The 72,089-nt window shown below is 38.9% G+C and overlaps 1 protein-coding gene across 4 annotated transcripts; it reads right to left on the reverse strand.

Moving 5' to 3' along the window:
- Positions 1-7,849: 7,849 nt before the first annotated feature.
- Positions 7,850-57,847, reverse strand: LOC143735399 (uncharacterized). 4 transcript variants are annotated; one of them, XM_077225508.1, is made up of 4 exons: positions 26,114-26,140; positions 23,009-23,159; positions 22,132-22,464; positions 7,850-11,645 (listed from the first exon to the last, which is right to left on the reverse strand). In XM_077225508.1, the coding sequence occupies exons 3-4, from the start codon at positions 22,337-22,339 to the stop codon at positions 8,002-8,004; spliced, it is 3,852 nt and encodes a 1,283-aa protein (XP_077081623.1). In that variant the 5' UTR covers positions 22,340-22,464; positions 23,009-23,159; positions 26,114-26,140; the 3' UTR covers positions 7,850-8,001. The 4 variants fall into 4 exon arrangements, 3 of the variants coding, with proteins under 3 accessions (XP_077081623.1, XP_077081624.1, XP_077081622.1); XM_077225509.1 differs by lacking the exons at positions 22,132-22,464; positions 23,009-23,159; positions 26,114-26,140 and adding exons at positions 28,885-29,663; positions 57,750-57,841 and having other exon boundaries at positions 7,850-11,472; XM_077225507.1 differs by lacking the exon at positions 23,009-23,159 and having other exon boundaries at positions 26,114-26,226.
- Between the last annotated feature and the right edge of the window lie 14,242 nt (positions 57,848-72,089).

The following is a 72,089-nucleotide window of genomic DNA, read 5'->3' on the forward strand; positions in this document are numbered from 1 at the left end:
GTTGAACTAAATCTGATCCTTATAGTGCATGGCCAGCCTGTATTTGCTGTCAAGTGTCTACATTCATGGTACAGTGAGCACCTTAGGGCTTTTGAATTGGAATCTACAAGACAAGTGACAGTCTGCGAGCAACTAGAATTGACAGACTCCTATCCTCTTGCAGCTTACACTGTTGAGCAAAAGCGATTTGTCACCCTGAAGCGTCATATACCCATACAAGATTAGGTATTTATATACAGTATATATTGATGTTTCGATTGTTTCTAAATACTCAATTCACTGTCATTAGTTAAGTGTTTCACATAACTTCCCGGAATCTGAAAAATTGCAAACTACCCAAAAATGTCACCCAGAGGCCTCCTTTACAAGTGACCCATATCTAAATTAAAATGTTTAACTTTTTGAATCATTGCATGCCAAAATTCAACTTAACCAATGTTGTTGTTTTTTTGTCCTATCTACAGAATCATCATGTCTGCCAGACTCCGAGTCATCCTGCAAGATGAAATACGAAAGCTTTCCTTGCCAACAGGAATACCTCAGACTGTAGAGGAATTGAAGCATATTGTACAAGAGACATTTGCAATTGAAACGGATTTTAGTTTTCAGTTCCAGGACCAAGATTTTGATGGTCAGTTTTTTACTCTCCTAGGAACTGATGAAATACATGACAAAGACACCATTAAGGTGGTCCTTGCTGAACCAGTGTTCACAGTAACATTTACTCCGGATTCTTCAAAGGATCAAGAAGTCCTGGATAGCTTTGATAGTAGTTGCGCTGAGTTATTGGAGGATGTTGGTTCCTGCTCCACTGCATCGAGCAACACCACTATTCTGTCTTCTCCAGGGAGCACCTCCTCCCTTCGTTCTGTGCCTTGGCCAGCTCAGTTTGTAATACCCACCTTCTCTTTTGACACTGAGCTAATTCTTCAATCAGCAAATGAAGCTAACCTAAAGGACGGAACCTTACTTTGCAATCCTGCAGTAAAATCCAACATTCTAGACAAACTAGCAGAGAGCATCTTTATCTACACCGCCTATCCATCAAGTGCACAAAGGGAGCAGGTTGCTGAGGCCCTGGTTTTGAAACACCCATGTTTGAGGGACCCAGTATCCTTCAATGGTTTATATAGTTGGAACAACAGCCTGAAGTACAAACTTGGAAATTTCAGAGCAAAGGTGAGACACCTTGGAATACCAGAGCTAAACGTCAACTGTCTCAAGAAAAAGTCAGCTGCAGATAAAACTGCAGCAAAAAATTTAAAAAAGCAAAGAAATCTGAGGTTAACTATCTCCCACCTCATCCTCAAGGCGAAACTGATGCATCCCTTGAAAAGGAAAGAGTGGAGCTTCTCTATGAGTACAAGAAGTGAGACAACAATAGAGTCATTAATGAGAAGATGGCAAAAACCTTCTCACTGCGTCGTAAAGATGTGATCCAGAAACCACCTGTGGATGACTTATATGCTCGATGGCCTGCCCTGTTTGAGTTTTCCCAGGTATTTAGAACATTTGAATACTTACCTTTATAATACAAAGTACTTTGTCTGGCAAGGTGGTAGTAGTGTGGAATTTGCTGAAACTAAGCTGCTAACTTAACTAAACTCAAACCATGCACTTAAATGAACTCATCCGGTGCAGCATCCCTTTCCAAACATCAGACCACTTAAATGTCGTTCTTAGTGTATTTATAGGGTTACTAGAATACAATTCTAACTGGTAACAATTATACTTGGTATTGTTTCTCTTTCCCTGTGTCTCTAATTCTTTTCTTTCAGTATCTCATGATGTCTACATCTCTCTTGGTCTCTTTCTCAGATCGAGGAGGAATTCCGGAGGATCACACTGAAGCCACTACAGTCAACATTCTTTGGGAAGTTGGATGAATACACGCCTAAATTGTTGAGACTCTACAGGAGGAAGGGAGGAGCTGTTGGGAAGAAACTTGATGAGACCCTTGAAATCATGAATGAGGCATGTACTTTTAAATTTGTATTAGTTAATTTAATGTGAGACAGGTCTCCGATTTCATTAAAAAAATCGTAATTTCTGTTCCAAAGATGAACAGGTGAACAAACCCTTTAAGATAATCCCATATTTCATATATTTGTAGGACAACAGCATTGAGTCCAGAAGAGAAACTGTGATCAGAGGCCTCATTCTCTACCTTGGTGAAAAGACAGAGGAATTAATCAAGGACTACCGGGTAAAGAAATTATATTTCTGCATATGTATCTATACTGAAAGATTTTCAAATGTTTTTCTTGATTTATATAGAAAGTTTTACAGTGCACTTATACATATATGTGTGTATATATATGTATACACATACTCATGACCAGTGATGCCGGTAACGCGTTACTGTAATCTGAACACTTTTTTCAGTCACGAGTAATCTAACGCATTACTATTTCCAAAACGGAAAGTGGAACGAGTTTGAGTGCCGTTCGGGCACAAATTGTACATAAGTATATAAGACAAAACTGCCACAGCAACCACGTAATCCCACCCAGATTTCTGTTCATGGCTAAGAGCTATATGCATTCTTCACATTAGCAAACAAACAGTAGGTTAAATTCTCTCTGGTATATTTCACAGGTTTGTGATGACGACGATTCTGCAGCCATCCAAGAGGCCATCACTTCATTTGTGTCAACATCTTTGTGGTCAGCAAAGCTAGGGATGGAGGTCTCGAGAGGCAAGTTGGAATAGCCATCGAGGGAGCAGAGGTGCTTTTTGGAATTCCCAGTGTAGCACATGCTTGCACCTACCTTATGGGCCTTATTTATGCCTTGGAACTAAGCTATCCAAAGAAACTGAAATACAGCTTTGAAGTATTTCAGAAGATCTTCCTGGAGCTGGAGGATGTTAACAAAAACATGTCCTCCAAAATCCACGATCTCAAGATCAGCTTACTGGCCTAAAAACCATACAGACATTGTTGAAGGTAGAGGGTTTGAGTTAGGTCCCTCTGTTAAAGTTTTACTGTTCAATTTCTCAGGTTTGTTCAATGCACTTTTTCAAGTTACACTAATACTATTTTATATAGGGACCATGTTTGTGAGTCTGTTAATGTTTAAGGTGCAGTTAAAGGAAAGATGACAGTTAAGAAGTCAGAAACGTGGAAAATATATTGCACAATGTGAACTTATTTCAATAGAAACCCAAAGAAACTGAAATATAGGTATCTTAGAAGATCTCCATTTTCACACAGGGATCATATTTGTGAGCGTGTTGTTTTAAAGGAACACGCCGACTGTTTGGGACTTTAGCTTATTTACCGTATCCCTCAGAGTTAGATAAGTCCATACATACCCTTTTCATCTCCGTGCGTGCCGTAACTCTGGCTGGATGTGTGCTAGCTGGAGCCATTTACTTCCGTCTTTGTGCTAAGCTAGGCTAGCGGTGGGTGTGTCCGACAGAGTTACGGCACGCACGGAGATGAGAAGGGTATGTATGGACTTCTCTAACTCTGGGGGATACGGTGAATAAGCCAAAGTCCCAAAAAGTCGGCGTGTTCCTTTAAAGTCTTAGAGTATGTTAATGTACATGACTGAAAAATAAATAAATATATTCTGAAAATATTCTGTAAATGTTTATTTTTATTGAAAAATCTTTAGAAAGTGTTGAAATATAGTTAAACATCCGGTTGGTAGGTTGAGGCTGACAGATGTCCATTTCATATTAAGGTTAACCCTTGGCCACAGCATGCATATCTTGAAGTAAATAGTAGTAAAAAATAACTATTTGCATTTCTACTTTCAGTAGAAATACTAAGTTGCTAATTAGAAAATTTGAGTACATGTAACTTTAAAATACACTAACAAATTTTTTAAAACAAAGTAGATCCCACTTGAAATTTGTAATATGGGAATTTAAAAATGAAGTTGGATTCAATCAAAAATACACATTTAGAACTCTTAAAGTTATGTAGATCACACACACACACAAATGACTAGAGCAATGCTAAAATTAAGTTAACTTTATGTGAAAATTTTATTTCAACAAACAGAAAACTTAAGTAGTTTCTACAAAGACTAGTCTTGTTGGATCTACGTAATAAAATTATGCAAAAAAATTCATTATATTCTTTAAGTAAATCAAGCAGATTATTTTTATCAGTGCGTGAACAGAATATCGGATGTGCATCAGCGCAATGACAGTGCGTCATAAACCTAATGCCGTCTGTGCCTTTAATTAATATTCATAAAACAACAAAAGAAAAAGAGAAAAGCATTCACTGCTCTTTAATAAGGATTCATTATATTTCATTTATACAAATAAATATGTCTGCTTGAAAGAATAAAGAATGATGTATGCAAGTTGTTATAAAGAATGCATACATCATTAATTGAAAAGAACACTATTCTTCTTTTGAAGTAGTTTTCATTTAATTTTAAGATAAAAAATATTCTTGCTTCACTTTCTTTCTGCAACTTGTGTGAATGTGTGTGTGCACGTGTTTATGTTAGCTATTAATTTTATGTTAGAATACTCAGTCTCGTTCGTATTTAAAGAGAAGTGTTCTTGTGTTATATGCTTACAAATTTAATGTCTTAAACTGCTGATCTTGTTACTGTGCTAATAGTATTGTCACTATAGTTTGGATATTAATATCCACTGCAGAGCTGAATTGAGCGCTAGACGAGTCATTTGTTCATCTGTAAAATAAGTGACTCTTTTAAAATTCCCTATAAATGAATTAATCATTCCCTTTGATCTAAATTGACCAGTTTCCCTTCCAACATATAATTGAATGTAAATGTTTGCAATTACGAGGTTAATGGGTTTCTTTGGTGTAAGACCAATTTCTCTTTCATGAGATTAATTCCTCTTCATGGCATTTCTCCATGTTATAAACATGTCGGTTTCTGTAATTTGAACAGTATTTTACTGTAATGTGTATATAAGTATAAGTTGTAAAATATGTATACAGTATGTTACTGTAAACAGCAAAGGATTATGGGGAAATATATGGTCACTACTGTAATTCTTCTCTACTCTAAATCCGTTTACAGAAGTGAACTTGCGCCCGCTTAAAACTGACCAATGGCAAGAGAGATTTATTTTCAAGTATTTTTTTGACTGTATGGTTGGTAAGTGGCAGTTAATGCATGGACAAAAGATGTACCGGTCACTTACCAAAAAGGTTAGTACATTATTTCTATTGTATGTAAAACAAACATTTTTATATTTTTCAGTTATGTCCACAGCAAACTAACATGATTTATTGTTTTGTTTTCGTCGGAATGGTTTTGGTGCCTTTTTTTCCTGACTGTCGGCCGGGTCGCCGTCACGGTGATAATATTAACTGGTGAGTAAGTTAAGTTCACCTATATTAGCCGAAAAATTCTTTAGTTAAAACAATAAAAAATAATGCTTGTATGTTCCTTTAAGTTTAAGTTTAAGCCGCTTTAAGTTAGCTCATCAGGCGGAGTCGTCAGTAACTTAACATTGACCGCAGCGAACTAACGTGAAATACTGAGGTAAAGTGAGATAGAAGTGTGGTTTTTAAACAATATTTTCAAGTATATGCTTTGATTTATTTTCAGGGTTGTGATCTGGATAATGCCAGATGCAGTCTGCAACATTTAAGGTGTGTGTTGGAGCCTTTTCATTGCCATCTTGGTGACAACATCAACTGGTAGGTTAACTTCACCTAAATTAGATGAAGTAAACTTATTAAAACAAAGCATAATAACTTTGGTATGTTCTGTCCCCTCTTTATCACAACTTAGCTAGTTAGGCAGATGTACAACATTAACAGTGAAGATGTACAATAGAGTAAAACTAAGTTAAAGGGATAGTACACCTTATACAGAAAATTCTGTCATCATTTACTCGCCCATAAGTTGTTCTAAACCTGAAGTTCTTTCTTTATATTTTGAAGAATGTTGGTAATGAAACAGTTGCAGTTGTAAATGGTACAGTATACTGCAGTGGCGGGCTGTGCATTTCACACCTAGGCCTTCAGTGAATTAATAACTTTTAATAGCGTGGCAGCGCACAGACTCTCTATAATTGTTGTGAAATTGCTGTTTTTATTTTGCACCGGCAGTTATAGGGTTAATGCAGTGAGTTCGGAAAAGGCCGGGTAGAGAGAAACGAGCGAGTGAGTTAGTGTAAGTTATTAGGCTACAGAGGTACTTGTGTTCCGATTATAAGTTCAGAAACGGAGCCTCCCTTGTCTTGTCCTTCAAGGGTTACAATAGTCCCTTGTCAGACATCACAATAGTTTGAATGTTTGAAACAAACATTAGATCATAAATTTACAAGAAAAATTAAGAAGAAAATCCTATTCACCACGGAAAAAATGGGGGCAAAAAAATTATACTCATATAATTTGTAATATTGTAGTATAATATTGTAGTGTAATAAATTATACATTATACTCACCAAAACTACTGATTATGTTTTACACAAAATCCATCCTAATTTCTTTCCTCAAAAATACTTCAATTACTCTGGTGTACAGGTTAGCGTTTCAGTCCCAACAACCTTTTCTATCGCCATCGAGGCTAATGCTGAAAGTCGAGTCTGTCCAGTCATATTTCTGGCATAAGTTTTAATTCGCTTTAGGGCTGAGAGTGTTTGCTCGACAGAAGCAGTGGACACAGCTGACCCATGCTGGATAATGCTGAATAAGAGATTTTTTCCGGTAGTATTGAACCTGCTGGGGGCCGAGGAGGGAAAGAAACATTAATTTGTGGGTTGAAAAACTATTAAATATACAGGAATGTATTTTAGTTTATGCAGTTCGCTACAGATGCGGTTAGCTATACTCAGCCTCTGACCACCCAATCAAAGGACGCGAAAATGACGACGTTATTGTACTCCTGCTAGATGGCCCCGGTGCAGTCAAATCTAAATCTGATTGGCTGATTAAATCTGACTGATTACCTGATTGGTTAAAGCAATGGTTTCATTTCCATTCATTTTAAGCTACAGGCGCCCGCACTGTCGATTCTGAAGGCCTCAAGGGAGATTTGTTTTACCCTGGCAACACATGATGACTGAAATATAATTGGATGAAAGCGCTAAAATAAATATACATTACTGGAAGCAGCGCCACCAAGATAAAAGCTGCGAGATTAAGAGAATGGACTATTGGGAATAATTTAATACTCATTCATGATAAAAATATATTAAAGTATAAGTCAGTGATTCTGATAGTATTTAGGCCAGCAGAGAAGGCCTTGCTGGCCCTGATGGCCCACCACTGGTATACTGTAAGTGAAAATACAGTAATAATACTGTAAACATTTTACAGTAAATTACTGGTATCCAGCTGCCAGTAAGTTACTGTAAAATTTACAGCAATCTCTTTACAATGTAGGGTCAAGGCTTCTAAACTGTGAATTTTTAGGGGTGTGATATTTAAATGACGATTGTTTTTAGCCGCCACATTTATCAATTTACAATCATTCATACAAATGTTTCATGAATCAAACGTGACCGTCGTCAGATGATTTCTGCACTCGTTTCTACGTTAGATTGATAAATGAGGCCCAATAACTTTATTTATCATGCACTTTTGGCTTTACAACTTTGCAGACCGTTCACATTCACAGACAGGTATTTCACCCAGCATGAAAGGGAATATTTGAAAAACCATAATAGGGGGACGTTAAATGGTAAATGTGGATGTCTTTCCCTGTCATCTAATTTTGTGCGTCAAAAAATCTTTGTTTTAATTTTATCTACAATGTGTGTGATATGTATTCTGAAATATGTGCCCTTTTGTTTTTGTTTCAGTTCTAAGCAAAGTTGGCTTATTGATGACTTCTGAGGACAGAAAACCTGAAGGAGATTGGTCAATTCCTTTTACTCAAAATGTATTACAAAGAAGTTTTCAAGTGTTTCCTTATTTTATTTATTAGTTAGAATGGGTGTAACTCAACATTTTAACTAACTGCTAAAGCTGAATAAGTGATCAAAGCCTACTGATTAATCTGTGAAATAATCAATGAGCAGTCGATTAATCGTTCTAATAAGCTTTGATTAATCGATTATCAAAATAATCTCTGATGCAGCACTGGACAGCATCACACCTGGAAGTACAGGATCAGAACTCATACTACTTTCTGTATTATCAGACATGCATTTTCTTTTATGAAAGATTAGAGAAGATAATTGAGTGAAACTCTTTCCACATGAATGGCAGTGATACGGCTTCTCTCCAGTGTGGATCCTCTCATGTATTTTCAGATATATTGACCGTTTGAATCTCTTTTCACAGTGAGAACACTTATAAGGTTGTTCTCTAGTGTGAACTGTCTGATGCACTTTCAGTTCTCCATCTGTAAAAAAAGTTTTACCACACTTCGAGCAAACATGATCCTTTACACCACTGTGTCTTTTCTGGTGTAATTTTAAAGCACTCGGCTCACTAAAACTCTTTCCACATAAAGAACACACATGAGGCTTCTCTTTTGTATGAACTTTCAGGTGGTCCTTCAGGAAATCTGCCGTAAAAAAAAAATTACTGCACTGGTCACTGTTATATAATCCTTCTCTAGAATGAGCATACAGATGTACTTTAAAAACACTTGATTTTCTGAAACTCTTCCCACATTGATCACATGTGTATGGCTTCACTCCGGCGTGCCTTTTAATGTGTACGTTAAGGTTTCCTTTATGTGTGAAACTCTTCCCACATTGATCACATTTGTGTGGCTTCTCTCCAGTGTGGATTTTTATGTGTTCGTTAAGGTTTCCTTTTTGTGTGAAACTCTTCCCACATTGATCACATTTGTGCGGCTTCTCTCCAGTGTGGATTTTCATGTGTTCATTAAGGTGCTCTTTTTGTGTGAAATTCTTCCCACACTGATCACATGTGTGCGGCTTCTCCCCCGTGTGGAACCTCATGTGTTTGTAAAGGGTTACTTTATGCGCAAAACTCTTCCCACACTTATCACATGTGTACGGCTTCTCCCCAGTGTGGCTTTTCATGTGTACGTTAAGGTTTCCTTTATGTGTGAATCTCTTCCCACACTGATTACAGGTGAATGGCTTCTCCCCAGTGTGGATTTTCATGTGTTCGTTGAGGTTTCCTTTTAGTGTGAAGCTCTTCCCACATTTATCACATGCATGTGGCTTCTCTCCAGTGTGGACCCTCTCATGTATTTTCAGATATACAGACAGTTTGAATCTCTTGTCACAGTATGAACACTTGTAAGGTGTTTCTGTAGTGTGAACAGTCTGGTGCACTTTCAGTGCACTATCGGTAAAAAAAGTCTTCCCACACTCACAGCAAATATGATCCTTCACACCGCTGTGTCTTTTCTGGTGTAGTTTTAAGGAACCCATCTGACTAAAACTCTTTCCACACATATAACAGACGTAAGGCTTCTCCTTTGTATGAACTTTCAGGTGATCCTTCAGGAAATCTGCCCTAAAAAATGTTTTACCGCATTGGTCACATTTGTATAGTCTTTCTCTAGAATGAGTGAGCAGATGTACTTTGAAAACACTTGATTTTCTGAAACTCTTCCCACATTGATCACATGTGTACGGCTTTTCTCCAGTATGGATTCTCATGTGATCAGTAAGGTGTCTTTTTTGAGTGAAACTCTTCCCACACTGATCACATGTGTGTGGCTTCACTCCAGTGTGGATTCTCATGTGATCAGTAAGGTGTCTTTTTTGAGTGAAACTCTTCCCACACTGATCACATGTGTGCGGCTTCTCCCCAGTGTGAATTTTAATGTGTTCAGTAAGGGTTGCCTTATGCGCAAAACTCTTCCCACACTGATAACATGTGTACGGCTTCTCCCCAGTGTGGCTTTTCAAATGTACGTTAAGATTTCCTTTATGTGTGAAACTCTTCCCACACTGATAACATGTGTACGGCTTCTCCCCTGTGTGGATTTTCATGTGTACGTTGAGGTTTCCTTTTTGCGTGAAACTCTTTCCACATTGACCACATGTGTACGGCTTCTCCCCAGTGTGGACTCTCATGTGATCCTTAAGGGTTCCTTTTTGTCTGAAACTCTTCCCAGACTGATCGCATTTGTGCAGCTTCTCTCCAGTGTGGATTTTCACATGCTTGTTAAGATTTCCTTTTTGTGTGAAACTCTTCCCACATTGAGCACATGAGTACGGTTTCTCTCCAGTGTGGATTCTCATGTGATCCTTAAGGGTTCCTTTTTGTGTGAAACTTTTCCCACACTGATCACATATGTGTGGCTTTTCTCCCGTGTGGATTTTCATGTGTTCATTAAGGTGCTCTTTTCGTGTGAAACTCTTCTCACACTGATCACATATGTATGGCTTCTCCCCAGTATGGATTTTCATGTGATCATTAAGGTTTCCTTTTTGTGCGAAACTCTTCCCACACTGATCACATGCGTATGGCTTCACACCAGTGTGGATTCGTATGTGATCCTTAAGGGTTCCTCTTTGTGTAAAACTCTTCCCACACTGATCACATGTGTGCGGCTTTTCTCCAGTGTGGATTTTAATGTGTTCATTAAGGGTTGCTTTATGAGCCAAACTCTTCCCACATTGATCACATGTGTGCGTCTTCTTCCCAGTGTGGCTTGTCATGTGATCCTTAAGGGTTTCTTTTTGTGCAAAACTATTCATGGACTGATCACATGCGTACAGCTTCTCTCCAGTGTGGATTTTCACATGTTTGTTAAGGTTTCCTTTTTGTGTGAAACTCTTCCCACATTGAGCACATGAGTATGGCTTCTCTCCAGTGTGGATCCTCATGTGTTCGTTAAGGATTACTTTTTGCCTGAAACTCTTTCCACACTGATCACATGTGTGCGGCTTCTCTCCAGTGTGGATTTTCACATGCTTATTAAGATTTCCTTTTTGTGTGAAACTCTTCCCACATTGACTACATGTGTACGGCTTCTCTCCAGTGTGGATTCTCATGTGTTCGTTTAGGGTTCCTTTTTGTGTGAAACTCTTATCACACTGATCACATGCGTAAGGCCTCTCCCCAGTGTGGATTTTCATGTGTTCATTAAGATTTCTTTTTATTGTGAAAATTTTCTCGCAGTGTTCACAAGTGTACGGCTTCTCTCCACTGTGAATCCTCATGTGTTCGTTAAGGATTACTTTTTGTGTGAAACTCTTCCCACACTGTTCGCATGTGTACGGCTTCTCACCAGTGTGGATTTTCACATGTTTGTTAAGGTGTCCTTTTTGTGCGAAACTCTTCCCACACTTATCACATGAGTACGGCTTCTCTCCGGTGTGGATCCTCATATGTTCGTTAAGTATTACTTTTTGTCTGAAACACTTCCCACACTGATCGCATATGTGCGGCTTCTCTCCAGTGTGGATTTTAATATGCTTGTTAAGGTTTCCTTTTTGTGTGAAATTCTTCCCACATTGAGGACATGCGTAGGGCTTCTCTCCAGTGTGGATCCTCATGTGTTCGCTAAGGGTTCCTTTTTGTGTGAAACTCTTCCCGCACTGATTACATGTGAAAGGCTTCTCTCCAGTGTGAATTCTCATGTGAAGTTCAAGACTTTGTTTGTATGGGAAACTTCTTCCACACTGTGGGCAGGTGAAACATATTTTGTCTCTTCTTTTCAGTGAGGGACTCAAAGATTTTTCTTCAGTTTTGATATGATGTTTCTCCCCCCCTTCAATCAGTTCTTCAATCTCCTTGTTCTCTTCTATCAGATCTAAAATGAAAGTAAAAAAAGTTTTGAAAAAATTCAAGAGTTTGATTTTCAGTAAATCATCAAAAAGAATCAAAGAGAAATCTGATAGGGAAATGACATGTGAACCCTCACATAATAGTAGAAAATATGAATATTTTGATGAAGTCATTTGAATTTAAAACATTACCAGCACAAATTAGATATGTTTTATTAACTGCATTTTACAAGTTAGGGTTGTAACATGTTAAAAAATTTAGTAATATGGTTGCAAAGATAGTAAATCAGACATAAATAGAAACATAGCTGCAAGCAGCCATTACTGGGGCCAAGCGCAAAGACGACGACAAGAAAAGCTAACAGGGATGGGAGTGTCAGACCAACTGCAACAAGGAGCAGTTAAAGACATTTAAAGATGAATTTAGGCAAAATGGCTGAAAAATCATATACATTAACTAAAAATATGATTTAATTGATTATCACTTTCGACCAATAGGTGGCGCAGTTACAAAATTGATTTGTTGTGGTCAGAGTGAGGTGACAATGACACTTGGTGTCAAAATGTGAAGGCATTGCAGAGATAAAGAGATATAGTCATTTTGGCAGCATGCCTCAAATTTGCTGTTGCGCTATACGAAAAGGGTTTTGTTTATCATCACGAAATCCATAACTTTTAGTCGGCACGGTCTGGAGATGATACGATTCGATTTTGGTGAAAATCGGACGATTGGTTTAGAAGTTTGAAAAAGAAGGGTTTTAAAAGAAAACAAACATGGTGGACATGAAGTTTGGCTGATTATGGCAAAATGGGTATCTATTTTTTCGGCATAACCCAAGGAATCTATTAAGACTATGTCATTACAATAGGCAAATTTATTCAAAAGTTATTAGCATTTTTGGAAGTTAATTATAACTTTTAACCAAAAGGTGACATTGTTTAAAAATCTTTTGAGTACCTTCAGGGCATGTTGCTGATGGAACATACTGAGTTTCGTAATTTACACCAATGCATTTAAGTATAGCATTTTAATCACAAAACTGTATTGAATTCAATGGCAATTTCACATTTTGTTCTATTATAGCACCAACAAGTGGCACAATCCCACCATTTTTTTTTCATGTGTCCTCAGAGTGAGCCCATACACATGTGTGTCAAATTTGGTGAAAATATCTCATTTTGTTTTGGAGTTATAGACATTTATATGTTTAAACATAATAAATGACCTGACTTTGTTTGCATTTTTATGCCACTTATTATTAGTATTTTGACATTTGGGCATTATCATATGACCAACGACCTAAGCTTCCGAACTTCTGACAGTGGTTTCGTCTCAATCGGTCTAACGGTTTCGAATATATTGGCAAATATTTTTTTAAGCGCTAAATCACAAATCTACACAAACTGTAAGGTGAAACCTAGCATGGGTGGTATCGTTGGACTCGGCAAGGATTCAGGAACCCAAGGAGATGGATTCCGTGAAAATCAGTCAACCACACCCAGAGTTATACAAATTTGAAAATTGTATTTTACCACTAGGTGGCGCTGGTTCAAAACTTCTCAGGCTTCTTTAGGGCATCGTACTGATGACCCATACTGAGTCTCGTAACGATCTGTTGATGCGTTCAGAAAATACAGCAAAAAAAATTTTGGACAAACCGTTCAGAAGTTATAAGCAAAAAAATAAATCTTTCATATCTCCAAAGCAGTAGGCGGCGCTGCGCCGAAACGCTACATGTGTCCTCAGCTCATGCTTGTGATGACATGTACCAGGATTGGTCTGAATAAGATAAAGCGTTGTGGAGATACAGCCTAATGTCTGAACATGAATCTTACGAATCAACATGAATTCCATAACTTTTTGTTGGCATGGTCTGGAGATGATCTGGACCAATTTTTGTGTAAAACGGAGCATCGGCCTAGGAAGAGTTAGAAAAAGTATCTTTATCGGAGAATTCAAAATGGCGGACAGAATTTCATGACGGAAAATGACGTCAAGTGGTGCAATCGAATCGTATTGAGCTAAGGTTTCAGTGGAAAAATAATTTTATTTCTAGCCCTTATGGTTCGAAAGTTATTAGCATAAACATGATGACATTTTGGACAGTTGGTGGCGCTAGTGGGATTGGTTTAGAGACTCCAAATTTGCTATGGTGACAGTTCAGACTGTCATCTACCATCTACCAAATTTCTTAACTTTCCCGCAAGCAGTTCTATGGGCTGCCATAGACGCCCAGTCGGAAGAAGAAGAAGAAACGGAAGAAAAATAATAATAATAGGAACCAGAACAGATACAATAGGTGCCTCCGCACCTTCGGTGCATGCAAATATAGCTGCAAGCAGCAATTATCGGGGCCAAGCTCAAAGAACACGATTAATCGTGCCAACATGGCTGGGAGCATCAGACCAACTGCAACAACGAGCAATTAAAGACAGTTTAAGATGATTTTAGGATGAATTATGAATACAACCACTAGTAATTTGATTTATTGGTTTATTACTTTATTACTTACTTTTTGCGGTATATAAAAACTGTTTAGTCTGTCGACACAAAATCAGTAACTTATGCCAGCACAGTCTGCATTTTACGACAAAAATCAATATGGCTGACGCCCAAATTTTGCGATTTAGAAAAGTTGAGTATCGTTCCACTCAGCATGATGCAACAAATCTAACAAGACCAGTTTTGTGATTTTTTTGCCAAAGTGTTCAGAAGTTATAGGAAAAAAAGAGCAATTTTATTATATCTCCAGACCACTTAGGTGGCACTGTGCCAAAACTGAGCTGGTACCCTCAGGTTATGGTCGTCATAACAGACACCAAGTTTGGCCAGAATACGGTAAAGTGTTGCGGAGATATAGCCTCATTTTCATTTTAGCAGGTACTTTGTTGAATTTGTTGCGCGTTATTAGAAAACTGTTTGACGAATTGACTTGAATTCCATAGTTTTTATCGACATGGAGTTCGAAAAAGCAGTTTTTTTAAGAAAATTCTAAAATGACAATGCAATCGAATTATCTAGAGGCAAGGAACCATAGACAAAAATAATTACGTGTGTAGCCCTTACGGTTCAAAAGTTTTTAGCACAAACTTGAGTGCAATTTTGGACAGTTGATGGTGCTAGAGGGATTTAGTTAGAAACTCCAAATTTGCTATGGTGACAGTTGAGACTATTTTCTATCTGTGTGCCACATTTAATTAACTTTCTCGCAAGTGGTTCTATGGCAGCCATAGACTAGTCATAGACGGAAACAGAAGAATGATAATAATAACGCCAACGTCCCTAACAAGAATGTAACAATTACAATAGATGCCTATGCACCATCTGTGATGGCCCCTAATTATAAGAACGCCAATGATTACAATATGTAAAACTTACAATATAAAACTGAAACAGGTAATATTTAGTCTGATATCCAAATGTTTCAACCAAACCACCTTTCATTTGTTAAAAAAAGTCAAAGAAAAGTTTTAGGCTCCATTTTGTGCCCAGTTCATGGAAAGTTGCCTAGATATTATCTGTTTGAAAGCAACAGTACAGAGTTCTTGGTTTAAAATGAACAAAAATAAATTAATAAATTAATTATTGTCCAAGTATATACAGTCATGTAAAAAAGAAAGTACCTCCTTTTGAATTCTATGGTTTTACATGTCAGGGCATAAAACATCTTCTGGTCTTCAGCAGATCTTAAAGTTATTAAAATACAACCTCAGATGAACAACAACACAATATATGCCACTGTGTCATTATTTATTTAACTTTATATATATATATATATATATATATATATATATATATATATATAAATTCTCCAAAATGGAGAAGCCGTGTGACAAACAAATTACACCCTATGATTTAATAGCTTGTAGAACCACTTTTAACAGCAACAACTTTAAGTAATAATTTTCTATTTCAGAATCTCACATCATTTTGGAGGAATTTTGGCCCATTATTCTTTCCAACATTGCTTCAGTTCATTGAGTTTTCTGGGCATGTTTATGCACAGCTCTCTGAAGGTCCTGCTACAACATATCAAACAGGTTTAGGTCTGGACTTGGACTTGTAGATTTGCTGGTGTGATTGGGATCAATGTTTTGTTGCATGACCCAATTACGGGCCAAGCTTTAGCTATCGGACAGATGACCTGACATTTGACTCTAGAATACTTTGGTATAGAGAGAAGTTCATGGTCGATGACTGTGACTGCAATGACTGCAAGGCGCCCAGATCCTGTGGCTGCAAAACAAGCCCAAATCCTCACCCCTCCTCCACAGTGCTTGATAGTTACCATAAGGTGTCTGTGCTGATATGCTGTGTTTGGTTTTTACCAAACGTGGCACTGTACATTTGGCCAAACTTCAACACTCTGGGCTCGTCTGTCCAAAGCCTTTACCTTCGTTTTGTTCTTTGTTTATTTTTATGATTATTAAAGTATTAAATGTTCGCCAGGTACCGCAGCCTCATTCCCATAACAACGAACTACGTGACAAAAGTTATTATCGTTAATTTTAGTATTATTACATTGAGACGTAGCTAAATTCTACTATATTCTAATATACTTCTGTCACATTTTCCGTCACGAGTGCTTCATTGTGTGTGTGTGTGTGTGTGTGTGTGTGTGTGTGTGTGTGTGTGTGTGTGTGTGTGTTAAATGAAACCACGTGTCTGCACCATTCATTCACACAGACCATGCAGGACTCATATTTAAATAGTCTTTTTGCGATTTAATATTCACACATACTAGTCTATATCGCGATTTGATTTAAGTATAGTGGCCTGCTTTTTATTAATTCATCAAACATTCGAGAAACTCCATGTTATACAATAAATTCAGTTTTTATGACTGGATTCCAAGACTCCGTCTTTTTTTTCCGCATCGTGGAAATCATAGGGCCATAGTGGTTGCTGCTGTAGCCGATGTTTCTCATACCCCTTAGTTTGAAGGTGGGTCCCGACAAATCTTTGTTTGTAGGGCTATCTGGCCCTTCCCCCTACCTCTACCCCTTGAACCAAAAGAGAATCACGACAGTGTAGAGGTAAGGGATAGAAATGGGATTGGGCCTGAGTCGTACACACGCCGTAGCTTCATCGTAGGCTGTGTGTAGCAGCCTTCGACTACAAGAACTGGAGCGCGTCACATATAAACCAAAACTCAGCGTAGAGGATACTTGCGTCACAGACATGAGAAATAGTTCTATATATGTTCAAAATATGTCTACTTTTAAACGAAACAATTAGAAATAAATAGTTTGATTACCTAATCCATATAGAAATTAGGCAGACCGAAGCGCCCGAGCCCTCAGATCACTTGGACGTGGCTGTGGTTACAAGAGCTAAAAATGATATAAATACTGTTAGTTTTCTCACACAAACCGCTCGTTTCGTGTCTTAAGCCATCAATGTGTACTTACATGTACAAGTAATTAAATCATGTTTAATTTGGACTTCTCTGTGCATGCTCTTTGAGGTGGTGACCATAGACCTGCATTATATGACTGACAGACAAGAACGGTTTGACCTAAAAATATCAAAATTGAAACTACTGCGGAAACAAAGACACCTACATCTTGGATGCCCTTGAGGTAAGCTAAAACATACCAAAAATTAATTTCAAAGTGAACTATCCCTTTAAGCTCAAGCATTTATAGACACTATATGTGAAGGACTGTGGTTGCCGCGCTTTCCACGCATTTTTAGACGCAATGTGTCAATGGCCAAGACGTATACTTTTCATCTAATCAGAGTGAGCTAATATAGACAGGTGTCCCACCCCCTCCAATGCAAATCAAGTTTGCCATATCGGCCGTGAGGTTATTATTTTTATTTATGAACATGCAAATGTAATTACAGTCCCGATCGGGCCAGTGCTGCAACGTTGTGAAAGCTTATCATTTGCACAATATTAAGCCTTGCCAATGTAAACATTCAAGCGCAAGAAGACGCAAAAGAGAGCTCAATTTGTTACTCGCAGTTTGTGTACACATTCAAAGCGCCTAAAAAGCATGCAAATAGTGAATTAATTTCGTTCATATCTTCTTACACTTGAACAGACAATTTCGCACAAAATTATGTCAAAATGCCTGTCTTGGTGAGTATCCTAGTAAACATAGTCTGTTATTCCTTAAGCGAACGTATACAGTCGAGAAAGACAACGCATGTGTAACAGTATCAGAGCGCAGCCTAATATTCCCGCTGCTGTCTGTTTTTAATGTTAATCAAAAAACTTTTCTAACTTTAATATTAATCTATTTTTAATTTATACAGTGAAGACTGTGCAGTGTTATTATTAAATAACTTGTAAAGATATATAATATAAAATAAATATATAATAAATTATAGTTTATTTTTATTATAATAAATATAAAATAAATTGTTTAAATTTAATGACTTTGCAGAATTTAAAATAGCCAAAATAATGTTTAAAATAATAAATAATACATTTCCAGACTGTGTCCAAAACCTGTATCAGATGAAATGTACTTCTTATGAGCTCAGAGGAACACTAATGTTCAGTAAACCACAGATCAGAACCAACGTCAAACAGAGATGTCTGTTTGTTCATGGGGTTAAACTGTGGAATAGTCTCAATGATGAACTGAAAACATGTAAATCCATAGGTAGCTTTAAGCTTTATTAGTATTCTTTTTTTTTTAATTACATTATACAAAGCTGAATGAATTTAGCTTATTTTCCTTTTAGTCATTCTTTATGTACGCAAGATTACTTTGGTGTTTTGGTGTTGTGTGTAAAATAAATTAAATGTAAAAAAGATTGGCATAAGCTTCAGCCGACCCCTTTTCGGTCAAGCAACTTTTCTTTTAAAAATATTGTTTACACTGTAATTTAATTTTCGTTTCTATGTTTGCTTGTAAGTTGTTTTACTTTTCTTTTTTCTTTTGAAGTTGACCAAAATAAACTAAACTATTTACATTTATTTACTTTATTCAAGTTCTATACCTAATCTGTATATAACTACTTTTAGATCCACTTGTATAAAAGATGTGTTAGCTAATATGTTAACCTTAAGTTTATCTCTAAGCTAGTGTGCTCCAAAACAATAACAGAAATTTGCATTTATGTCTCTTGATTTGTTTTATTTGTATTATATGCTACCTCCTAAGACCCGAGCTTTTGTTTGGCTTGCATTTTAGACTTCTTCTAGCTATTTGGGGTTAGGAGGAACCAATAAATATAATAACCAGATATTATCTTTGAACATGAATTTGTCCATATATGTGAACACTCGATCTGTATAAAACAATCAAGACACCATTGTGTAACTAAGTGCAAATCTCTTTTATTTACAGCCTGAGCACTGTGCTCGAACATTTTTCGTTGTTACTGTTGCATATATATCGGTTTCAATTTCTGAACATGGATATGGAAAAACTAAATTTATAAGAAACAAGCTATTATGTCCAAAAAACCTTGACAATTTGCCATTTCTTTTTTGCTTTTTTTGAAACATTCCAAAACTTCAACTTCTCCAAACTAGGAATGTCCTTTTTGTTTGTGGGAACAGTTGATTGCACTGAACCGCTGTGAAAGACTGTGTAACAGTTGCGTGCAGCTTGCAAGCACAAGAACACCTTGCATGTTACACATCGGACTCGAGTTTTCCAAGAACAGCCTGTCGCGCTGCATTCTTCAGGTTGACAACTTCTGGAAGATGTTTATTAGCCCTTTTGCGGACTGAGATATGGGGCACTTCCTTCACAGGGCACTTTTTCTCTGGCTCTGAATGGTCTGTGTTGTCTTCCTGTTCTGAGAGATCTGCACTGTCTTCCTGTGCATTGTTATGCTGGGCCAAGAATGTCTTAGCCACTTCCTTGCATGATGCCCTTTCTTCGTGTGCCGTGTACTGTGTAGTCTTGAAGGTGCATTAGCCAGCTGTTGGCTAAAGCAACATCTGTGAAGTGCATGAGCATCCGAAGCATCCACTTCTTGATACGGACACTTATTCTATAGTAGCTGATCAGCCGGTCTGTGAGGTCAACCCCACCCATCTTGTTGTATTCACAAACAATACTTGGTCGTCTGATAGACACATATTGTTTTTGTTTTTGGTTCTATCGCTGGCATGTGTCTTCATGCTGTGTATTATGGACAACAGACAGCGTCAATATCGGCTTGTTGTCATACCACTTAACAACACAAATTTTCCTATCTTCAGTGGTAACTTGTGCTGATGTACCTCTTCCATTCTTTTACATTTTTTTTGTCACTTGGTAGCTTCTGCACTACTTCGGAAACCCAATTCTTCATAACTGTACCAGTCAGGTAAACCTGCTTCTCCATATTTCGATTCACGGCTTTGATTGATGTAAAGAACCGATCGCAGTACACTTTTGTACCAGGATGGAGAGTTTCAGACAGACGATCAATGACCAAACCTCCCAAACCCAATTCACCTGGTTCCTGGACCTGTGCAATCAGTGCATCTGCACCCTGGTATAATTCAAAGTCGAGCATGATGCCTTCCGCTGAAGTACAAAGAAAGTTTTTCATGCCAACTGGATTGGGCTTCATTGTCAAATATTGTCGACAAGGACAGGCTCCTGTAAATGGTATAATTTGCTCATCAATAGAAATGCTCTCAGGTCTTGTCTGAGACCTGCAGCCTTTCAGAATGCAGTCAAGAAAAGGCCTCACCTTCCAGAATTTGTCACATTCCTTCAGGCATTCTGGAATCATCAATGACCACCTTTATTGATTGCCTCAGTTTGTAAAATCTTTTGAGTGTAAATATTTCTGTGATGGCTGGAAATCTTAACGTGCTGGACCAGTACGTCGTGATCTGTGGGTACAGGACACCGGACATCAAAATTGAGGCACCAATGAAATTATACATCTCGTCAACTGATGTGCTGAGTGGATACCCACTCCTAGCTAGTGCTGTAGCATTGGAGCAGTATACAATCACTTTCATTAAATCTTCATCAATGTACTGGTTTACATAGTCCAGTGTGGTCCAGCCTTCTCTGTCCTGCTCATTTTCCTCCTCAGGCTCAAACTGGGCTAGGTTTGGGGTCAACTGAGCAGCCCTCCAGCGCACTCCTCGTCCTTGCTTGGGGTCTCCTTGAAAGCTTGGCCCTGGTGTTGGCTCTTCAGAGTCTTCGTTTGAGCCATTCGATTCAACCCGCTGAGTCCGACGGCTGGGAGTGCGCAAAATGGCATTGCTACGGTCTGAACAATAACCATAAGTTGCATCACAGAGGCGTTTACCCCCGGCTGGCCTCAGTGGACTGTGGAGTGGGGTCTTCATCCCCACTACTATCCTCCTCGCTGCTGCTTGGCTCCTGTTGTGGAGGATGGTAATCAAAATCCTCTACGGGGTCATCATTGTCACAGAAGTCCTCTACTGAGTTGTCCCCAGCAATTGACTCCAGTACTAATTCCAGTGCCTTTCACATAGGAATACGCTCTGGAAATGATATGAGAAAAATAAAATAAAAATCAATGTAAAGTTATTTATCACACATGCAATGCCAATTTATACTGTTGTAAACTATTGTGAATTGATGTTTTCTAACAAATTCTTCCCAAACTATGTTTTCACAGTAACATTTTTTGCTAACATATTTAGATTTTCAACGAAGCTAAGTCCCATTGTCCACATATGTGGACTTCAAGTTTAAAGGCATAGTAAATTTTTACTGTTACAAACATTTGTCAAATTTGCATGCCTTATTAATCATACAACACTATTATGCATGACTTAAGAATCAACAATGAAATGTTATTAGATTTTTTACCTTGTGGACGTTTTGGTCTGGTGTGGCTGCCAGACTTTTCAGATGTGTTCTCCGCCATCTTGAAATTTCTATGTAAAGTGTTTTTCTCTTCTGACATCACCAGATGGCAGTGTACTGTACGTGTCCACGTTTGTGTACAACAGGTTCCAGTTACACAGAATCAATTATTATGGTGTACACAACCAAAAATGTGATGTCAACGTATGTAGACGCCAGGTCGTAGGAGGTTATATAAATGTATTTGATTATGTATTTTATTTATTTTTCTACACGCTACTTTGATCCACTTCGGTTGTTTTAAAGTGCTTTATAAATAAAGTTTGATTGATTAATTGATTGATTTAGATAGAAGCATTCAAAACTTACAGTCCCTCACTTCCGCCAATGTGGATAAACGATTTTGATGACATCAATCTGCACTTCAGTTTCTCATCTGATTTCTTGTCCAACCAAATGCTCTCTAGAATAGAAAGCGTCCCGCCCCCTACACTAAATAGACACTGAAGCTGCGGCTGAAATCGGTCATTTCTTCACACAATTTCTATTTTTTTATATGGTGAATGGTACATAGTGCACTATATAGGGGATAGGGGACGATTCAGACAGTGTACATTTGCTTTCCATTGGGGCGAATTAAGTCTGGTTTCACGTTAGTGTCAGGGGGTGGAGCTGCACGATATGTCCCACCCTGTCTTCCTGTTTCAGCGGAAATTTAAGTTTTATAACCTTATTGAAGAATCAAGAATAAACACCAACCTCTTTGTTCTTCAGTATCTTCCAGCTTTATTCTGCAGGGTTCTAGGTCAGCTCTTTGTTCTTCATTGTCTTCCTGCTTTATTCTGCAGGGTTCTGGATCAGCTCTTAGTTCTTCAGTATATTCCTGCTTTATTCTGCAGGGTTCTGGATCAGCTCTTAGTTCTTCAGTATCTTCCTGCTTTATTATGCAGCGTTCTGGATCATTCATGTTTTCAATGTTCTTTCGGAAACTTTATCTTCTTCACTAAAGACTGATTAGGAATATTCCAGCATTTACTGGTAAACTACTGTGGAAGAAACTTCACTAAAGGTGAATTACTGTTGTAGGAGGAGCTGATCAAAAAGCAAAAATAAATCAGTTATCAAATTAATGCTTTCAAAAATTCACATATTTAAAGCATGTTAGTGTTTATCTATCCAAGTATCAAAATTTACATTTATTTAATTTGTTTTAAAACAAATTCACATATTTTACATATCTATAATTGTCTGTGGGTCAATCTATTTTTTTAACATTATAATCTTTTTCTGATATGAAGAGGCTTTTCAGCCGCTAATTTAAATCCATCACAAGAGGTACATGAATCTGAGTCTGTAGATAAATGTAGAAGGAAGCTTGACATTGGAAACATTAAAATATTGCTTTGTTCTGCACTTTCATTTTATTGAAAGAGATGTTTCTGCGCCAAGAAAAAAACAGAAATAAGTTAATTATCTATTTGTTGACTGTATGCAATGACTGTAGTTGTAAAAAAAACAATGTGAATTTGATTTAAAACATTATTAAATGATTTTACATTAAGGTAGGCTATTTAATTTGTTTTAAAGGGATAGTTCACCCAAAAATGAAAATTACCCCACAATTTAGGCTACTCACCCTCAAGCCATCCTAGGTGAATATGACATCTCTGTGACATCTCAAAAATAATGTCCTGGCTCTTCCAAGCTTTATACTGGCAGTGAATGGACAATTTCTGTTATGAAGTCCATAAAAGTGCATCCATCCATTATAAAAGTAATCCACACGGCTCTGGGGGGTTAATAAAGGCCTTTTAAAGCGAAGCGATGCGTTCGTGTAAGAAAAATATCCATATTTAAAACTTCATCGACTAAAATAACGGCCAGACAGCCGTACGCATCGAATTACGGAGAAAGAGTGACACTTGACCTGACACATTGACGAACGTGGGAGTGCAGAGGATAGAGCAAAACAAAACACCATTCACGAATTAGAAGTCTAAAATGAGAATTTTTAAAGAGAAATGTCAGAGGAGCTTGAGTTTGTTGCACAGCCCTGTTTGTTTGAACCACGAGAGGTGTCACGCTAACGCAACTCCTGTGCCCTACATCATCAAGTTACTCTTTTGGCGTAAGTCGACTTGCGTCTGAAGAATGTCATATACACTTAGGATGGCTTGAGGGTGTAAATCATGGGGTAATTTTCATTTGTGGGTGACCAATCCCTTTAAAACAAATTTACATATTTTACATCTCTACTTTTCTTCCTGTGGGTCAATCTATTAACTGTAGTATCTATTTTTGAAATGAAGAGGCTTTTGAGCAGCTCTGTTCATTGTGATGAATGAAATCCCTCTTATTAAAGGCGGGGTAGGTAAGTTTGAGAAACTAGCAGAAAACTGCTGGATTTTGAAAGTATCCAACAGAGAAACTCCCACCCCTTTCCTTCTGAGCTCATTCCAAAGCCACGCCCCCAAAACACTTGAACGCACAATGCCAACCGCTCAGCTGGAGGACGCGTTTACCAGTGCGGAGCGGAGAGGAGCGCAGTGCAATGGAGTGACATCATGTCAGAATCACAGGTAATAAAATACCTAACTTTATCATTATGAATATAAACAACCAACATGGCTGTTAGTACTCACTATCAAGCTAGCATATCGATACTGGTAAAGTGTAAAATATATTGAGTTTGATTCGGTAACGAGCTAGCTAGCTAACTGTGACGAAAGTGAATTTCGTGTAAGATTCAGAACATATACGGTGTTTTGCATGTTAGAACTTTCCCGATGAATGCACTGTTGGTCGGTACGCGCCTCTCCTCTTCCGAAATGAGCGAGTCAACCGAGTGCGCGCATGTGGGCAGCTCCTGTTGCAGCAGTGCTGGTAGCCATAGCAGCGAGGGAGAGTGACAGTCACCCAGTCAATCATTGCATTCAGTCCGAATGGAATAATGAGCTGTGTTTATTGCAGCCCTGGGAGGACTACAGACACTCTATTTTTATAAACGCCTTTTCAGAGTACTTACATTTTAGATATGTATTGGTATATAAAAACAGTTTAAACAAATTTGGCAAAAAGTGTTTTAGAAACAAATTGCCTAACCTGCCTTTAAGTCTTATCAGGGATATTATTTAATTTTCCACAGTTATAATAAATTCCATACAACGTGTGTTTCAGTTAGCGGCACACATGGACACAGATGTCGACAATGTAGTTTTTCAGAATCTGGAGGAACCGGATAAGCATATCTGCTTATATGCTGCCTGTGGACGCCGTGGAAGGACTTTTACATGCGGGTTTGCCTGTTGGTGCCATTGCACCATTCCACGGCGTCCAAAGGGAGCAAATAAGCAGGGCGACCAGCTATCCCAGGTGTGTGATTAACGTTGGCGACCGAGTTAAGAAGATGGGCCGCTTCCTCCAGATTCTGAAAAACTACATTGTCGACATCTGTGTCCATGTGTGCCGCTAACTGAAACACACGTTCTGTCAGAGCATCCAAACGAAAAATAATAAAGTCAATACTTATAACGTTAGCATTGTTTTCAAAAACAGTTGCTAAATGCCTCAGCTCACTGACAACTTCATCGTAGGTAGCCATCTTTGTTGTGACTGTGGCCGGTGGCATGTAGATTCGACCAATGCAGTAAAATGCTAACCAACCAATGGGCAGAAGTTGACCCCTTAAGACACAGCCCCTCCTCATTTACATAATGAGGCAGAAATGCATACAGAAATGTAAAAACGACAGGCAGAAATAAATAGCATTGAAGAAATAAATAGGGTAAAAAAATACAAAGGAAGAATAAAACAGACAAAAATATTATAACATGCACATAAATAAATACTTAAAAAAATAAGTAATTAATAAATAAAGTTGAAGATTATAACGAACAATAAATAAATAAGGTAATTATTACAAAGATGAATAAATAAAGAAGCTAATTAAAAGAGATATATACATTTATGTCTCACTGTATAATTTAATTTCTACCTACATTTATTTGTTTATTGTATTTTTTGGGGCAATTAATTGTATGCTTATTTATTTATTGAGCATTTATTTATTTCTGTATTTATTTTTAAATATGGTAGAGCTGGTCCTCCATACACGTGAACCTAAATATAGTTTAATTTACAACTCATTGCATACTGTCATTTCTTTTTTTATATAAACATTGTGTTTTTCCCTAGGGACAGAAACGGCTCTTTCAATACAATGCACAAGCACAACAAAGCAATATTTACAATGTCAAGCTTCATTCACATGTATCTACATATTCAGATTTATGTACCTCTTGTGATGGATTTAAATTAAGAGCCGTTGAAAAGACTCGTCATGTCAGAAATAGATATTAATGTTCAAAATAGATTAACGTTAACCCACAAACAAAAGATGAATCGAGATCGATTACTGTTAATTACCCTTAATCATACTTTGACTTTTGATCAAGTGACACATCAGTAAATACCATTACTGATCTAGACATCGAAACAATCATACAGACGAACATACAAAAACACCCAATAATCGTATAGATCTGAATGAATTTAACATTGTTTTCTCACATCGTTGCCTGCTATGCTAAATGTTTTTGTCAGTCAGCAGACGCCAGAAAAGACTCACAAATAGCTTTGTAGCAGATGAATATACAAAACAGAAAAGACCCTGAAAAATGTTGCTTTAACAAGCTGTGTTTTTATAGCAGTATAAATATACGAAGCACGGTGAGCAGCTTACCTCACATCAGAAGACTCAACGCTGTGTGATGATGGCGGTAGCGGTGACGTCATCAAGGCGAGGCGAAATCATCAAAACGATATTTTTCACATTACACATCAAACGAAATTAACTGTGAGAACTGTAGGCTAAAACGAGCTTTTTGCTCTCAGCAGCACTCCTTCTGTTGCTTCTGGATGTTATGAGATGGAGAAAGAATCAATTTTAGTTTAAAGTAACTGAGTGTTAGAACAAACTATTTAAAATTAATTGTGTCATTATACTGCATATCAAAACAATGATCTCATTCGATCTAAGTCATGAAAACTAAAAAAAATTATTAAAATCAATAAAATTAAATTTAAAAATCCCCCAAAATCATTTGATACTTGGTTGTCATAATTATGAAAGTATTATTGATAAACTTATAATGACTTATAACTAATAATGACATCATATTTGTTAATAGTCTTTAATAATTTGTAGCTCTTCTTTTGTGTATCAACAAGTCTGCAGCAACACTTATGTTATCACTGCGAGACGAAACACCTCCCTCCCCCGACAAACAACACCAAAACAACCAAAATTACAGTAGGAATTGCATACTAAATTGAGCTGATTGTCTTTATTAAATTAAATAATCTTAATAAAAACATGCTGATGGATTATATGATCACTTTAATATTCACAACGACAGTGATAAAGTGCAATGAAATATAATAAATCTACTGCTAAATGTTTGTGTTTCGGCAGTTTGTTGCCCTTATTAAATTCAATACTAACAGGTTATTTCCTAAGGCAGTAAACAGAAATTGAAAGTTATTTGTGACTTGATGTATTATGCTTTTTATTTCTGTTAATTTACGTTTTAAGCAAAGAAAGAACATGAACCAATTCATGACATGCTGAGACACACTGTACCTGCTCAGATTCAGTGTCCAAGTGAATAGTGGTCAATAGAGCACGAATATTATTTGAAGATGCAAGGATGATGTGCAGCCAGAATGTGTTGGTGTTTCATAATTACTTTATCAGGAGAAGAGCAGAATAAAATAAGAACAAAGTTCGAACTGACAACTTTCTACAAAATACAAAAAACTCTTTCCACACAAAGAACACGTGTGAGGCTTCTCCTTTGTATGAACTTTCAGGTGTTTTTTTTTTTAGAGAATCTGAGGACATTTTTTTACCACACTGATCACAGCTAAATTGTTTTCCCAGATGTAAATTAAAAGCACTTGCACGCATGAAATTATTCCTGCAATAATCTCATTATTAATAATCTCTAATTCATGTGTATATTTAGGTTTCCATTTTGTATGAAAGTCTTCTCACACAATGATCACATGTGAAAGGAATATGAAGTTTAACTTTCATTGTACGTTAAACTGTTTCCAAGCAGAGAGCAGGTGAACAGGTTTTTTTTTTTTTTTTTTTACTATTTTAATAAAAACTATTTCCAGTCTGTGAGCAACTCTAAGATTCTTTTCCCCAGTTTTGACATGAAGATTCTCCTCTGGTTCACTCAGTTCTTCACTCTTCCATTATGTCTAAAATGAAAGTACAATGTTTTCATTTTCAGTCATCTTTTCTTGATACAAGTAGATTTAGCAGACTGCCGATTAAATTTGATGATAAAATGAGCAACACATTTAATCAGTGATTACTTGAAATATATACAAAACCGTAGGTAAACCCCATAAAGAAACCAACATGCTTAATGAAGAACAGGAGTCATATCAGTTGACAGAGAGGTTACTGAAGACATGTTCTCCACATTTCCAAATGCTGTATAAAATGTGTTAAGAAGACAGAAACACCGTTACTTATAATCAGATGAATAATCTGTTGACGTCATTTCTACAGGTTCTAACAGTACAGATAATTCTATCAATGCCCGAACATGGTATAACAAACCCAAAGTTGTCCTTAAAAAGGTCTAACCAGACATATATGGAGGACAGAGGGTATAACACCACCAGGACTTTATAGAAAAATATTACTTTGTTAATTTTATACAGAATAATATACTACATTATAAAAATAGACATTCATGTTCAACAAACATAAACTTTGCAAAAAAGGCGATAAACCAGTGAAACTCCAGTATTGCACTGCACTCCAGTGATTATTCCCCCAACCAACCCCAAATAAATGTGGCAAAATCAACATTTCCCCAGTGCAAGTGCTCTTCTACATATCATAAAATTTTCAAAGACAATTATCATAGTGAAAATCTCATACCATTGCAAAAAAAAAAAAAAACAACAACCTCACTTGAGTCATCACGTCTCACCAACAAAAGACTGCAAACTGATTGAACGTTCTCCCTCACTCAGCCCTGATTGGTTAAACTCAACCAAAGGATTGATCAATTTTTCTGTGATGCTTTAAAATACACATTCAAATGTATAAATAAAATTAAAACATTTTAATTATAAAATTATATATATATTTGTTCCCAATCAAAAACAATTTTCTACAAAACAACATATCCAACAAAAATAAAGACCTGTTCACACTTAAAATGATGACTATAATGATAATTATATTAGTGTCCACACCGACGGACGATAACTTTGTTTATTCTAAACATGCACTGCAACTATGTCATCTGCCACTCTCGCAACAATTGTTTGAGGCAGATTTATACAATAGTGCTGGATCTGAAGATTAACTGCTTACTATGATTTTAGACATTTGTTTTTTGTATGATTGCATAAAGAAGACGAAGAAGCAAAACTTTTCCCACACGGAGGGCATTGATACGGCTTTCTGGTGTGGATTTTCATGTGACCCTTAAGGTGTCCTTTTCGTGCGAAACTCTTCCCACACTGATCACATGTGAAAGGCTTCTCTCCGGTGTGGACCCTCTCGTGTGTTTTCAGATGTTCTGACTGACGGAATTTCTTGTCACAGTATGAACAATTGTAAGGTTTTTCTCCAGTGTGAATTCTCTGGTGCCTTTTCAGTTGAGCATCATCAAAAAAGGTGTTCCCACAATCAAAGCACATATAATTCTTCACACCACTGTGTCTTTTCTGATGTATTTTTAAAGCAGCCAGCTCACTAAAACTCTTTCCACACAAAGAACACACATGAGGCTTCTCCTTCGTGTGAACTTTCATGTGGTTCTTCAGGGCATCTCCCCTAAAAAAATGTTTACCACACTGATCACAGATAAACGGTCTTTTTCCAGAATGATAACGCAGATGTAATTTAAAAGAGTCTGCCTTTCTGAAACTCTTCCCGCACTGATCACATGTGTATGGCTTCTCTCCTGTGTGGATTCTCATGTGTTCCTTAAGGCCTGCTTTTTGTGTGAAACTCTTCCCACACTGATCACATGTGTGTGGCTTCTCTCCAGTGTGGATTTTCATGTGAAGCTTAAAACTTTGTTTGTATGGGAAACTCATTCCACACTGAGGGCAGGTAAAAGTTTTTTTGGCTCTTCTTTTCAATAAAAAAATACTTTCACCCTGTGAGCAACTTGAAGATTTTTCTCCAGGTTTGACATGTTTCTCCTCCGCTTCACTCGGTTCTTCACTCTCCTCGTTCTCTTCCATCAGGTCTAAAATTTAAGTAAGAAAGGTTTAATTTTCAGTAAATCATTAAAAAATAAAATAAAATCTAAGAGAGAAATGTGAAGGGAAAGGACATAAAAGTGAACCCTGACATAATAGTAGAAAGAAGAGAACTGCTATACAACGACTATCTTGATGCATTTATCTTAGAGATTTACCAATAGTTTTTTTTCCCCCATTATTGCATTTTTCTTTAAATCAGATATCCATCCAGTTTCCAAACTGCTTGTCCTATGTAGGGTCACAGTGACCGTGGGGGGCTCTGCAGCTGACCGTTTTATTTGGTTGTATTTTAAGGCTCTATAATGCATCCCTTTTCACTTACAGTAACCAAACTTCACACAGTTATAGATCTCATCAGACCGAACAACTTTCTTGCTTGACATCAGTCATTCTCAACCGGTGGGCCGCGGCCCTCTAGTGGGCCTCGGAGCGTCATCTGATGGGCCGTGTAGGCAGTGGTATACTGCCCCCAAATTCATTTTTATTTATTTTTTTAATTGACAAATCTTGTTATTTTCTAATTATCTGGTTGTTCTTATGAATTGAAATGATCAAAAACACTCAAGTCAAATCAAGATGCATTATCTAAAAGCTAATTTATGTTTTTAAATATTGCAACAACAATCACGTCACAATGTCAGATTGAACATTTGTTCTATCAGATGCAGTAACATTACATTACTGCAATATGGATAGTTTTCTGAAATAAATTCAATTTGGTTTTATAAGTGCAGGTACTGAGACTAAAAGTGGGTCGCACACCAGACTCGCACTTTCTCAGTTTATGGCCAGCAATGATGTGATGTTTAAGGACATTATGAAATTAAGATAATGTCTGTACTATGTTATGATTGTACTGTAGCTACAATTAAATACAATCGTTGCTGATTCTGCAGTCTGAACACTTTACCTCAGGACATACATTAAAGCAGCAGTCTGCAGTTTTTCCTTTTTGTCACCATCTCTGTTCCAAATCTGCAATTGTTGTTATTCGCAGAATTATCAACATTACGTGGGTTGTGCCTTGACACGGCACAGCACGGATGAATCCAATGTTTAGAGGAGAATGTGCGGCTGTCAGTCGCCGCGCCGGTGTGGATACTGGCATTCGGAATCATAGATTCTACTTTTTGGAAGTATGAGCAACATAAGAATTTTTCACCGGAAAATGTGATCTGAACAAGTAAGTAACATTCACTTTTGTTCTGACCAACTAAGGGGAAAAAAGCATTGCACTAAATCACGCTGATTAAATCTAACGATCGTTTATCACATCACGTCAAACCTGCAAATTATACTTGGATCTCAAATATTGATATTAATATCTGTTAATATTACATCAGCATTGCGTAACTACATTTAATGCCCTTCTGATATTTATCCTTGTTTTCGCATGGGCCCGGTTGCATTCTCTTTTTTTTTCTGTAGTCACTCCGAAGTCCTGACGAAGTCTTTTGCATTTTACAACGGGTGAACCTCCAGTTGTCACTGGTGATTGTCATTTGAACCTTTCTGGATCTGCAATCAAATTAATACGTTTAATTATATCAAGTGCTGTGAGAAAAGGCTATAATTCTCCACCTCCAACATCCTCATACGCAATATAGCCTACTAGCCAAGCCGAGACACCTTCTTTATGTGTACAGATGTGACGTAATGATGCAAAGACATGCTCGAATTTCCCGCGGAAATCCACCAGTACCAGTAAAAATATTATGACAAGCTTACCGTTTTGAATCTAAGAAGACAAGAAGATAGTTTTGAACGATGGCTAGTTATGTACTTGCTCAAAAAAATTATTTTGGGTAATTTTTAGCCCAAAAAAAGTTACTGACTGGAGCTTTATCTAAATTAATTAAGAATCTCACCTGAAAATCTGATAATTTTCTGAATTTTCATACATGCCACTGATTTCTGTAAATTAATGTAAAACTAAATGTATCTTGCAGCACAGGGAGAAGTCAGTATATACATTAACAACGATTTGAGACAAGTATAATGTAACTTTTGTAAATGGCGCTCTGTGGCACAGCAGGATTTTGAACAGCGTCCTGAGCTGTAGCCGGTGTGTGTACTCATAGAAAATAATGTGTTCGATTTTTAAAGACGTGGCGCTGCGCTTCTCGTCCGGTGTGCGACCCCCTTAAGCCAAAGGCGCAGTGTGTTAAATGTGGAGAATTTTTTTCAAATGGAGGCACTAAAACCTTTAAAGCTGCAGAAACATTTGAACTCAAAACACCCGGGCTGTGTTGGGAAGCAAAATAATATTGTTTAAAACAGTCATGTTAAAGGGAGGATTCGGAGTAAAATCAACCTAGGGTCCTTTGCACCATGACCTCAAGCCAAACACCCCCCCAGAAGCCTTTTTTCCCTTGGTCGAACATTATTAGAGCTTATTTAGAGATATCAGTCGAATGGCTTAGTACAGGCCCTAACTGATCCAAAATTTGTATCTCGTAAATTACCCCACTAATAATGCCCAGAATGGTACCAAACATCAATAGTACAAATATGTATAATACAACAATAACTACAATAGAACAAATATAATCTGTACTCATAAAACGAGGCATCGGAATGTTTGTAAGTACATCAGGAGTTTATTTAAATAACACTTGCCTGACGGCTCAATCCTACTGCTAACCTGACGTCGACGTCAGATTTGGGAAAAGCATGTAAAAGTCCTGGCAGGAAGCGATGCATAAGGATGTAGTGTAACGACGAATTATTTTTTCCGAAGTGTTGACAACTTGGTGTTAACTAATAATTGTTGCAAACTGGTACTACCAACAAAATATTAGTGCATTCCTGGAACTGGGCATTGTTACACTACATCATATGACATCATATTCATCTAAATTTAAATGATCTCATGGCTGTGGCCGCTGTTGTTTATAGTCAGAGTGAGACCAGCTGCTGCAGTAAATGTGGCATATTTAAAGGATTTTGACATAGTTCTTTTACATGTCATCGCTTTAAATGCAAATTGCCCGCCGTGCACAGGTTTCCTTAAGCCACCGGGGTGGCGGCGGCTGGGCTTTGGCCCGTCATCACTGCTTGCAGCTATATTTATGCATTGAAAGTGTTAGAGCTAATGTAGGGCCGACCAGGCTACAGCCTGGCTATGGCCAATCTAGGACACTGCAAGTTCATTAGATACACTGTAACCCTTTACTGTAAATTTACTTGCGCCAGTGACGATAAGTGGGGTTTAGAGTCTGAGAAGATGGAAAATTGTTCAACTGAGTGATACAGTAAGCGAATATATTTTTTTTGCGTTTGCATTTCTACATTGTGTACACGAATTTGGTTTGATTTTGCAAACGCGGTTTGCTGCCGCACAAACAATTCACTCTGTTCCACCTCTTTACCAAGTAACATTAACTTCGATATTTCACATAATAGGCAACATTTACCATGGTATAGCATGACCTGCTTTTGATATATATATTTTTCGTTTCAGGCTTTGTAACGTTAATCTGATGACGGTCCATTGCTAACGTAAGTGCTTCTAAGTAACGTTAGTGTACAGTTATGGTCTATATATGTGGTAACAAATATGCTGTCGGTTCTGTGATCGTGCTTTTGAATCGTTGTCAGCATTTTGTCAGCACATGAAAATCCATGTTCCTATGCTGTTTTCAAATGTAGTATTCCTGATTGTCATGGTCCTACAACTACTCCCACACTTCAAAGAGAAATTGAAGGATAGGAAGGATAACGGTGTTAATCATTCAAGCAGAAGAGTAGTGATTATTCAACAAATCTCATTCATCTGTAATGTTTTGGTTATGTTGATCATGGTTGTGCTGTCCTTTCTAAAAATTGTTTCAGGAATTTGCAACTCTGATGTCCAGCAATCTACATTTGCCAGAGAGTCAACGCCTTATATTTCTCGGTATGTAAACATTAAAGGGGTAGTTTTACCCTAAAATTTAAACCCATTATTTACCCACCCCACTGCAAAAAAAAAATTCTTAGTGTTTTTTTTCTTGTGTCCAGTCCAGATATCTAAAATTCTTACACGAAGAAGCATTTAATAGACAAGTAAAAATTGTCCTCTTTGGTTGAAAGAATAAGTCAAATTTGAATGAGTTTATGCTTAAAACAAGCAAAATAATAAGCCAGTGCGGTAAGCAAATACTAAGTAAGAATTTTTTGTAGCGGGTGTTGTTCCAATATCGTATGACTTTTTTTATTTTCTGACCACTAAAGGAGAATACAAAAAAGTGTCATGCTTGTGCTCATCCATATAATAACAGTGAAAAGTGATAGCATCAAGATTTTAAAAAAGATGCTAAAGTATCACAGAATGATCCTATGCAATGTGCCATAAGTGTTATGCGGGTATACGATAGGGTTTGATGAAAAATAAACCGTAATTGAATTACATTTTTAATGAAAATCCTGACACTGACTGTTGGTCTTCTGTGCTCGAATGCATGTTCATGAGACTATTATTGCCGCAGTTGTGAGAAATTGAAATTCACAAAAAAAGAAATTTATTTTATGAGATTAATCCATTGTGTTTCTTGTAACAAGTTTTCACGTTCACATCTGTCAAGTACAGAAGACAGATGCCAAGGTCAGGATTTTCATTAAATAGGCTAATACTTTACATTTTGGTTTGATTTTTACCAAACCCTATTTGCAGAGGTCTTCAATCCTGCTCCTGGAGGGCCACTGTCCTGCAGAGTTTAGTTCCAACCTGCTTCAGCACACCTGCCTTTGGTATATTCAAGCGATCCTGAAGAGCTTGATGAGCTGATTCAGGTGTGTTTGATTAGGGTTGGAACTAAACTCTGCAGGACAGTGGCCCTCCAGGAGCAGGACTGAAGACCTCTACCCTATTGTATACCCCAGAACGTTTGGAATATACAGCATTTGTCACATACTATTCAGAATTCTTTTAACAATTATGTAGAACTGTGAATGGACAACTACATCGAACCACAGTGGAACCCACAATAGTTATTTTAATTATTAATATTATTTATTTATTAATTTTTGTTTTCAATTACAGGTCAATCTCTAAGCAACCAGTGCTGGATATTAAATTTGGAAGATCAAGGTTTGTGTGAAGGATCACAGCCTAACTTCATGACTGGTCAGGCAGCGCTGTTTCCCTCCTCCTATAACTTCAGCTTGCAGTACCAGGAAGATGCAGCATGCATCCTTGAGTTTGTTCAGAGGTTAGTCATTAGCATATTTGCCATTCATGTACATTAGACTGAGTTGTGTAACTAACCTTGTCTTGACAGTATTTATTAAGGACATTTTTTGTTCACAATCATTTTGTACAGCTGACTACTGGTATTAACAATATGGCCCTGAATTCCATTCACAAGTGAACTCGAGGCCCAACTCGAGGCCCGCAGAGAAGGAAATTAATAGTTGGAATAAAGTCGTTATTTTTGTTTTGTTTTTGCGCACAAAAAGTATTCTCGTCGCTGTGCCTTTCCACTGATACTCTGATGGGACCTGATGAGGGGATGATATTGTTAATGAGCTGGGTGATAAGTAGATGAGTGATAAGCAAAAAGTTGTAGAATAAAACTTTAAATCTGGCAACCCCACTTCGAAAAGTTTAGTTAGTAGTATTTATTTTGACTAGAGCCCGACCGATATATCGGCGGGCTGATATTATCGGCCGATTTTAGGCATTTTCCTAACTATCGGTATCGGCATTTATAATGGCCGATAAATGAATATTTAAAAAAATGCGGGTACGGTGATTCATGTAAGGATGGCGCTGCCAATAAAGCACCTAAAAGCTGTCACAAGAACTGGCAAAAATAATGATTATGAATACAACAAATATAGCAAGGAGACATTTTAATTGTTTATTAATAAACAAGTGTTTTCAGTCAGTGTCAGCCAAAGATGAAGTTGACGATGCTGACTCGCGATCTTCAGTGAGCGCGCGCCAGAGAGAAATGCACATTTCATACGATTACATGAGTCAGTCTGTCTTTCGTTTTGAATTGTTCTGTTTAAAAGTAGACATTTCAATATAGATATATTTCAATTCTCAGGTCTATACGCTGAGTTTCGGTTCATGAGACGAGCTCCAGTTCACCCGCAGGCGCCTCCGTGTCGAGATTATCTATCGTCTGCTAAATTTACTTCTTATAAATTAAATCCAGGCAAATGGCTGATGAAACATTGATTAAAATTAAGATACAATTAATACAAAACGAAATTCACTTTGAAACGAAAGGTTTTGTGCTTTCTGTTTGATGTCTATGTGAAAGTTTCAAAGCATTAGTGCCGCTTTCAGAGCGCTCACGTCCGTAGTGCTGAACTGTCGCGTCTGTAACACTGTTTTTTCCTCATAAATGCAAACACGAAAAATTAAATAAAATAAAATAAAATGAATATTTTATGTAGCCTGTGGAGACTGAGAGCCAACCCTTCTTCATCCGGTGGGTAGTAGCCTACTTGTGATTTGCGCAGTGTAATTCACAGAATTGATTTCTCTGCTACAAGCCTCTGTCACGTATTGTGTGAGCTTGTGACTATTGCAAGCGCGCAGCTGAGAAGTCCTGATTATATTGTCTGCTATATTTAGGCCTTCTTCTTATTTATTAAGGCAATTGGTTGATGAAACATTGATTAAAATGCGTGGCGCGAGCGATCTCCGACAGTAAACTGATTCTGCTTTGTCTAGGGTAAACAGCTGTTGACGCGAGCAGTAACGGCCGCGTCCGGTGTAGACACAGTGTTAAAGCTCATTCTGCCTGATAACGCTACGTTACAACATCAAGCAATATTCCAAAAATGTATATAATTATAACACTTTATATAGGGCCATTTTGCATTAAGAGTAGCCTAGTTTCACGTTTAGTACATTTTGCTTACTAATTATTTAAAATAGTATAAAAGTACTGTACATATGTAATTAAAAACGTTTTCATTATGATATTATTCATTTTACTTTAGTAAAAAGATCTGAGTTCTTCCTCCACTGGTAGAGATTAGAGGAATTAAGAGTAAAAATAGAAGATAATAAGGTTTTGTCAGTGACACTTTTTATATATTTATTGATACAAGTTATGACTAAATTAAAAGACAAAGTCGTCGTTAGTGAAGATTATGCAACAGTATTTAGAATATAATATAATATAATATAACATGCAATGCAAACTAGTTGGGTTACAGCTCAGCTGTATAATTCTCATTCTATCATTCCCCCTGCCTCCATTACATATCTGTGTCACACAAGTGTTTGATTACCACATTTGAGTGATCATTGCAAAACGTGTTTATAAAATATATTTATTCTGTTTATAGCTACTGTGTAAAGTACCCATCAAAAGTTTGTACACACCAATAGGAAAGTGTCCAAACTTTTGACTGGTATATTGTACTATAATACACATAAATAATATTGCTACTGTATTATAATATACACATAAATAATATCGGCCGATATATCGGTATCGGGCTTTTTTTACTCCCTAATATCGGTATCGGCATCGGCCCCCAAAAATCCATATCGGCCGGGCTCTAATTTTGACAGTGCGCATGTAAACAGACACATTGAGTTGATGTATTGTAACCAGGGCAGAAAAAATACCAGTTATTGATCACAACATCGCATTTTTTCCCATGTTTTTCAGTTTTATCCAAACAAACTAGTCATTAAAACAGATATCTGGTTTCTATTTACACATCATCTGTGCTGTCTCTCTCTCTCTCTGTCAAAATATATACACTCAATAATATGTCATCGTTTTTTTTTCTTTTCTGACTTTTAGATGCTTTCTTGACATCACTCCTGATAATGGATTAAAAAAAAAAGGACAAGTAACTTAGGTTTCCTCACTTCTGCGAAAACTTGCAGACTTTGAATGGGATTTTGCACTTTTATGGACTTCAGAACAGAAACAGCAATTCACTGCCATTATAAAGCTTGCCAGTATTTTACTGTAAATGTACAGTGAAAAGTTTTACAGTGTACAATGTTTCACAAAAACAAGTGTTTGTTTGCTTAAAACAAGCATTTTTTGTTGAATTTAGACTTTGCAAGTCCGCTATTTACTCAATGATTCATGCATGTACTAATCTTTTTCAGTCTCTCATTGCAAATTGCTGAAAGCACAAATCTTTTATTTATTTTTATAATAAACCGACTGGCAGGATGCCACCATAAAAACAAATCAGCAGGTAATAAAACAATTAGGGCTAGAATGACGAGTCAACGTAATCGATCACGTAAAGTAGTACATTTTCGTTAAATGTGTCGATTCGTCATGCTATTTATGTTCCCCAATGATGGCAGCTCTTGGGTAGGGTTGGGAACCGAGAATCGGTCCTTATTCAGAACCGTTAGTGTTTTTGAAAAATACCGGAACTGTGCGAAACGGTAATTGAATTCAGAAGTGTATATATTTATATAGCCTACACTACACAGAAATAATATACAATTAAATTATACTTATTTTAAATGTATTGTGCAGGATAGGTATAAACAAATATATAGGCTTTTAATAATCTTTCAGTGCGCAAAACCATGAACGCTTCAAAACAGAGCGCACAAAGCGCGTATGCGCATCGTGGGTGCAGAATGATGTGCTCAAAGCAACATGGAGTCACAGTGTGCAGCGCTGCGCTGCACAAGTGCGCATTTAAAAGTTCACGGCATAAAGCGAAGAAATGTCGAGCGCACAAATCCTAGTGTATATCTGTCCAACAGTTTATTGATCATTTGTTTCTTCACAGTTTTTAAATTCCAGTTATTGTGCGTTTGATGCCGATTCATAGTCCTTGTGCTAACAGGCACACGGTAGCGAGTCGTTTAAAAACAGCAACAAACATAATATACAAATACACAAAATAAAGTAATTTTATGCACAAGAAAAGAAAAAAGGAGAAAAAACGTGATGAGATCATGGTTCAAAACTGTATGAAAATGTGAGTTGCAAATGGGATTGTTAGATTTTCTGCAGGCATCTCAGCTTTGTTGTCTCTGATTTTGACATCTGGAAGAGAGATTTTTATGATTTTTTTAAATGAAGAAAACTTTCTATGCCATTCTGACAACATGCCATGCGAGATGAACACTAAAGCAATTTTGCATTTTCGGTTTTCTTTGTTATTTTCTAGAAAATGTTTAATTATTTCAGTGAAAATCAGTGTGCAATACACCAGTTGACAGATAAACCCGTTGCAGTGTTGCATCAATAAGTTTTTTTATTCATGCATTTTTAACTCCCGCCAGTTTCAACTTTTTCAGGCTCTACTGATACGAGTCTCACATGGAGAGATTGGGATTTCTTTGTGTGCCTGAGGTGCAGGGCAGTATTTGACCATTTAAGCACAATGGCCCTCATTTATCATTCTTGCGTAGAAACGGGCGTAAATGTTGGCGTAAGATTATGCTTACACTCCTCTCACCGCCTGATTTATGAAGCTTGCGTACCTTTGAAATCCAGGTGTACGCAATACCTGCCCTTGATAAATGCCGCGGCTGAAAACGATCGTCATTAGAATAACACGCCCCTATATATTCAAGTATCCGCTTCCCCCACACCCTCATTTTACGCCATGGACACACGGAAGGCGGCAAAGAGGAGACACTTCTCTGGAGATCGAGACCATCACCATCATGAAAAATTATTATTGAATCAAACAACAATATTGTTGATGATAAATTTAAAGTTAATTGTTTTGTTTTTTCAAAACGCTATAAATCCATCAATTTTTTGTCTAAAAAAAAAAACAACAACAAGAGAACATGCAACATATAATCAGGGACTCATACTATAAATGAATATAAATTAAATAAGTGCAACTGCATCAAATAAATAAAAGCTAAACAAAATAAATAGTAAAATAAATTAAATAGTAAAAATAAAATAAATATTTCCAATGTCACATTCCAATATTGTCCACCACATAAAACAAATAATTTAAAAATAACACACAAATACAGTCCTTAAATACAACAATGTTAAAAATACATTCATATAATTTAGTAACACATTTAGGCTAATAGTCATTCGTGCCGAACTTGAAAAAAGTAATGATAACAATATTCAGGCCTACTATTAGGCTATGTGTTGTAGCCATTAACTAAGTGCATTTAGTTTCATATTTGTTAAAAAATTATAATGTTATTTTTTCCCCATCTATGTTGATTATGAAAAGTGAACATAGGCTAAGATAGGATGCACAATATATCGGGATTCGGGAGACATGCTCAGACATGATTTTGGCCACTTAATTAAGTTTTGTTTTGTAGAAAGCCTTTCTTTAAAGTGAATTTCGTTTTGTATAAATTGTATCTTAATTTTAATATTTTTTTCATCAACCAATTGCCTGGATTTAATAAATAAGAAGCAAATAGCCGACAATATAATCATGAGTCATGGCATGGAGGCGCGGACGCGGTCCCTTGCATTGAACGTGAACTGGAGCGCATCTCATCACAAATTAACCGAAACTCAGTATATGCCTCACAGACATGAGAAATATATCTATAAAGAAAGCTTGAAATGTCTTTAAACGAAACAATTATAAACGAAAATAAATAGGCTAATCTCTCTATAGGCGCGTTCACTACGGAGATGGTGATCATCAATTTCATCTTTGCAGACACAACACTAGTTTATTAATAGAAATAAAATACTAATTTATTTTTAAAAATGGCGTTTATCGCGTTATGGAAAAGAGCTCCTCATATCTTTTAGTTTGTCAGTGCGTTTTGTGGTGTTAGGAATTGTTTTTCTGCGCATTTCCGCACTAACTCAAAACGTGCGTACATGTACACCACCTCCTGAGCTGGCGTAGGATTCGAGCGTGCCGTACGCCAACGTCCATATAGATAAATATCAAAGTCACCGTTATTTTGGGTGTACGCCATGTGTACGCTGGAAATTTGGTCTACGCACTTTTGATAAATGAGGGCCAATAAGATGTAAAACAACTCAATTCGGTTCTTGCATGTTGCTGAATTGAGTTCCCTTTCACAGTTTATTGCACTTAAATTGTCAAATTCCACCCTGCACTTCAGGCACACAAAGAAATTCCAATCTCCCCATGTGAGACTCTTATTGATAGAGCATGACTGGATGAGTTAACTATCTAGCCTAATTTAAAACTGTTTAAAACAAAGAACCAATATGAAGTTAAAGGGTTAGTTCACCCAAAAATTTATCTGAGTTTGTCTGATCTACCAGCAAGAAGAAACAAGCCAGCTAACCGGTCTTGTCTCACTTTCAGGAATTCAGGGAATTCTGAGTTAAGTACAGTAAAAATAAAAAATAAAATCTTTATTGTATAAAGTGTTATAGAAATAAAGGTGACTTGAAAAGTAACTTGACTAATTGTTGAAAACAAAAATTTAGTTTCAGGCTTCATTTTGTATCCATATATTGTTTGCTACTTTAACTATGTTATTTCACAGCTCTTATGACTTTTCTAACAACAACCAAAACATGCAGTCACCATTACCACTGATTAAGTTTATAACCTTAATGACCTTCATCATCATTAATGAAGAATCAAGAATAAACACCAACCTCTTTGTTCTTCAGTATCTTCATGTTTTATTCTGCAGGACTCTGGATCACTCATGTTCTCACCGTTCAACTCTGTCAACACTCTTAGGCTGATGAAAACATTTATTGGTAATGCCCTGTAGGAGGAGCTTCACTGAAGGTGAATTGATGCGTGACAGAAGCAGACCTGCAAAAATAAATGATTGAATTGATATTTTCCTTAATTTACGTATTTTAAGCATTTATGTGTATGGTTGTGTGATGGTTTTTTTAATCGAGAAAGATTAATTATGATACTAACCATAAAGATATGAATTATACTAACATCTCGTGATAAGTTCTAACACTTCTGTTGGTCCTATGTCTGAAGATGACTAAAACTTCCATTCCTGATTCTAACAATAAATCTAAATTGAGCTTACTTCCTTTTTCTCTAGGATGTAGCAGACAAACTCTCACCTCCTGACTTTTGACTTAATAACTTTGGTCAAAACGAACTTTGAAATTGGACTAACCGTTATATTGTGAAAAAATTGATTAAAATATCAACCCCTCACAATGTTTTTGATGATACAGGATATTTTTGCTGATGTTACTAACAAAGGGTAATGAAAGGGGGGACTTGCTTTGACAATGTAACCAATCGTGATGATGGAGAGCGTGATATGTTAGTCATGATGATTCTGTTTTGAGATGTCTGGGTTTGAGAACTCGTGGTGATGTATCATGTTACATTATAAAAACTGTAGTATTAGTGTTCACTGGTGGGATTCTCAATCGGATTTGTCTGAGATCCTCAGGCCTTGCTTCTTCTAGGGAGATTCTCTGAGAACTGCTCGAGAACTCTCCTAGCCGTGATTAAAGCATTTCAAGGACATTTGCTGGAGCCTGTCTGTTATTTTCTGCTGCGCAGCAGGCTAGTTTAGTGTAAGTTAGAAAACAAGTTTGAATTAATATATATATATGTACACATACTTATATACATATGTAAACCTATATACACCACAATTAAAAAGATCCAAATATAAATAATGTTAGAATAAAAAATAAACTTAGAAATAAATGACAAGATTTGCAAACAACAGTCCACTTGATTTCAACTTCATTTAACTTGCCATGTACCAGTGCTTTTGTTAACTCTTGTTATGTGAAAATGAGGAATCAGTCAAAGACTATAACAAAAAATGCTCTAAGAGATGTGTATCTAGTAGATATCAAAAGTGGTGATGGTAGATAGCCTCTGTCTTTTGACACTGATGAAATTAACTTTAAATGGCACATGTGCTCTGAAGACATTAGGATAATGAATGAGGTGAAAACAGAAACTACTATTATGTGTTTCTGGTAGAAACATTATATGAGTCAGAATGTATGCTGCTAAAAGATTATAAAACTGCTTTGTAGTATTACTGCTCACAATCTAATAGTAAATTTATAAATAATACTCACAATAAAACATCAATAATACACCCAAAACAAATATAAATGAATCTTCAGTTTTTTTCCACTTCCTCTCGGTTAGAGAAATGAACAGTTAATATACAGTATATATAAATATAACAGTTAGTTATAACTTCCGCACAGCAGCATAATATGTCAATAAATATGAATCTACAGTTCGATTTTCAAATAAGTAATTTACATTCTTAGCAATAAAAGAATTAAATCGTTGTTCAGAAAAGGTCATATGAGTTACCTTAAAAATGAAGAGTGCGACAGCGCTAACTAATATTTCAATATGTTATTTATCAAACTTAATTCACATTTATATTCAAATCACGTTTACCTTTGATGATAGATTTAAAGGGTCCCACGTGGCTACTCACTGGCTTAATATGAAGTATTTGTCAATAACTCTTCGACTTATAATTTTGAACTATAACAACATAAATAAACTAACGCGTAGGTACAGGGCACCGCTAACTCAGCGATGACGTCTCGTCCTCGTCTACTTCTTCTTTTTCTTCTTCTGGTGTTTTATGGCAGTTGGCACACCAACTTAAATGGTGCATTCCCGCCACCTAATGGATAGGAGTGTGGAGCGCATAATGGTTGGGAAGTTGGGACAAACAAGGGAGATGTAGGCTACCGTCCCCCTGTTTATAAAAAAAAATATATATATTATTAAAACTGTAAATTCTATTGATCTGGTTTCTTTTAAGCAATTAAATATTTATTGGTAAATTATTTGGGCCATTTCCTAACAGGGAGTTACAAATTATTTATAGATCTTAAAGTGGAAATCAGTTTAACTAAATAATGTAAACTTGACTGACCGCTTCATTTCTACTTTAAAGCTTAACTTAGACAAAATCTTGGTTCACATATGCATCACATTTTATGTTCTACTGTTTCTGCTTGACCACATTTGACACATTTACCAGTCTCATATTACAAACCTTTCATGCTTTTCTAATAGTGGAAAATCCCCTTCTGTTCTGTTTTTTAAAAAACTTTTAAATCTTTATATTGTCTGACTTTCTGTGAACACAGTAGTGAATTGGTTTACATCATGAGCAGTTTAGCTGTTTTGTCATTTTAAACAAACCAAAAGAAAATATATGGAGCCCCTAAAGGACCATTGCAAAATTAAAAAAATACACAGACTTTCTCGTGCGCGAGAAACTTTTGTGTGCACAAAAGAAACCTTTTGCGTGCTCACGATTAACTATTGCATTTGTGCAAGGAACTTTTCCAGCTGCATAGGAATTTATTTGCATTCTCACACACTACAATTTTTGGTTTATAACCACCTGTTTCCTTTGTGTGTTAAATTAAGAGAAAATTAATAGAGATTATTTGGTTCCAAAATTTGGTTCCAAAAATGTGAACCAGATATAAATAAAGGTAAAATAAAACAGTTCAGGCAAATATTTAGTCTGAATTCCTGATGTTTGCCATCAGTATAAATGTTTCTTAAAGCTCATTTGATTCGTTGAAAACCAAAAGTAAAAGAAAATTTACATTTTGGGCTCAATTTTGTACCTAGTTCATGAAAAAGGTCATCCGGATATTATTTGCTTTAAAGCTAAAAAAATACAGAAGAGTTTGTTTTTTGTTTAAAATTAATAAAAATCAGTGGGTTATAGGCCGCTTGCCTTATAAAAAAATATACATATAGAGAGCTTGACGTGTACTTTTCGAAAAACCAATTCAAATCGAAAACAAATATTCTCTGATTATGTAATCTATATGAAATGAATGAATGAGGCATTTATATAGCGCTTTCATATGTACTACTGTACACCCAAAGCGCTTTACAATCATATCAGGGGTTCTCTCCTCAACCAGCACCAGTGTGCAGCATCCACTTGGATGATTCGACGGCAGCCACAGTACAACTGCGCCAGTGCGCTCACCACACACCAGCTATAGTTGGAGAGGAGAGAGAGTGATAGAGCCAATTCAGTGGATGGGGATTATTAGGAGGCCATGATTGGCAGGGGCCAATGGGTGGAATGTGGCCAGGACACCGGGGTTACACCCCTACTCTTTACGAGTAGTGCCATGGGATTTTTAATGACCACAGAGAGTCAGGACCTCGGTTTAACGTCTCATCCGAAGGACGGTGCTCTTTGACAGTATAGTGTCCCCGTCACTATACTGGGGCGTTAGGAGGACCCACACAGACCAGATCACTAACACCTCTTCCAGCAGCAACCTGGTTTTCTCAGGAGGTCTCTCATCCAGGTACTAACCAGGCTCAGCCCTGCCTAGCTTCAGTGGGCAACCAGTCTTGGGCTACAGGGTGATATGGCTGCTATAATATATAGGCTCCACCCTCTGTGCCCGCAGCAGCAGCTCATTTGCATTTAAAGGGATACACACTAAAACGGCATTTTGTATGCTTTTTGTATGATTAAGTAGAGAACACAACCAAGTGAAACTTTCCCCACACTTAAGGCAGTGATACGGCTTCTCTCCAGTGTGGATTTTCATGTGACTCTGACGGTGTCCATTTCGTGCGAAACTCTTCCCACACTGATCACATGAAAGGTTTCTCTCTGGTGTGGACCCTCTCGTGTGTTTTCAGATGTTCTGACTTTCGGAATCTCTTGTCACAGTGTGAACACTTGTACAGTTTTTCTCCCGTGTGAATTCTCTGGGATCAGTTTTAGTTGAGAATCATTAAAAAACATCTTTCCACAATCAAAGCACATATAATTCTTCACACCACTGTGTCTTTTCTGGTGTTTTTTTAAAGCACTCTGCTCACTAAAACTCTTTCCACACAAAGAACACACATGAGGCTTCTCCTTTGCATGAACTTTCACGTGGTTCTTCAGCTGATGTAATTTAAAAGAGTTTGCCCGTCTAAAACTCATCCCACACTGATCACATGTGTGCGGCTTCTCTCCTGTGTGGACCCTCTCATGTCTTTTCAAGTCTCCTGACTGACTGAATCTCTTCTCACAGTGTGAACACTTGTGAGGTTTTTCTCCAGTGTGAATTCTCTGATGCACTTTCAATCTGGCAATTTGGGTAAAAGTACTCCCACACTGATCACATGTGTGCGGCTTCTCTCCAGTGTGGATTGCTGTGTGTTTCTTAAGGTGTCCTTTTAGTGTGAAACTCTTCCCGCACTGAGGGCAGGTAAAAGATTGTTTGGCTCTTCTTTTCAATAAAAAATTTGCAACATGCAATTTTTCTCCAGTTTTGAGATGATGATGTTTCTTCTCCGCTTCACTCGGTTCTCCACTCTCCTCATTCTCCTCCAGCAAGTCTTCATCTTTAATCAAAGAAAGGTTTCATTTTCAGTAAATCATAAAAAAATAACCCTGATGTAATATTACAAAGCAGAAATCAAAATATTACACAACTATTATTTTGAAGCATTTATATTAGAGATTGACCGTTAATTGGATTTACCTATATTTTCTCTGATATTTAAGCATTTGGTTTCTTTAAATCAGATATCCATCCAGTTTCCAAACTGTTTGAATGGGTCTCAGGGATTCTGGATCCCAGCGTCTCAGGCGGCAAACAGGAAAAAGCCTTTGATGGATTCACACATTATTCACAGGTAAAGTACATTTCTTTGCTTTAATTACTAAAAAAAATTGTGTTGTCACCATGTTTCATAATCTAGACTAGAAAATTATACAAATAAAAACATTATTAATAATTATAACATGCCATTCGAGATGGACACCAATGCAATTATGTGTTTACTGTTTTGTTTGTTACTTTCCTGAAAATGTCTAATTATTCCAGTGAATAAGGGTATGTGATATATTTTAAGCCTTGCCAGTTTAAACTTTGTAGCGATTAAAACCGTTCAACTTATTATTCATGCCATTATGACTGACTTTTGAATAGTTTATAGAAAGTATGCAGTATTTGGTATGTGTGTAATGCTGATATTAATAAATTCTAGGTAAAAATGAATCATGTTTTTAATATAAAAATCAGGTCTTAAGGCTAGATTTATACTTTTGTGTCGGACCTACGCCGGAGCCTCTACACTGTAGGCTGTTGGTTTTCATTTATACTTCTGCGTCGTTGTCGGAGATAGGTCTGTCTGTGGACTGTTAGAGAGCATAGACAGTAAAAGAAATGGACAGAGTGACCCCCTTGATTTCAACGGAGAAAAGTGAAGCCCGATTAGAAGCACTCACTCTCTGATGGCTGAGCGTACTGCGCAGGCTCAAACTGAGCTTGACGACGTAGATGTGACGTGAGCAACCTGTCTGACACATAAATCTTCTAGTAGCTGTGCCAAGACAAATCTGAATCACCTAATTCCTCAAAAATTTTGTTGAAATATTTTGTCCCGTTGCTTTAATGAAATCTCTATCTATGGGCTTCTCCCTCGACTTTATGCTCCCATGTCCCCCCGATTGCCTCATAGACAGTAAAAGATTGCCTGTGAGCTTCTCCTCCTATCTATACGGTAATTTCTCTACTATGTGACAGAAAGTTTCATGGTTATGACGCAATCGTTAGCCTATTTTTACTAATACGGTTTCTACGGGGCCATAACGTAAGATACAAAGTAATGGAGCCTTTTATACATTTTCGTGTTTTTTTAGAAATAAATAATGAACAAATGAAGTCTTTGGACGCCTCAGATTTAAAGTTATTTGTTGTCAAAGTGACGCCAAAAGGAATGGGAGTCAATGGAATGCTAACAGCAGGTGAAGTTCTGCTACAATGGCGTCCCCCGGAAGGCTTCAGTTTCCGGCTGATGGATTACCCCCTTGTAAGAGAGGGGCGTAACATGAAGTGGGCGTAACTTGAAGTTGTCCAAATCACACAGAACCAAACGATTTGTCAAACTCAAAACGAGATGTTGTCTGTGTAGTAGAAATTTGAATGGTCATTGATCCCTAACAGGTATCATAAGAGAGAGAACCTATTCAATGTATAAAAATATATGTGTGTACGTGCTTGTGTGTGACGTTTCAGGAACATATGGGACAGGACCTCTGACCTTAAGGACGGTCAGTTTTGGCCAGTTTATTTCAGTACCAGTTTGTGTCTTTAAGTAGAAACTGAACAGCAGTAAGGACTTTATCTGGGTGGGTGAAAGGTACAGCGGGTGAGGAGGAACCTTGAAAAGAGTATAAAGGATGTCTCATATCTTCCTGTGGTGTGTCACTCTCTTGCACAGCGTAACTTCTGTGAACTAGACTGAACCTATTCTTGCAAGAATAAATATTTCTCTTTTTATTAATTTGACTCTGAGTGTCTCTTACGCAGCAATGATGTTTAACAGGATTTTTGCCACAACATGCCAGCTCGTATAGAGACAATGGTAAGAATATTTTCCAGAGATAACCGTGTAAATCGAAGTGTATAAGTCATATTGCCACTTTTTACATCGCAGCAAGGGCAGAGCAAGCGTTTGGAACTTTGAACTTGTCAATCTCGCTGAGTGTCCCACAGATGCCAGCAACACAACACAGATCGCCATGGAGTGGTCACTTTCTATTATTAAAATGTAAATGCATGGGTAAGATGTCACCTAATAGATGTACAGGTCCTTCTAAAAAAATTAGCATATTGTGATAAAGTTAATTATTTTCCATAATGTAATGATAAAAATTAAACTTTCATATATTTTAGATTCATTGCACACCGACTGAAATATTTCAGGTCTTTTATTGTTTTAATACTGATGATTTTGGCATATAGCTCATGGAAACCCAAAATTCCTATCTCAAAAAATTAGCATATCATGAAAAGGGTCTCTAAACGAGCTATTAACCTAATCATCTGAATCAACTAATTAACTCTAAACACCTGCAAAAGATTCCTGAGGCTTTTAAAAACTCCCAGCCTGTTTCATTACTCAAAACCGCAATCATGGGTAAGACTGCCGACCTGACTGCTGTCCAGAAGGCCATCATTGACACCCTCAAGCAAGAGGGTAAGACACAGAAAGAAATTTCTGAACAAATAGGCTGTTCCCAGAGTGCTGTATCAAGGCACCTCAGTGGGAAGTCTGTGGAAAGGAAAAAGTGTGGCAAAAAACGCTGCACAACGAGAAGAGGTGACCGGACCCTGAGGAAGATTGTGGAGAAGGACCGATTCCAGACCTTGGGGGACCTGCGGAAGCAGTGGACTGAGTCTGGAGTAGAAACATCCAGAGCCACCGTGCACAGGCGTGTGCAGGAAATGGGCTACAGGTGCCGCATTCCCCAGGTCAAGCCACTTTTGAACCAGAAACAGCGGCAGAAGCGCCTGACCTGGACTGTTGCTCAGTGGTCCAAAGTACTTTTTTGGATGAAAGCAAATTTTGCATGTCATTCGGAAATCAAGGTGCCAGAGTCTGGAGGAAGACTGGGGAGAAGGAAATGCCAAAATGCCTGAAGTCCAGGTTCAAGTACCCACAGTCAGTGATGGTCTGGGGTGCCATGTCAGCTGCTGGTGTTGGTCCACTGTGTTTTATCAAGGGCAGGGTCAATGCAGCTAGCTATCAGGAGATTTTGGAGCACTTCATGCTTCCATCTGCTGAAAAGCTTTATGGAGATTAAGATTTCAATGGCACCTGCTCACAATGCCAAAATCACTGGTAAATGGTTTACTGACCATGGTATTACTGTGCTCAATTGGCCTGCCAACTCTCCTGACCTGAACCCCATAGAGAATCTGTGGGATATTGTGAAGAGAAAGTTGAGAGACGCAAGACCCAACACTCTGGATGAGCTTAAGGCCGCTATCGAAGCATCCGGGGCTTCCATAACACCTCAGCAGTGCCACAGGCTGATTGCCTCCATGCCACGCCGCATTGAAGCAGTCATTTCTGCAAAAGGATTCCCGACCAAGTATTGAGTGTGTGGCAGCATGGGCTCGTGCTAATTGAAGAATAGAGCTAAATGTCGCCTACGCCACCCCAGAATACTGAGGACTATCCGCCCTAAGGGCGCACAGATTCGTTATCAACGTGGGCAAAGAGACTTGGGTGAAACACATGTGCAAAAATAAGTAATTTTATTTCTCATATGCATTTACATAATAAATACTTAAAAAGGTTACCAGAATCTCAGGATCAACTTCACAGTAACATTCACCATCTGTATCAAACACAACAACATACTCACAATTAACCCAGTCGACCGGAGTGGTGGTACCTGGAGGTACAGGCTAGCCGCTAATTTAATATGAGCCCCTTTCCCCATACACGCGCTCCCACACACACGTGAAGATTAGCTACAAATAGACACACGACATAAGTGTAACCACCCCACACACAATGGAAGCTAGCCACACCCCACACCCCCTCCAGGAACCTCCAGCTCCTACAAAAGAAGAGATCACACAAAAATGGATCAGCACATTTAAAACACACAATATAAACTCACCATAACACACAGAAAACGTACAAATCACTGTTCTCCAAAGAGAAAAAAACATATTCAAAACACACAGTTCACTCAATCAACAGTGATCAATACAATGCACAGAATGCACGGCAAACTATAACGAATAACAAACAATCCTAAACATCAACTCCCTTCACAACTATAGCATCACAGTTGAAACGGTGGCCGCGGGTAAAGGCAGACCAACCAGCACACTGTATCTTTACGGCGTGCATAGTCATCCGGAGATTAATCGTAGAACAACATACATCAGAGTTTAACATCAGAGTTAAACAGATGGCCGGGAGTAAAAGCCGACCGACCAGCACACCGGATCATCACGGCGTGTGCAGTTACCAGGAGATACACCATTGAAGCAAAACAGCAACGTAGTCCCACTCAACCGTTCCCCAAGTTAGATTTGTCGCTCGATCCCATTATATACACAAGGGGAGCCCTCAGATATGCCGATAACCCGGCAGATGTAATCGGCCCATTCATGGCCACGCGCCATGCGGGGATACAGACGCTCAGTCGGAAACATGCCGCAGAGACGAATCGGGTGCACGTGCCAAGCAGACAGGGAGACCAGACCGCGGTTAACCCTTAGGCGGCCACGGATGAAAGTGACATCCGACGCCGCCAAGGCACACATCCGTTCGCCCAAATCCCCTTCCTTTATATGCCATCCCACGGCGCCCAATCAACTACTAGCATGTGCACGATCTCTCAGTAGGTGGAGTTAGTCCACCCGGCTACAAGTGCATATATGAAAATAATTATTTGAAGGTTGACTTTTTTTGTATTAAAAACACTTCTTTTATTGGTCGGATGAAATATGCAAATTTTTTGAGATAGGAATTTTGGGTTTTCATGAGCTGTATGCCAAAATCATCAGTATTAAAACAATAAAAGACCTGAAATATTTCAGTTGGTGTGCAATGAATCTAAAATATATGAAAGTTTAATTTTTATCATTACATTATGGAAAATAATTAACTTTATCACAATATGCTAATTTTTTTAGAAGGACCTAATTTATTGTTTTCTATACCAGTTTACGACTGTTTCCTTGTTATTTTTTGTTCAGCTGTGTTGATTTTGAGAGACGATTCCTCATTTGTCCTTTAACCCTCATTGTGTTGCCTTGCAATTAAAATATTTTGTTACGGCTGTGCTTGTTGTTCATCTTTCTCAAAAGTATCATAAGATTTGTTTGTCAGCCGTGCATTTAATTGTTCATAGGTGCTGTTGATATCAGTCAAAATTTTGAATCATCAGCAAATCAGGCATACAATAAGACGTCAAAATATGTTTAAAATTATTTATAAAAAAAAGAAATAAAGCCCAATTCCAAAAGGATATATTAGTGATTGCTTCACACTTTAGTTGAGGTGGGAGGAATAATTCATAAAAAAATACATTGCAATATGGTTTCTTGCAATTTATCAGTAGGCTACCCTCGCACTAATGCAGATTGCAGCTTGCTTTACTGTATACCAAAACAAGCATTTCGGTTCTTGAACAGCTAAGTGTCAGTTTAATCAACTCTAGTATGTTCAGTTTATGTTTAACTCGTGCGAGAGTGATTCAAAAGCATACAGAACTGTGTGTTCGCTCTAATCGCTCTCACGGTACTTTGACATCATACACCGACCGGTCTGTGCAGCGCAGTCAAAAAAAAAAAAAAAAAACCTTGAGAAACTTGAAGTGAGCGTAACTTGAAGTTGGCATAACCTGAAGGGGTGTAAACTTGAAGTGAGCATAACTTGAAGTTTGCGTAACCTGAAGGGGTGTAAACTGGAAGTGGGCATAAATTGAAGTCTTGCAGGCTGCAGACAGGCTCTATTGCACTTGCATAGGGAGCATGTGAAAACCTAGGGAGGGGTTCTAGTAGACCAATCACAGCGCTTGCTGTCAGGGAATCCCCAAAAAATCCAGTAGAAAAAAAAACGAGAGTTACGTATGTAACTGCGGTTCTATGAGTTCTGGATGACCGCCAGAGGCAGTGCTTCACACTGGATACTATCTCTCGTTGCAATGCATAGGTCGAGTCTAATACAAACAATGTCCCTCGTGACCAGGATGACTCGGGGTGCTCCTCTATTTAACCCCGTGACTTCCTGCAGACTGTCCCTACGGAATCTTCTCGCCTGACTCCGAGTGACAGAAAGCTCTGGCGGTCATCCAGAACTCATAGAACCGCAGTTACATACGTAACTCTCATTCTATTTCGTTCTTCCTGACCGCCAGAGGCAGTGCTTCACACTGGATGACTTATAACAACAAGGTCACGAGGAGGTCCTACTCACCGTTAAGAGGAAGTTGAGGGTCCGGAGAGGACAGCTGTTCCAATATTACCGGAAGCAGCCACATTTACCCTGTAGTATCTGGCAAATGTATTTGTTGATGACCACGTAGCTGCTGCACAGATGTCACTTAGAATGCAGCCCAAGACGTTGATATTCCTCTTGTCGAATGGCAACTCACCCCCAAAGGCACTGGATATTTATTAGATGTGTAAGCGTGGGTGATAACCTCAACTACCCATTGCGACAATCTCTGCTTTGAGAGGGGCTGACCTCTTTTCGGGCCCCCGTAACAGAGAAAAAGTTGGTCTGATTTTCGAAAAACTTCCGTGGCTCTCAGATAGCCTCGGAGAGCTCTTACTGGGCACAGCAGTTTGCTTCCACTTTCTTCCAGCGCGTTTGACATTGGAGGATTAAACACTGCCAGCGCAATAGCCTGGTTTCTAAAAAGGGCAGAAAGCCGCTCGGGGAGAAATGCTGGGTTGGGCCATAACGTCACGACTGAGCCATCTGCGTTCCAACGCATACAGGATGCGTTAACTGATAACGCGTGGAGTTCACTCACCCGCTTAGTCGAAGCAATGGCCAAGAGAAATGCTGCCTTCAATGAGATCCACTTCAGATCGCTCTGCTCTAAAGGTTCAAACGGGGGCAATGTAAGAGACTTTAAGACTAGGCCCAGGTCCCATAAAGAAACCCTAATGGACTGAGGGGGGCGCAGTCGCTGAGCACCTCTAAGAAACTGAGTAACCAAAGCATGAGAACCCAATTGCTGACCATCTATTCGTACGTGATGTGCTGAAATTGCAGCCACATAAACTCTTAAAGTAGCAGCTGCTCTATTATTTTCTAATAGGGACTGCAGAAAACGTAAAACCAGAGGAACACGGCAGTGCTCTGGGACCACTGCTTGCTCCGAACACCACTCAGAGAAAAGCTTCCATCGATAGGCATAAGCACTCCTGGTGGAAGGTGCTCTAGAGTTCAATATGGTGTTCTGGACCCTTTGATCGCAGGCTCCAAAGAGTGGTTCCGGCCCCTCAGAGGCCACACACAGAGCTTCAGGCGGTCTGGGTTCGGGTGCCAAATCTGACCCTCCAACTGCTGGAGGAGATCCTTTCTCCTGGGAAGGGTCCAAGGATCCCCGTCTAGGAGCCTGTACATCACTGGAAACCACGGTCTCCCCGGCCAGTTTGGCGCCACTAGCAGCAGCCTGTGGTGCTCTTGAAGAACCCTGTGAACAGTCACCCCGATCATCGGTATCGGGGGAAAGGCATAGAGTAACCGATCTGGCCAGGCGTGGGCTAGAGCATCTTGTCCCAGCGGACTGGATTCCTCCGCAAGAGAGAACCAGAGACGGCAGTGGGTCGTTGTCGCCGAGGCAAATAGGTCCACTTCTGCCCTGCCAAACCGCTGACATATCATCTCTACCACTTCCGGGTTGAGCCTCCACTCCGTCGATGGAATTCTGTGGCGCGACAAGAAATCTGGAACCACGTTTGATACCCCTGGGATATGCATTGCTCTGATGCTTGCAAAGTGAGGGAAGGCCCAAGTCAGCATTTCCTGTGATACTTGAAGGGATTGGCTGGACCTTGTGCCCCCTTGATGGTTGATGTGATAAACCACTGATTTGTTGTCCGACCTGACGAGGATATGTCTGCCCTTCAAAAACGGAGCGAGGTGCTTCAGAGCTCGCTGAACTGCACAAAGTTCCAGGGTATTTATATTCTCGCCTTTTTCCCGAGGACCCCACTGTCCTGTGACTGCTCTGTGTTGCCAGACTGCCCCCCAGCCAGTAAGGGACGCATCGGTCTGGACTATCTCCCTCCGAGAGGGAATCATGCCCAGAACAACCCCCTTGGTCAGATACAATCTGCTCCTCCAAGACTTCAGGGCCAGAAGGCATTGCTGTGTCACCTTGATCAACCTGTTCCTGTGCCAACTGGGGTTCAAGTGGAGACTGTTCACCCATATTTGAAAGGGGCGTAGTGAAAGGAGGCCCAATGGTATGACTGCCGCTGCTGCCGCCAACATACCTGTGAGCCTGAGGAAGCACCTGAATGGAAGTCTGGCCTGCCTCCGAAACCGTTGAAGGAGGAGTAGTATATTGTCCACTCGTTGTTCTGATGGAGTGGCTTTCATTGACCGTGAGTCCAGCGTGAGACCTAGGAACCTCACAGACTGACTTGGAATTAATCGGCTCTTGCTGAAATTCACAGAAAGGCCCAGTCGAGTAATATGTGCGAGCAGCTGTGTGATTTCTAACACTGCCTACTCCTGAGAGTGGGAGCAAAGGAGCCAGTCGTCCAAGTATGGAAGCACCTGTAGCCCTGTGGCTTGGATTGGAGCCAGTGCGGCCGCTATGCATCTGGTGAAGACTCGTGGCGACAGAGAAAGGCCGAATGGGAGGACACGGAATTGATAGACCTGGTCCTGGAATGCAAATCGGAGGAACGGCCTGTGTTGAGGAGCAATTGGAACATGGAAGTAAGCATCCTTTAGGTCTACCGTAGTAAACCAGTGCTGCTGCTTGACCGCCTGAAGAACATCGGTTATGCGCAACATACGAAATGGTAAGACCTTCAGGAACTTGTTGAGGCCGCGAAGGTCGAGTATGGGCCTTACACCGCCATCTTTCTTTGGAATGATGAAGTAAATGGAGAAGAACCCACCTAGTCGTTCTGACCAATCTACTGGTTCGATGGCACCTTTCTCCAGGACTTGTGCTACTTCTTGTCTTAAGGCAAGTGAACTGTTGGGGTCTGAGACTACAGTCATCCTGACCCCTTTGAAGGCGGGTGGCCGCCGTCAGAACTGCAGCTTGTACCCTTGGGTTAGTGTTGCTATAACCCATCGGTCGGAAGTTGTTGCTTCCCAGTAACTGAGCTGCTGATAAGAAAACTGTCCGACGGCCGGCCGCGGACCTTCAGGACCTACGTCCATGGCCTCTAGCATCCCTGGTGGGCCGTTGGCCAGGTGCTCTACCCCTAGGGGCCTGAAATACTTGCTGACCCCGAGCCCGGGGCCGCTGAGCAGAATTCCCTACTCGCGGTGATCTCGGAGGCTGGCCCCTGTGAACATCACCTGAGCGTGTTGAAACCGTAGAGCGTGGTAGTTCATACCCCCTAGAAGGCTGACGGTAATTTAAGTGAGCCTGTGGAACTCTCCTCAGGTCAGCAAACTGCTGCCTGGTCTGATTCACCTGGACACTACGCTCCAGTGTCTCCTGTGCAGCTGGCCCAAAGAGTTGCCCTGGAACTACTGGAAGGTCCCTTAGTGTCCTCCGACATGCCTCAGACAGAGGTGATTGTGCAAGCCAGACTTGGCGGCGTGCTTGTGTGAGCGTTGACATCAGCCTTCCCAGCTCTCTTGTCATGAATGCTATTGCCTGAAGGGAGGCATCACTTAAGTTTTGGTTAAAAGGATCACTCCCTGATGATTGAAGGGATTGAGACAGGGCCAACATGAGATGGGAGAGAGAATTGCCAATGCGACCCATTCGTGCTGCTGTATTATATGCCTGGATAAGATGGTCATCTGTAATCCTACATTGAGGCCGGGGGCACCGAACATTAGGCCTCAATACCTCCTCTGGGGAAAGAACAAAAGAGGCAATAAGTGGATCAACCTTAGGCATCTGACCCAAGCCAGAAGTGTCTGCATCCTGCATCGCAGCCAATGCCCTGCTTGCACTAGTGGGGTGCGTAAGCGACCTAGGGTTAGCCCAGCATCTTTGCAACTCCTCGATATAATCCTTTGATGGTGGAATTGTAAGAGGAGAGGGTTGCGCTGAACCTCTGAAAAAAGCACTAGAAGAGGTTACCACAGCAGGGGCTGTGTCAAGACCCAAGCGAGCCAATGCAGCCTGAAGAGCCTGCTTCACTAGCTCTTGCTCTGACTGTGGACCTTCTGCAGATCCATGACCAGCTTCCTGGGAGCCAACATGGGAGAATTGGGATTGATGATCAGATAAAACCTGCACCTCTCCATCAACATCATCATAGAATTGGCTCTGAGAAGCCACCATTGAAAGGATATCCTCCTCCCCAATGAGCGACTCCATAGCAGGGGCTTCGACTGAAGATACTAGTCTCTCGCCCGGTTGCAACTTCATAAGCAAAGCCTTAATCTGAGCAAACTCAGCCGTCAGCACATCCACCTTCTTCCCTAAAGGGTCTTCCTTGGGTCTTTTACCAGCGGAAGCACTGGTTGATTCCGTATTTTTACGCTTACTTGTTGTTTTACGTGGTGGGGGTGGAGGTACCGACTCCCCCAAAAGCCCTTCCACCATGGTTATCCTCGAAGTCCTCCTCTCCCAAGACATGACGCTACAGTTCATGCAGGCATCTTCCGTGAGGCTCTGTTTAAGGTGTTCTAGGCCTAAACAGGAAGGGCAGCAGTCATGCCCATCATCTGCCTGGAGAACAGCCATGCACAATGTGCAAGTATGAGGTAACTTTTCCATTCTGGTTTCGGAAGATATTTGGTAGGTCGAGCGGAATCACTCTGACTGTCACTGTCCTAAGCAAGCCTTGCCATAAAACTTACTAGAGAATAAATTCAATACAATATATTACACACACCCAATTATTGAAGTGTACATGTAAATATACCAAAAAATAAAAATAAAATAAATAATAATAATTATATATATAATCCTATAATTATTGTGTTTATATTGTTATATATATACATACACAAGGGGCACCCCTTTACATTTTTTTTTATTTTTATTTTTATTTTTTACAGCAATGCTAGACTCATTCAATAACACAATAGATGAGTATGCAGCTATTGTAGCTCAGATACCAATCGCTATACAGAGTGCACACCCTCCAAGCGTGGTCTTACTAACTTACCAACAAATGTTTTCTGTTGCGAAGCTGTGAAGAACGGATTCGAGTTTTTTTTTTCTTTTCTTTTTTTCTACATAATCTACGACCTGCATACGTGCACGCGAGAAGATTATAGGGGACAGTCTGCAGGAAGTCACGGGGTTAAATAGAGGAGCACCCCGAGTCATCCTGGTCACGAGGGACATTGTTTGTATTAGACTCGACCTATGCATGGCAACGAGAGATAGTATCCAGTGTGAAGCACTGCCTCTGGCGGTCAGGAAGAACGAAATAGAACCTGCTGCTTTAAAGCAATCTATATTGTATAAAGTGTTATAGATATAAAGGTGACTTGAAAGATCCCTTGACTATTTGTCAAAAACAAAAATAGTACAAAGTGTCAAGAAAAAAAATTTCAGGCTCCATTTTGCACCCAGATAATGAAACGTGTCCCAAATATTATTTGCTATGTTATACTGTAACTATGTTATTTCACAGCTCTTATGACTGTTTTAACTACAACAAAAATGCATTCACCATTACCACTGATGAAGTTTTATAACCTTAATGACCTTCAGCGTCATTAATGAATAATCAAGAATAAACACCAACCTCTTTGTTCTTCAGTATCTTCATGTTTTATTCTGCAGGACTCTGGATCATTCATGATCTTACTGTTCAGCGCTGTCTTCATCACTCTTAGGCTGATGTCCTGTAGGAGGAGCTTCACTGAAGGTGAATTGCTGGTGACAGAAACAGACCTGTGAAAATAAAAATAAATATATAACTCAGTTATTGAAATTATGTTTTCCTTAATTAACATTTTATTAATTTTAATTTTGTGGGTTATGTTTAAACATCCATGTATCAAAATGTAAAGTTACTGAATTGTTTATTTTATTTTATACCAAAATAAAAAAATAAACAAACTTAGAAATAAATGTATAGATTTGTAAATAATAGCACAAATAGCAATCTAATCGATTTCAACTTCATCTAACTTGCCATGGACTAGAGCTAGTGTTAGATGGTTTTAAATGAAAATGAGGATCTTATATATATCTTATGATATATAATATTTTATATAGATATCAAAAGTGGTGATCATGTGGTTTGTCTCCGTATGTTGACAGCAGTTTTGGGTAAGTTACTTATTACTTATAAATTACTTATTACTAATTAATTTCTAAATCCTATATCAACAATAAACACGAAACTGCACTTTGAATTCTGCATATTGCTGCAAACGGCATATTATTCTTAAACTGACCAAAGTAATTTTAAAAGAGGTTGCATTAAAACATACATTTTAACATTAGACATTAAATTCTTAGTTTAAATCCACTATTGTTTTCTATAGAATTGTTATAAAGTCTATACAGTATTTAATGAAATTACATCAGAAGTAACTAATTTAATAACATAAACATAAAGAGTAACCCATTTACTTTTCAAGTGAAAAGTAATTTAATTATTAGTCATTTTAATCACACCCAACTCTGGCTGACAACAATGAAATGAGCTTTAAGTGGCAATTTAAAGGTCATCTAAGCACATCAGTATGATGAATGAGGTGGGGGGGGGGGGGGGGGGGGGGGTGGAGGAACTATTGGCATGAAGAATAGGCATAGAGACTTTTAAGCAACTGTTAATAGTGACACTCCTGAAACAAAATCAGAGATTTGACCTAGTGTTTGAGGTAGAAATATTTAAGTCAGGATGCTGCTAAAATACTATAAAAGTGCTCTGTATTAGTATTATTACTCCCAATTTGGGAAGAATAAAAAGTTTCACAGCTCTCAGTCAGAAGAGTTTGGTGAGCGATGACACATCAACATCTTCTTCTTACTGGTTGGTCACATACCAGCTTTTTAGGTGCATACCATTTAGGCGCCCCCTCCTGTGCTGGAGAGTAAGGTGATTTCAGTATAGGTGTACTACAGGATGAGATCTATCCATAGATAAACATAATAAAGGCGAGATGTCTTACGGCGGAGTCTCTATCGTCATCACCGGTGGCCATCTTGTCACAGGCAAGCTTTCTGGCGGGCTCTGTGGTACCTGATGTAAGATCTGTGATCTGCACAAAAACACAAATACTCTTCTCTCGCTGAAATTTTGACGGATTTACAAACAGTTTGGTTTCTTACAAACGTTATTAACGTGGCTATAATTCTGGATGCGTGAACATGTTGAAATTGCAGCTTTTCTTTTCGAAAAAAACAACTTAATCGTGCAGCTTAGTTGTGTATCACGGCTACTTGCGCAAGTTATCAACGCTGAGACCACAATCAAACTGTTCATTTATATAGGTTTTACTGACACTAATAAGGATTTTATGCCAACTAATCTTTTGTCTAAAATACAATCTTTGGGGATGTGGTTGTAGTTATTAGCTGGCTAATAACAAGTAGCTGTGAGTGCAGCATTTCTTTATGTGCACTGCCGTTCAAAAGTTTGGGATCGGTATGATTTTTAATGTTTTTAAAAGAAGTCACTTATGCTCACCAATACTGTATTTATTTCATCAAAAATACAACCAAAAACAGTAATATTGTGAAATATTATTACAATTTAAAATAACTGTTTTCGATTTTAATATATTTTAAAATATAATTTATTCCTGTGATCAAAGCTGAATTTTTTAGCATCATTACTCCAGTCTTCAGTGTCGCATGAACCTTCAGAAATCATTCTAATATGAAGATTTGATGCTCAAGAAACATTTATGATTATTATCAATGTTGAAAACAGTTGTATACCATTTTTTTTAGGATTCTTTGATGAACAGAAAGTTAAAAACAGCATTTATTTGAAATAGAATCTTTTGTAACATTATAAATGTCTTTACTTAACCATGAAGAAGTAGAAATAAACATGTAATAATTCAAATTATTTTATTATAATAGTAATATTCATATTATAAAAGTGTATATATATATATATATAATATCATGTTGCCATTCTGTACACTGAGTTTTAGTAGCCTATATATTGATTTAACATAAATAAGAAGTACCTTGTGCGTGTTTATATTAATTTCACCTATCTGTTCTGTTCAATATTATTTTCATTTGGAAGTCCATGGTTATAATTATTCATAAGTAAGCAGTGTCATAACTACATCTCTAAAGTTTATAACAAACCAAACCGTTTGAAAATTAAGCAAGTTATGGTTATTTAAAAAGTACATGCACCATTAAAACACAATGTTACGAGTGAGCGAGCTGACTGTGACAAGATGGTTGCCAGCGTGTTCACACTCATTACAATAATGCTTTTAACCAAAGCCGACACGCTTCTTGCAGCCTGCAGATCATAGTGTGCGCCACATCCACATTCAGTTCTGGTGCATGGATTATGGTCAAGCACCGCTATGATAATTCCGCTATGATTAGCGGAAGTGGCTTACCGGAAATCTAACACAAATTTCAAAAATGGCAGTGTCCGCTCTTGCGTGAAAAATAAAGTGGATATCCATTATTCTTGATAAATTTGAAAACTGCCTTTATAATTTTACCAGATCCTTGTTTTGTACTTAATATGTTGCTGATGGTAAATTCTTTGCATTCTATATTCTGTAGTTCTTTTGTAGTTCATTACTTTCCTGTTCATAACTAGGTCAGAATAACAACATCACATCAACTGTTTCTTTCACTTGGCATAGTTTACATAATCATGTACTATGTTTTCCTATTATGTGAAGTGTAATATTTAGATTTTGTATGGCCCATCCTTGTTTTGTTAAAAATTTTGATTTCCAGGTATCAACATGTTCTGGTAACCAAACAAATGAACTATTATTCCAGCTTTTCTTAATATATACAATACGTTCATTATTTCTAAGAAGTTGTATGAAATGTTTGTAGGTTGGGAAGTGATGCCACTGAATCCGAACAAATCACAACCTTATTTTGTCACGAGGACTGCTGTGTGAGGAAACTTCAGGAGACGAAAAGCAGGTTAACTTTAATGGAAACAAGGCAGAGCAGCAACGGCCGATCAACAGAAATAGTCTCAAAATATTCTTGAAGGAACAAAGGAGCGCACGCAGCAGATCTCATGGACTGGTGAAGGGTGAGCAGAGTAGAGCTGGAGAAGCGCAGATCCCTCACACCTCTTCAGGACTCAACACAGGTAACCACTGATCTGGTAAAGTTGCAGGTGGATAACAGACAACTGGACTAGACGGGACAAAACAGATAACAACAGTTCAACAGCGGTAACGAACGTGACAGTCAACAATAATCCGACAAACTAGAGTGAAACAAGAGAGACTAGAAATAGAGAGTAGCTAATCATAGAGGATAGAGAACAGGTGTGATAATGAGAGGATGAGATTCAGCTGGGGGAGATAAGAGGTAAATGAAGAGTGAGAGGGAGACAGAGACCAGAAGAGGGAGACAGAGACCAATAAAACATGAGAAGAGAACCAGGATCATGACAATACCCCCCCCTCAAAGTGCACCCCCTGGCGCACTCAAAGAGGAAGACTGACGGGAGCGAAAATAATCGTCGATGAGCGAGCGGTCCAGGACATCCCGGGCGGGAATCCAGCTTCTCTCCTCAATACCATAACCCTCCCAGTCGACCAAAAACTGATGGCCACGACCACGAGGACGGACATCAAGGATCTTACAGACCCGGTAGACAGGGGAACCCTCGACATGAACCGGAGGGTTAACTGGACGGGGGGTGGGCGAACAACAGGCTTGAGAGAAGAGACATGAAACACGGGGTGAACACGGTGGAGATTGGATGGCAATCTGAGCCTCGCAGAGACAGGGCTAAGGACCTGAATTATGCAATAGGGCCCAATAAATTTGGGGGCCAGTTTACGAGACGGATACTGGACAGGAAGATTGGCGGTGGAAAGCCACACTCTTTGACCAATGGCATAACGGGGACTCTTGATACGGCGTCTGTTAGCGGACCGACGGGTGATGCAGCGAGACTTTAAAAGACCTGGGGCCGTATTCACAAAGAATTTTAAGGCTAAAAGTAGCTCCTAACTTGCGAATTTAGTAGCAACTCCTAAAAATAATGGGCGTGTCACTCCTAACTTTAGGACTCCTAATTTTTTTCACTAAAAGTAATTCACGAAGCATTTTAGCCCTAAAAGTAGCACCTAAGTCTGGGACAGCTTAAAAGAAGTCGAGAGGACTCCTAACTCACTAAGACCTATTCACAAAGGATTGTAGCGCATATCACCGCCTCGCAGTCGTCCGGGGTCTGCGACACAAGCGGGAATGCTGCATTGATCTGCAAACAAATCTTCTCCTATGTCTCACGCTTAGTTTTACTTGATATCCCAGTGTCGAATTTCCCTTTTATTTTTATTTTTTTATTTTTTCAGCACCAACTGGGCCAGCAGCAGTAACTGATCCTGCGTCCGGTTGGGCTTTCTTTTTCGTTTTGGCGAGTTCATAATCCACCGTCATTCAACTATTACATTACTTCAATAGGAGCAACATTTACTTGCTTTAAGTAGTCTATTTAGGCTATGGAAGCTTGTTTCCGTCACAGAATGAAAAATAAAAAAGGTAATTGCGACTTTTTATCTCACAACTGCGACTTTATTTCTCACAATTCTGACTTCATATCTCGCAATTGTGAGATAAAAAGTCGCAATTATTTTAATTTATTTTTATTCAGTGGCGGAAACAAGCTTCTATACTAATAGGATGTCAATTAACCAAGCAAGTGTTAATGCAAGTGTCGTTTTTCATTATTAGGCAAGTGGCGCCGTGGCGGTTTCATTAGGGTATTAGGCTACCTTAATTTAATTTAATTTAATTCACCACTTTTCTCTCTCTTTCTGCCTTTTTAGAATTACACTTCACTGGGGCCTGCACAAACATGTCATTATATATGCATTTCGATGACATTACTATTATTATTTTGTGTAGGACACAGACATATTTAGATGTCGTAATTCCATGATTTGTTGCGTCTGTGTTATGTTCCGCATGATGGCCCTGCCATCTAACAACCAATCACCGTGATCATTGCGAGGAAACTCGTGCATGAGAATTGACGTCATCCATAGCAACGAAGACTCACTCTTAGTTTAGGAGTTGTCATTTTTCCTTACTAAGAGTAGGTCTGAAAGGCGTTGTGAATAACTTTTAAGAGAAAACTCCTAGCTAAAATATTTTAATGGGATTTAGGAGTACTCCTAGTGGTAAAATAAAATTCTTTGTGAATACGGCCCCTGATCTCACAGTCCTCCAGGTTTGTTTGCAGCGTAGGATAAACGCATTAACAGATGGAATGTTAGACTCAGGACTCGAAGGAAAGAGAGAGGGTACCCTGAAAAGGAGATACACTCTTAAAAATAAAGGTGCCAGGAAGAACCAAAAAGGGGGTTTCACAGCGATGCCATAGAAGAACCTTTTTTGGTTCCCCAAAGAACCTTTCACTGAAAGGTTCCTTGAAGAACCTATTTTTTCTTAGTGCCATAAAGAACCTTTTTCGGAACTGCAAAGAACCCTTCTCAAAGGTTCTTTAAAGAACCTATAACAGTTCTTCATGTCACTTTATTAGGTTCTTTGTAGAACCATTTATGAAAAGGTTTTTTTGACACCCATAGGAAACAAACATACAAAGAAAATGCAGGAATAAAAATTATTTTATTTTTATGGCCTATGGCCAAATGTATTCATTTCATGAATCAGACAAACATTTCATTATACATTTAATTTCAATGAATCAGACGTTTTAATTTAAAACGTGAAGACAGCAGAAACACTAAAATAAACCAGATATCAGCAGAAAACAGACTCAACAAATAAACCAGACTCTACAATAATAAACAGTCCACTCCAAATGAAAACTGCAACTTAAAGTATTAAAGAGATAGTTGGAAGGATGGAGAGAACATGGTTAACAATGCCTGGTTTCTGTTTCGCTTATAATTAAAGGGATAGCACACCCAAAAATGAAAATAATCATCATTTACTCACCCCCAAGTTGTTCAAAACCTGCACACAATTCTTTCTTCTGTTGAACACAACAGATATTTTGAAGAATGTTGGTAACCAGACAGTTGATGGCTGCTGGTGAGTAAATGATGATAATTTTCATTTTTGGGTGAGCCATCCCTTGTAAAATCCCATTGTAAGAGAAATAGCAGAAGACAGAACTGTACTACAGGGAATTATAAACTCTCTTCACACAAATAGGGACTGGTCCACTCCTTTAAAAACAAAAGCCTCAAAAAACAACAATGTCTTTCTCAGGCACTTTGGGTAGGCGACATTATAGATTTGATACAATGAGTAGAGCAGGCAAACACCCAGGGAAACGTCAATGTCCCTCATCTTCAACCATGTCCTCTCCATCCATCCTAATGGAAACACTGCCACTGGCTAAAGGGTTCCCATTCTCGCAGTCCTTTAGGACGATGGCTGGGGTTGGGTGTGGAGGATCCTGTGAAAACAAGCACACAGTATTTTATGGTGATTTTATATATATATATATATATATATATATATATATTTTTTTTGTTTTAATAATATTATATCTAAAAAGAGCATACTTAGGGGCCTATGGTTTCAATGTACTTATTGTGTTGATGTTGCATGTAAAACACTTTAGCTGCTATTGTGTGATTCGGCTAAGAGGTCTTTAGGAATATTAATATTAATTACAGCTGTAATTACATGCAGGTATTTTTAAAATATTAAGTACAATGAAATCAACAAATTTTGGTATTGAGCTGAGAGGGTTGTGGTCTGTTGCTCTTTCACATATCTTTCAATGCAGGTTTATATTGTTTCAACAATTTTTGCCTGACCCCTGGGGGCTCCGTATATTTCTGATAATATTTGTGGAGAAACATTACACTGTTTTAATTCAGAATCCTAACCGTACATTGTACTAATTAAAAGAAATTTATTAAATTAGGTCAAATAAAAAAATAACACAAAAGGTCAATGAATCCATACCAGAAGTGATAGTGCAATGTAGCAGCTAAAGAATAATCCTCCACCAAATTGCCAGTAATCAGCTGGATACTTGGGCGAATCTGAAGGGGGGAAAGAAGAAATTATTCAATGAAAAGTCCTTAAAAAGCATTTTTTTTTTTTTACCATTCCTTTAAACAATCTTAAAATTGATTTAAATTGTTAAAACGTTTGCCATTATAACATTCACACAACATGAACTGAGTAATGTCATCTTTGAGACTGTTATTACATGATTAAAAATGTAAACATACACTTAAAGCATGGCAATCCCATCAGAAATGTGTATAATAGCAAAGGAAGCACACACAAAAAAAAGCCAATAGGCAACTTACACCAAAATCAAACCATCAAATAATTTTACCTGCAGCAGCATTTATCCTATTATGACACGTCTGAGGGTCTTTCCCTTAATGGTTTCCAGTGATTAAAGAAAGGACTGATGAAGGTGACATGAATCCCCTTTCAGTGCCCCACTTCAGCAGAAAAAACCAAAAAGTTACTCAGACTTTCTATCAGTAATGTTAAATGTCTTACTTTAAAGATGAAAATCATACTTAATACTATACATTAATCCCAGAGTAGGTTTTTGAACAGTGGGTAAAATTAACTTACTGTAGTTGGTGAATGGGTCTTTCTGTTGGGTGTTCTCCCCCGATAAAAATCTTATTCCAATGCTTGATCTAAAAAATATAATAATAATGTAAACAAATATATTTTCAATATCGTTATCAGTGTTTGAAGAGGTTATGTAAACATACTTCTAACGAATAAATGACGTTTTTTTTACCTCTTATGCGTTTGAGTTTTAAACTAACGTTAGCTGACAACATTAAACACATAACGTTACCAACAACAAAACACAGCAATGTCAGATGGTACTAACATTACATTGAAATACGTGCTAATATCGCTACGCTAATGGTGAAGCAGTACAAAAACACACACAGAGATAACTTATTTATCTTATGAGGTTGCAGTAACGTTAAGCCTATGACCGTTACCCGTGTCCCTAAACGTTAGAAAAAATGTTTTCTTACCTGATATCGCCAGTATTCCTCTGTTCACATTCCAGCTTTGTTCTTCATTGACATATCAACATTCGCTCAAAATGTAGGAATTCAACAGGCAGATATAAAATAATCCAGGTCTGACCGAGTAATCAACGCAAGCAGCAGCTGTTTACCGACCGAGAGTAACGGACGTATTTTCAAACTTAAAATAGGCGCGCAGAGCCGCTCACATTCTCATTGGACAGTTTCCTGGAAGACAGACAGATTAACCAATCATGTTCAAAGTAAAACGGCAAAACAACCAATAACAATAGTTTGCGCGAATTAACATAGCGGTCTATTATGTTTTATTTGCAGTCTATATTATTATTATTTAATTTATTGGTCAAATTACATGACAGTGTATGAATACAAATGTAATAATGCAATGTAAACTGTTAGGCATGCAGACAAAATTGTAAATTCACACAAAATCGACATAAGGCAAAAGGTTTCTGCTGCACACTCTTAAGGCTGAAACTATTATTGTTAATTAATGATAATAATTATATTTTAACATATACACTGAAGAGCTGTTATGATCAAAAAATCATTAAATGCAAATTGCTACATGCACGTGAGCTTTTATTTTGACGGAAACTGCAGTCCAGCTTTTATTTAGGCGGAAAACAAGTTTACAAACTCATCTCATTACAGATCTAGTAAAAAAAAAATGCTGTAATCATCAACTAACACTTCAAATCTTTTTGTGGCGGTCAGTGCAGAGATTGTGGCATGCCGCCACAAATAAATCATTGTATGGGACACAAATTTACTCCAACAATGTGAGGTCACATGAGACTGATGGTGAAGAACCATTTTACAATCTAAAGTACCTCTTGGCGCTACAAAGAACCTTTTGTGCAATGGAAAGGTTCCTTGGATGTAAAAGGTTCTTCATGGAACCATATACCCCAACAAAGAACCTTTGAAGAACCTTTATTTTTAAGAGTGTAGGCCGGTGGCGGACGAGGGAGCGGAATTGAACGCGTACACTGCCCATGGAAGTTGCTCAGACCAGGAGGCAGGGTTGCGGATCGCGAGGCTTCGCAGAATACGGCCAATGGTCTGATTAGCGCGTTCAGCTTGTCCATTGGTCTGGGGGTGAAAACCCGAGGAGAGGCTGACTGTGGCTCCGATGAGGCGACAGAACTCTTTCCAAAACAGGGAAGTGAACTGCGCGCGCTTGACGGTTCGTTCTATTCCCCAAGTAACAGCCCCTACCACTCGTTCCTGAGGAAGGATAGACTCGATGGGTGACGTCTCGGGGGAGGAGAATTGACGAGACAGCACGTCAGGCTTTAAATTCTTTGAACCAGGCCGGTAGGAGAGGGAGAAATCGAAACGAGCAAAGAATAGAGACCAACGAGCCTGACGAGCGTTGAGTCTCTTAGCAGAACGGATGTACTCAAGATTTCGGTGGTCTGTCCAGACCACGAATGGAAAGGAAGACCCCTCTAGCCAGTGACGCCATTCTCCCAGGGCTAAACGGACGTGGAGAAGTTCGCGATTACCCACATCATAGTTACATTTAGACGGAGAGAGACAATGCGAAAAGAAAGCGCAAGGATGGATCCTCTCGTCGGCAGAAGACTGCTGCGAGAGTATGGCTCCTACTTCTACCTCTGAGGCATCAACCTCGACAATGAAAGGCTTAGAAGTGTCAGGGGTGACGAGAACCGGCGCGGTCGTAAACAATGTCTTAAGATGATCAAAGGCGGTCTGAGCCGCGTCACTCCAGACAAAACGAGACTTGACAGAAGTTAAAGTGGTTAGTGGGGCGGCCACCTGGCTAAAGTTCTTTATAAACTTACGGTAGAAGTTAGCGAACCCTAAAAAACATTGGAGCGCAATACGAGAGTCAGGTGTGGGCCAATCGGTGACCGCGCGAACTTTAGCCGGGTCCATACTGATGCCCTGTGCCGAGATGACGGAGCCGAGAAATGTAACAGACTGAGCATGAAACGTGCATTTCTCGGCTTTGACGAACAATTTGTTCTCTAAAAGTCGTTGGAGGACTCGACGTACATACTGCAAATTAACCTGTAAAGACGGAGAGAAAATCAAAATGTCATCAAGGTAGACGAAGACAAAAACGTTTAGCATGCCTCGTAGAACGTCATTGACCAAAGCTTGAAATACGGCGGGATCGTTGACCAGGCTGAACGGTAAAACCCGGTATTCAAAGTGGCCCAGCGGAGTATTAAAAGCGGTCTTCCATTCATCACCCTCCTTGATGCGGACTAAGTTATAAGCGTTGCGAAGATCCAGTTTTGTGAAGAAGTTAAATCCCTGCAAGATTTCAAAAGCTGATGACATAAGTGGCAAGGGGTAGCGGTTCTTGACAGTTATGTCATTCAAGCCTCTGTAATCGATGCAGGGACGTAACGAGCCGTCCTTCTTCTTCCCAAAAAAGAAACCTCCACCGGCCGAAGAGGAAGAGGGAACTATGGTACCAGCGTCTAAGGATTCAGAGAGATACTTCTCTAACGCCTGACGCTCCGGGACGGAGAGAGAATAAAGCCTTCCCCGGGGAGGATTGGTTCCAGGAAGAAGCTGAAAAACAGAGACAGAAGACACAGGAAACACAGCAGACACCAAACACTTAGCATGACACGAGAGATTCCATGACAAGATAGTGTTCTTGGACCAGTTAATCTGAGGGTTATGTTCTACCAGCCACGGATGACCTAGCACCACAGGTATATCAGGGGAATGAAACACCAGAAAAGAAATGGTCTCGCGGTGGTTACCGGACACGGTGAGACTCAAGGGGGCAGTAGAGCGGTGCATCCTGGCGAGAACCCGTCTATCCAAGGTGAAAATAGTGGTGGGATCCTGAAGATCAATAAGGGGAACGCCATGCTTAAGAGCCCAGGCCTCATCCACAAAATTTCCCTCAGAACCAGAGTCAATAAGTGCCTGACAGTCCATAGAAGAGTCGGACCAGCAGAGATGAACAGAAAAAATAGTCCGTGAAGGCTTAGAGAAGATGCGCTCACCAGTAACCCTCGCTTTACTGGGGAGCTTTGTCTTTTAAAGGACAGGAAGTGGCGAAATGGTTGTTAGCGCCGCAATAAAGACACAGACGGTTTATAATTCGACGCTGGCGTTCTGAAGCAGAGATCCGGACACCACCCAGCTGCATGGGTTCCTGGTCTGCCGCAGGTGCAGTAGAAGAGGAGCAGATAGATGAAGAGAGAGAAGGCGGGGCCGCTGGACGTGCTCGGCAACGCAACTCAAAACGTTCCTCCACACGTAGAGCCAACTCAATGAGAGGGTTGAGGGAAGATGGTATTTCACGAGCCAGAACCTCATCCCTGATCTCTGCGTTTAATCCTTCGACAAAGCGCGCTACCAACAGGGGCTCGTTCCAGCCACAAGAGGTAGAGAGCGTGCGGAATTCCACCGAGAAGTCGGCGACAGAGCGTCTTCCCTGGCGCAGAGAGGACAACTGACGAGAGGCCTCCGATCCCCGCACTGAACGGTCGAACACTCGTAACATCTCGTCCTTAAAAAGGGAATAGCTGTTGAGGCAGATGGCATCGGAATTCCAGACCGCTGTTCCCCACTCACGAGCCCGTCCCTTGAGAAGTGAGATGATGTAGGCTATGCGAGTCCGTTGTCCCGAATAAGTGTGTGGCTGAAGCGAAAACACAACTTCACATTGGGTTAGAAAAGACATGCACTCGGTAGGCTCACCCGCATAGCAGGGGGGATTATTCACACGTGGCTCGGAAGCGGAGGAATCAGAGGACCGCACAGGGTCCGTTCGAAGAAGATGAAAATGCCCAGACAAGTCAGACATACGGGAAGCCAGCGTCTCAACAGCCTGACGAGCGGCGGCGAGTTCCTCTTCGTGTCTCCCCAGCATGGCTCCCTGGATCTCAAGCACGTTCCGAATGGGTTGCTCATCAGCTGGATTCATGGTGGTCGGATTATTCTGTCACGAGGACTGCTGCGTGAGGAAACTTCAGGAGACGAAAAGCAGGTTAACTGTCTTTAATGGAAACAAGGCAGAGCCGCAACGGCCGATCAACAGAAATAGTCTCGAAATATTCTTGAAGGAACAGAGGAGCGCATGCAGCAGGTCTCATGGACTGGTGAAGGGTGAGCAGAGTAGAGCTGGAGAAGCGCAGATCCCTCACACCTCTTCAGGACTCCACACAGGTAACCACTGATCTGGTAAAGTTGCAGGTGGATAACAGACAACTGGACTAGACGGGACAAAACAGATAACAACAGTTCAACAGCGGTAACGAACGTGACGGTCAACAATAATCCGACAAACTAGAGTGAAACACGAGAGACTAGAAATAGAGAGTAGCTAATGATAGAGGATAGAGAACAGGTGTGATAATGAGAGGATGAGATTCAGCTGGGGGAGATAAGAGGTAAATGAAGAGTGAGAGCGAACAAGAGGGAACAGATACAGAGAATGACCAGAAGAGGGAGACAGAGACCAATAAAACATGAGAAGAGAACCAGGATCATGACATATTTGGCATCATTTCTTCTACCCAACAAAGTGCCATCTGAATTGATGTGTAGCGGCCACACCACTGCAAATTCAGGGCCTGGGAAAGAGTTTGGAGACTTGCCGTGTGGTTAAAAGACGATGGACATCAAGACTAAGACCTTATGCAGGCAAACCAGGCTGGATTATGTTGCACCAGACAGGCGAACGATGCAGAGCTCATGTCCTCAGTCACTTGGTGGTCACAACCAGTCAGTGCATACACATAGATTTCAGCAACAGATAGTAGCGACTGCCTTCAGGTAGCGGGTCTAACTCGGAAAACCTAACCTTTTTTTTTTTGCTCGCCCTCTTCCGTTTCTCTCTCTTTTATATAAAATTTCCTCTTAGCTTCCTCATTGGAGAGGACGCTGGCGCTGATTGTTCGCCGCTTCTCCTAGTCTTTTTGCCGTTTTTTTCCGGTTTTATGCTGCTTTTCCGGTTATTAGTTTTAACTGAGTGCTTTTTACATACTGGATGTGTCCACTACAGTAATAAATGGACTATAAGTATACCAGTTTATATCCTTTGGACTGCCATGAAGTTTTGATGCCTACCTGCCGTCCTGCTGTGGCGAAGTCATAGTGGTGGTGGGGCTTTCTCAAGCTTCTTGGTTCCTGCAGTACCTCTGCCTTTAAACGGATATCTGCAAAGAAATAATTTTTTCTCCTGACGCCGTGGATTATGTTGTGGACTATCCCGGTTGTGTGGGTGACTATAACACCTTATTGCCCTCTTGGATTTTGGCTAACCGCGAGTAGCGGTGCCCAACCCGGCACTGTGTTGACGACCGACATCCTAATGGAACAACATAGGATTTCTAGCGGTACTGAGGTCCATTCGCAACAGGATTTTCTACTACGCCGAGCCCGGTATATCCATAGAGGGTCGGGTCGCCAGTTTGTTGTGTCCAGAGCCATATAGAGAGAGAGTTGCGACAACGGAAGTTCGAAATGCTTGGTTGTCATGTGATTCGCGTAGACCTCAGATAGTTCCAGGAAGTGCTTGGGCGCCAATTCAAATCGATGGAGTTAGAGAGCAGAATTGTGATTTTTGGTAGTTTGTAGTCAATAAATGCGTTGGTTTACAATATGTATATAATACATTGACATTTGGATGTAGTATGTGTATGTAGTTACAGCAATATTGTTTTTAAAAGATAAAAATCTGCTAATATTTAATGTTTATTGTGGTCAACCAGCGTTGCCTGCCTTTGTTAACATATTTTCTGGCTAACTTTACCTTGGTTAAAGACCGTTTTGCAGTTGTTTGGAAGTATTTTTGTGTTCTTAAACGTGTATGATATTTAAGGGTTATCACGTAATGTTCACTATGGTTTCACAAGGACAGGAGACTTGCAGGAAACAGGTGATTGTCTTAAAAAGCCATTGCAAACAAGTAAAATGTAAAATTGCAT

Source organism: Siphateles boraxobius, unplaced genomic scaffold, assembly GCF_051911475.1.
Source record: "Siphateles boraxobius isolate OS27281-9 unplaced genomic scaffold, OSU_SipBor_1 13, whole genome shotgun sequence".
In the NCBI taxonomy this organism is placed as follows: domain Eukaryota; kingdom Metazoa; phylum Chordata; class Actinopteri; order Cypriniformes; family Leuciscidae; genus Siphateles; species Siphateles boraxobius.

Bases quoted from the DNA above. Each gene is read 5' to 3' on its own strand.
- LOC143735399 (XM_077225509.1), bottom strand. From the start codon at position 57,831: ATGAAGACAGCGCTGAACAGTAAGATCATGAATGATCCAGAGTCCTGC. The intron at 29,664-57,749 runs GTTGGTGTTTAT...CTTAAATTTTAG, and splicing joins AGATACTGAAGAACAAAGAG to ACCTGATGGAAGAGAACGAG. The intron at 11,473-28,884 runs ATGAAAATCCAC...CTTGAACTTCAC, and splicing joins AAGGACACCTTAAGGGTCAC to ATGAGAATTCACACTGGAGA.